Source organism: Psammomys obesus, unplaced genomic scaffold (assembly GCF_907164565.1).
Source record: "Psammomys obesus unplaced genomic scaffold, mPsaObe1.curated_primary_1811, whole genome shotgun sequence".
In the NCBI taxonomy this organism is placed as follows: Eukaryota; Metazoa; Chordata; class Mammalia; order Rodentia; family Muridae; genus Psammomys; species Psammomys obesus.
Genome location: NW_026587216.1, coordinates 21265384 through 21337472, shown reverse-complemented (window position 1 = coordinate 21337472; position 72089 = coordinate 21265384). Strand labels below are relative to the sequence as shown.

The following is a 72089-nucleotide window of genomic DNA, read 5'->3' as shown; positions in this document are numbered from 1 at the left end:
AAATGTAAAAAAAAAAAAAAGAAAGAAAAAAAAAAGAAAAGAAAAGAAAAGATATGGAGAGAGTGGGCAGCCTTGCTTTGTCCCTGATTTCAGTGGGATTGCTTTAAATTTTTCTCCATTTAATTTGATGTTGGCTGTTGGCTCGATGTATATTGCTTTTACTGTGTTTAGGTTTGTGCCTTGTATCTCTGATTTCTTCAAGACTTAAAACCTGAAGAGATGTTGGATTTTGTCAAAAGCCTTTTCAACATCTAATAAGATGATTATGTGGTGTTTGTCTTTCAGTTTGTTTATGTGGTGGATTACACTGCTGGATTTTTGTATGTTGAACCATCCCTGCATCTATGTAATGAAGCTTACTTGATCATGGTGGATGATATATATTTTTATATCTTTAACTTTATTTATTTAGTTGTTTATTTTAGATTCCAACCATAATCCCCATCTTCCTTTCCTCCTGGTCCTATTCTCCCTCCCTCTTCCTCCCTCCTCCCTCTTTTAGCCTTCAGGAAAGTCTCCCCCCCCCCATAAATTCCTCCCCCATGTCAGCACTTTAAGTTGCATCAGGACAGAGCACATCCTCTTCCACAGTAGCCTGTAAAGGCAGCCCCACCTGGGAGAGGTGATCGAAAAGCATGCAACAGAAACATGTCAGAAACAGCCCCTGCTCTTCTTACTAGGGTACCCATAAGAAGACCAAGTTGCTCATCAGGTATATATGTGTAGGGGCCCTAGATCCAATGATTTATAGTTCCTGGTTGATGCTTCAGTTTCTTCCAGACCCCTTGGGCCCAGGTTAGTTGTCTCTTTTTGTCTTCTTGTGAAGCTTCTGTCTTCTGTTCTTCTGTTCTTCCCCCAATGCTTCCACATGGCTCCTGCACTGCACCCAATCTTTGGCTGTGGGTCTTCCCATCTGTTTCTATCCTTTGCTGGGAGTAGACTCTCAGAAAATAGCTATGCTAGGCACCCATCTGCAAACATAGCAGAATGTCATTGTTAGTGTCAGGAGTTGGGTCTCTCCCACGGTTGGGTCTCAGGTTGAGACAGGGTTTTCCTTGGACATTCCCTCGATCTGTGCTTTATGTTTATCTCTGGACAACTGTAGTCAGAGTAAATTTTGGATCAAAGATTTTGTAGGTGGGTTGATGTTTCACCTCTCTCATCTAGGAGCCCTGTCTAGTTAGAGTGTGGCCTCTTCAGTCTCCATGACCCTCCCCACCTGGTACTAATGGTCTCAACTTGAGTCACTCCCATATCTTCCCTGAAACTTATTGTAGGTCTCAGGCATATCTCAGAAATGCCCTCTCCTATGGATTCTCTTCTCTCTGCAAGCCCTCTGTCTTCTGTCCCTGGTCCTCCCATATCTGTTACCCACCACTGTTTCCCCACCCTTGTTTTCCTCTGTAATCTTTCTTCCTATTATATCTGTCTCTTCAGCTACTTCTGCTGCCTTTTCTATTGCCCCTTAAAGTAAAATTTAAGCATCATCCCTTGGACCCTCCTTATTACTTAGTTTCTTTTGGTCTGTGAACTCTAGTATGATTATCCTGTACTATACGACTAATAGGTGGATAATATTTTTGATGTGCTACTGGATTAGGTATGTGAGTATTTTATTATTTTTGTTTCAATTTTCATAAAGAAAATTGATCTGAAGTTCACTTTTTTTTTTTTTTTTTGGTCTTTGTGTGGTTTATGTATCAGGTAACTGTGGTCTCATAGAATGAGTTTGACAATGTTTCTTCTGCTTCTATTTTGTGAAATAGTTTGAGGAGTATTGGTCTTAGCTCTTCTTTGAAAGTCTGGTAGAATTGTGCACTAAAACAATCTGGTCCTGGGCTTTTTTGGTGGGGAGACTTTTAATGACCACTTCTATATCCTTAGGGGTTTTAGGTCTATTTAAATTGTTTATCTGATATTAACTTAATGTTGTAAAGTGGTATCTATCAAGAAAATCATCCATTTCATTTAAATTTCCAGATTTTTTACCATACACAATTTTGAAGTACAACTCAATGATTCTTTAGATTTCCTCAGTGTCTGTTGCTATGTCCCCATTTTCATTTCTAGTTTAGTTAATTTGATACACTCCCTCTGCCTTTTAGTTAATTGGGCTAAGGGTTTGTCTATCATGTTGATTTCCTCAAAGAACCAACTTTTGGTTTTATTTATATTTTTCTCTTTGTTTCTAAGTTATTGATTTCAGCCCAAAGTTTGATTATTTACTGCCATCTACTTTTCTTGGTTGTGTCTTCTTCTTTTTCTTCTAGAGCTTTCAGATGAGCTGTTCAGTTGCTTATATGTGATCTCTCCAATTTCTTTATAAAGGCACTTAATGCTATGAATGTTCATCTTAGTACTGTTTTCATTGTGTCCCATAAGTTTGGGTATGTTTTCCTTTATTGTCATTGAATTCTAGAAAGTCTTTAATTTCTTTCCATATTTCATCTCATTCCCAGTGGTCATTGAGTAAAGAATTGTTCCGTTTCCATGAGTTTGTTGGCTTTCTATTGGTTCTGTTGTTGTTGAGTTCCAGCTGTAATCCAGGGTGGTCTGATAAGTTACAAGGTGTTATTTCAATTTTTTTTTTATTTGCTGAAGCTTGCTTTGTGACCTCTGTATGGTCAATTTTGGAGAATGATCCATGTGCCTGTCCACATCTCTTTTGATTACCTTTGCTTGAAAGTCTATTTTATGAAATATTAGAATAGCTACTCCTGCTTATTTCTTGGGTCCATTTGCTCGGAATACCTTTACCTTTGTTTCTGAGATGTGTTTCTTGTATGCAGCAGAATGATGGATCCTGTTTTTGTATCCACTCTGTGTCTTTTTATTGGGAAATTGAGCCCATTAATGTTGAGAGATATCAACGACTAATGATTATTGGTTCTTGTAATTTTGATATCGGTTATGGTGTATGAGTGTGTATGCTTCTCTTCTTTTGTCTTTCTTGGGGTGACATTATTTATTTCCTATGTTCTCTTGGATATAGTTACTCTTGCTGTGTTGGAATTTTTCTTCCAGGACCCTCCGTAAGCCTGGGTTAGTGGAAAGATATTGTTTAAATTTGTTTTTTTTTTTCATGAATATCTTCTTTTCTCTATCTCTAGTATGTAAAGTTTTACTGGGTGTAGTATTCTGTGGTCTCTTAGGATCTGCAGGATGTCTGTCCAGGACCTTCTGGCTTTTAAAGTCTCTGTTGAGAATTCTGGTATAGTTCTAACTGGTCTTCCTTTATATGTTGCTTGGTCCTTACACTTGTCGTTTTTTATACTTTTTCTTTGCTATGTACATTTAATGTTTTTATGTTTATGTGGCAGGAGGATTTTTTTTTCTTTTTTGGTCCAATCTATTTGGTGGTCTGTAGGTTTCTGGCAAATTTATAGGCATATCTTTTTTTTTAAGTTAGGGTAGTTTTCTTCTATGATTTTGTTAAAGATATTTTCTGGGCCTTGAAGCTGGTAATCTTCTTCTATTCCTATTATGCTTAGGTTTGGTCTTTTTCTGATGTCCCAAATTTCTTGAAGGTTTTGTATTAAAACCATTTTAGATTTTAGCATTTTCTTTGACCAATACATCATTTTCTTCTATTGTATCTTCTATGCCTGAGATTCTCACTTCTACCTCTTATAGTCTGTTGGTGATGCTTGAGTCTATAGTTCCTGTTCTCTTTCCTAGGTTTTCCATTTCCAGGATTGCCTCAGACTGTGTTTACTTTATTGCTCTTATTTTCCTTTTCAGGTCTTGAACAATTTTGTTCATTTCCTTCTCATGTTTGTTTGTATTCCTGTATTTCTTTAACCTGTTTGTATTTTTTTTTATTTCTTTGAGCTATTTTCCTGTATTTCTTTAACCTGTTTGTATTTTCTTGTATTTCTTTGAAGTATTTTTTTTCATTTCTTGTTTAAAGACCTTTATTATCTTCATGAGATTAGATTTAATTTTGTTTTCCTGAGCTTCAGGGTTTGTTGTAGCAGAACAGGTGGATTCTGGTGGTGCTGTACTGCTCTAGGTTTTGTTGAGCGTGTTCATACTCTGTCCTCTATCCATCTGGTTGTCCCTGGTATTGGCAGGCTTGGAGGTCTCTGATAGTCACTGATAGCTGTCACCTTTGGTAGTTGCTGATACGTCCCTCCTCTCTGCTGTTAGTCTCTATTGGTCACTGTTCTAGGGACCACAGGCACAGCTGGCTGCCTAGAAGCTGATGTGTGGAGATCTTAGAATAGACATCACCTCTGCTGGTGCTCTCCAATGGTCACTGTTTCTGAGACCACAGGCTGATCTGGTGTCCAGGATTTGCTGCATGGAGGTCACAGAACAAATCTCTGATGACCACCATCCCTGAGACCACAGCTGTTTTTATTTTAAGGAATTATTTATTTATTCACTTTACATCCCAATTGTAGCCCCCTCCCTCATCTTCACCAGGTTCTACCCTCCCTCTCTCTTGCACCATTCCTCCTCCCATATCTCTAAGAAAAGGAGATGCTCCACTTGCCCCAACAAACCAAGTCTCATCAGAACTGAGTGCATTCTCTTCCTTGGTGGCTTGGCAAGGCAGCTCTGTTAGGAGGAAGTCATTTAAAAGCATGTCACAGAGTCCTTGTTAGATACAACCCCTGTTCTCCTTACTAGGAAATCTACATGAAGACCAAGCTGCCCACTGGGTACATGTGTATAGGGGCTTAGGTCCAGTCCATGCATGGTTTATGGTTGGTGAGTCAGTTTCGGCATGTCTTCCTGGGCCCAGGTTAGTCGGCCCTGTTGGTCTTCTTGTGGAGTTCCTGCCCCCCTCCAGGTCCTTCTATTCTTCCCCCAACTCTTCTACAAGATTCCCTGTGCTTCACCCAATATTTGGCTGTGAGTCTCAGCATCTATTTCAGTCTGCTGCTGGGGTGAGGCTCTCAAAGGACAGCTATACTGGGCTCCCATTTGCAAGCACAGCAGAATGTTGTTAATAGTGTCAGGGGTTGACTCTTTCTCTTGGTGTGAGTCTCAGATTGGACCAGGCATTCGTTAGATAGATTTTTTGTTGTTGTTTGATCATTTGTTTGTTCTATTGTCTACCAACCCTGTGAAAAAAGATGCCTTTTACTCTTTGCAATATACCACTTTATTTCATTTTGAAAAATATTATGTTTTTATGTAAGCAATATGTTTATTATGAAAAAGAAAGAAATTAGAAATGTAAAGAAGAAAACATAATTCTATATTCAGAGGGTTGTTATATTTAGCCATATAATTCAGTTCGATAAATAAACATATGTCCATATTTAAAATTATTGTGGTAAAAGTTAGAAAATTAATTTGGAAATCTTAGCTCCATTTGTCTTTAGTTTTGCGACATGTTCTTTTTGGTGGTGTGTCTTCTTATTTTATTTTTATTATTATTACATATTTTATGTCTTATTTGTTTATGTGTGTGAACATATATATGCTACAGAGCAGTGCAGAGGTCAGAAGACAGTCTACAGGAAATGGTCCATTCCTTACACCACATGGGTCCCAGGGATGGAACTCAGGTTCTCAGGCTTAATGGTAAACATCTTTACCCACCAACTTACCCATCTTTCTGTGGCATTATCTTCTTGAATCCGACTTAGCTTTTACAGGTATACCGTGTTTACTGTTGATTCCTCCCTATAGCATTCTAAGAAGTTCTGTAGTGGCAAGAATGATATTGCTTTGTTGACTGTGCCCCTACGTGCTTCCAGAGCTTGGAAGGGTAACTAAATTATACCTCGGTCCATAGGAGGTGCCTAACAACTTTTACTGCCTACACGAAGGAATACTTAATTTACATGTACTTTAACCCTCAAGATTGTATAATTTTAATTGCTACTTTCCTACGTAGAACTTTGTTATAGGATTGTGGGTATTACTTTTAATATTAAGTCAGCTATTCCAAGGCCATTAGTTGCAGTTGTGATAAACCTCTTGAATTGGCATCTTTACCATAACCTGTAGTGGTATATGCTTTTGGTTCTATTTCCAGTGTGTTTTCATTTTAGAAAGGGCACCTTGCTTTCCTCATTGCTCTTCTTCAGAACCTAACTACCAATGTTTGGCTATTTCATGTTATAGATGACATTCAAAATAATTTAATTTATTATTAGGAAAATTTATTTTAAGATGTATAAAACATATGAGCAACCAATAAAAAAATGTACACCGATAACCAGTCAACATATGAAAAGATGCTCAACAATTTTAACTTAGTGAAATAAAATTCAATGTAAAATGAAATAATACAAAATATCTACAAGAGAGGTTAAAATATAAAAGTGTCTTGGTATGGATAGGGTCTCACTATATGGTCAGACAGGCCTTGAATTGAGGACCCTTCTGCCTCAGTTTCCAAAGTGCTAAGATCAGAGATGTGCCCTATCATACTTGATTTATATGAAAATTTAGAAAAGCCCACTGATAGCAAAAGAAAGCTGTAGAGTTTAGGGAGAAGTTGACTAAGAGGGGGAGTCTTTTGAAGAGTCTTTTGAAAAGGATGGAATTGATCCCAATTTTAATTATGGGGATGACAGTGTAATTCTGTGTGCTTTGCCAAAGTCAAAATAATGACAGAAACTGTAACTTTGTATTAAGAATGCAAAATATGTCTTAGTTGTAGTTCAATAGCCTGTGAAAAATTTATGGAATTTTGATATAAACTGTAACCATTGATATATTGAAATCTAGGTTTACATTAGATGGAATATATGGTATATTTATGAAGTCCACAGAAATAATAAATGAATAGGTAGATAGATGATAGAACATTTTATTTTTCTCTCCATTGAGGAAAATTTTTTCCTAGATATTCCATATTTGCTTATTATTTGGCATGGGTTTTATGTTGCAATGTAGCTATACTGGCCAGCAATTGAATTACAGCAGAGAAGAATATGTCTTTCTTCTCCTCAAAGAATTAAGATAATTTATTATTGATTGTTTATATAAGAAACCTAGTGTGCACATCTGCGTGAACAATTACTAAAATATCTTACTATAATAGCAATTCAGGTGCTTTTCCAGGTGATTTTCTTGTTATTTTTTCATTAAATAAATCATATCATTTGAAGATTATTAAAAATTGCACATCTCCTCTTGAAAGAAGAACGTATTTGTGGAACTGGAGATATGGCCTAATTGATTAAAGCGCAAAATATTTTTGCAGAGGGCCCATGTTTGAGTCTCTGAGCGCACACTGGATAGCTCACAATGGCCTGTAACTCCAGCTCTTGGAATATCTGACACTTTTGGCCCCCAACAGGCATTGCTACTCATGTGCATGTACCCACACATAGACCCACACATACAACATAAATAAAATAAATCTTAAAAACATAAAACAAAGAATACACTTCATTTTACTATAATTACATTGTTTAGCACTCCCCAAAATAAGTTAAATAAGTAACAATGAATTTCATACTCGTATTATTTATAAATCTAAAAGGAATTGTACTACAGTTTTACACTAAATATGATGACAGCTATTCAATGGAATATTTATACTAAAAAATTATTCATCTTTGTTTGAATTTTACTTCTCATAGGAATGAATATTAATGTTACCAATTACCTTTCAATTGTGTACTAAAATTGTCTATGATTTTTTTTCCTACGGCCTCCAAGGAGAATTAATTCATCTCAAACACTATCATATTTAAGTCCTTCTTTGCAGAGAATGCTCGGATTGTTTGCTATTACTGTGTTTGGGGATTTGCATCTATCATCTGAAGACTAATGCTTATTCTTTTTGTCATTATGGTTCTGGTCAGGTCTATTTAGTAGAATAATTTTAATGTTTTATTATTATTTTATTAACTGGAAATTACAATTTTCTCTTTCTATGGGATAATTTTTAAAGAATGAAATTTATGTTTTCTTGAGTTTTGATTAATTTAACTGTAAAGTAGTAGATCATGTGCATTTGGAGAAAAAATATTTCATGGTATTTTAAGCTTAATGATTATTTATTAATTTTTCTCTCCTCTTAATTAAATTTCAGTTTTTTTGAATTGTCCATGAAAACTATTTTTCTAAATTACTAGTATGTAATTTTATATTTTGCATTCTCCTATAGTAAAAAAAAAACCTCTGATAATAGTTTAAGACTGGTCTCTCTCACATGTGTCTACATGAGTATATGTGCACACGTGTGTGCATGAATATAAGCACATGTATGTGCATGTGAATCATGACGTACATGAATGTATATGTGCATTTCTATAAATTTGTGTGTATGCACATTTTCATAAATTTGTGTGTGTGGGGGGGTGCTTAACTGATGGACCCTGTAAGATGCTTTTTGTTTTTGCTTTAAAATATGTTTTGTATTCATTTCTTAACCATTCTCTCTATAGTTTCCTTTACTGATTGTACACTTTTATTCTACTTCTTGTATTTGTACAACAATGCTCCCTACAAATATGCTTCTTTGCAGACCAAGATTTGCAGTAGAAACTGATGGTTGCTTACCCGATAATTAGGCTCAGTGTTGTGTCTATAATGAATCTGATATTCAGTTGGACAGCAGCATACTGTGTTTGGACACTACATTTTTCTGTTGTCTTTACAAATGCCAACATTGTGTATGTGGAACTTTTAAGTAGATTTTACATGTATTTACTTTCCCTGCTTCCTTCTGCTGGAATATTGATGTGATGGCCAGAAATACAGTAACCAACTGGTGACTTTGAAAATGGAATTGATGGTAAAAGAATAGTGTAGCACAAAGACCTTGTGCTTCTAATGTCTTATGAGACCTGCACCACAGCCCTAAGCTAATTACATTTGGCTTCTTTTCATGTGAGAGAAACAAAACAAAATTTAAAAACTTGCTATCATCTCTATTTTCACCTATTCCAATACAGGCTATTCTAATAGCTACAATTACTCTTTCAAAAGGAAAATTAGACTAGGAACACCCTTTGTCTCAGTAATTATTTCTCATGAATCCATGTTATAATCATTGATAATAACTTTCTTTGGCCTGTTTGATTCCATTCTAAGAATATCTTACTGTTAGCTCATGTTAGCTCCATTGGTCATTTTGTTTTAAGTATGGATAATATACAAGCTCCTTAATATGAAATAAAGCTTTCCAGATACTGTCTAACAACGGCCACTTTTATTTCCTGCTTATGTTGTACACTGTGTTAATCATTGACTTTGATTAAGTAGCCAGTTTTTGTGAGCACCATGTGTCATCTCATCCTTATTTTACAGGTAGCAGAACTGAGGATAGAAGAGGCAAAGTGGCTTGGTCAACAGGAAACTTCTGGTACACAGAAGAGAGGAGAACTATTTGATTCTAACTGTCTCCACGCTCCACAATTTGCTCCGTCACCCGAGAGCCACTGGAGGAGGTGTGGTCGCGTTGTAGAGGTGAAGATCCACTAGCATTTGGGGTTCTCTTATAGCAGACGATAGTGGTGTTTAATCTTTGTTTTGTTTCTACTTGTCCCTTTATTTCTATAAATCATCCATTGGATGAGAAGGGCTTTTGCATTCTAGAACAGAGAATCTAGTATGGTCACATCATTGCTTACATTTTTCCAACTTCATTCAAACAAACAAACAAACAAACAAAAAGTCTTAAGCAAATATTTGCAAAATCTGAGTGGCATTTCTAATTGTCATCTTCTTTGTGAACTAGTAAGGTAAAATCAATATTCACAGGCCATTTTATCCAAGTCTCTCACTTTTCAGTCCGTGTGTCATAGACAATAGTAAAAACACAACTTCTCTAATTTAGAACTTTTGGAAATGAATGGACTATGAGTCCTTAACCCAAACACTGAAATGTATGTTCCAGACACTAGTCACTGCCATCTAACATCATGAAAATATTGAAAGAACACAAAAAGGATAAAGAACAGAACAGTCTCTTGAGCATGGGATCTTCTCAAGTCATAGATTTCACAAACAGCTTACTCACTAGACAGAGCCACTTTTGAATTTCTGCAATGGTTGTTATAAAAAAAGGCTGGGTACTTCACTTCTCTTGTTTGTTATATGCTTTAGAGACATGTTCACAGGAATCAAATAAACACATTCTATCTCTGCATGAATCTAGTTACTGATTAACCAAGGGAAGAAAGCTTTCAGCACACCTCAAATACAAACTTGATGCTTCTCAAAATCTTTGATATATAACCATATAATTTGCGAAGTATTATTCACAATTCTGTTTTAAGATGTCAAACAGGCCTTTCTTCCTGCAGACAATTTTGTTACCAATGAGGAACTCCTGGTAGTAAGGGTAAGAAATAAGGAGGATAGCATTTGCAAAGCACTCTGTTTTGGAAACTGTGGATGGAGAAGACGAGCCAGCAGAACATTTTTTTTTTCTGAAGAGAGAGTTTATTTATATTTAATTAAAACAACACATTTCAGCTAGGGATGGTAGCATATGCTTGTAATCCCTGCACTGGGGAGCTAACAGAGAACACCAAATTTAAGTCCGGCCTGTGTACATGGGGAGACCATACTGCTAAATAATAAATAAACCTATGCATGTTACTTATTTTTCAACATAATATTTTATTAATTATTTGGTGATTTTCATCATGCAACCCATCACACTCCCTTCCCACTTCTCAAATGTTTACCCCCACCATTGTGACCTCTTCTTGGGTCAGTAGTATATTTTAAGAAGGCTTTACCTACCTCCTTCACTTCAGCTGATTATGGGTGCAGCATTTCAGAGATATGTAAGTCACCTGCAAACACAACTGGCTGGTCCTTGTACAAGCCAATCAAGGTGAGCTCAAAACCAATCTGCTATGAAAAAGCATGGCTTTCTCAATGGTCTGAAGTCTTTCAGAACTGACATGAACTAAAATGGGGGGGGGGAGGCTTTATAGATTTTCTTTATGCTATCAGTTTAAGATTGTTTCAAATTTTAGCAACAGACACACTAACAAGTAATACAAAAATAGAAGCGAGCCATGTGCTTGTGGACAGTGAGAAAACGATATGATGAACTGACCTAACTGTATCTTCATTCGCTTATGAATAGGAAGTAAACCAAAACCTTTCTTTTGGAAACAGTTATCTACGACCCTACCCTAATAAGTTTTGGATCGAGTTTAATATTAAACAAATACAAAAATTCTAGATTCTACAGGTAATTTCTTTTAGGCAGGAAGAAAATATTGACAGCTAACATTGAAGTTAAACATCCATACAGAAGTACATTATCCTGGCACTTGGAGCCCATGAATGTACATAAGACATCTTCTTGGTGAACTAGTGTTCAAATATATGAGTCTGTGGGGGGCATTCTCAGTCAACCATGACCTTCCACTTTTTGGTCCCCCATAAGCTTGTTGCTATATCATAATGTAAAATGCATAAAGTTCAGCTCCAGAAGTACCCATGGTCTTCCAGTCTCGACACTGTTCAAAAGTCCAAAGTCTCTTCTGAGAGTTAAGCAATCTCTTAACCATAGCCCCAGTCGTATCAAAATGCAAATTATTACTTCAAACATACAGTGGCACATAATACATAATACTATTCTAAAAGAAAGGAATTGAGGCATATTGAGGAAATGTTGGACCAAACAAACAGCAGGGCAAACTCCCAATGTTGTACCTTGTGTCTTTTATCAGTGAGCTTAGATAGCTCTTCCCTTTCAGCTTTGTTATCTGCAACACACTTCTCTCTCATGGGCTGATTACATTTTCTGTGTGCAACTTTCTTGGTAAACGTCCTAAGGCTCCGACACCTTTAATATCTTGGGGTCTTCTGTAAAATTCAGGCTTCACTTTCATAGCTTCATTCAATGGCTTCTCGGGGCATGCACAAAGGGCCTGCCCTGGCACACGTTGCCTGCTCTCAGGGGGCATTCCTAACTGCAGAGGAATATTCCATTACCCTTCATTCATGTAGTTATTCTTCAGAACTCTAAAACCAGAACCACACGGACAACATTGCCAAGTTTTGTTGCCCACTTGAGATGAAGATTGGCTCCCTAGAATCCCATTTGCAGTGGCTTTGTGTGTGTGTGTGTGTGTGTGTGTGTGTGTGTGTGTGTGTGTGTTTACCTATTAGAAGTAGAAAGTTCCTTAGGCATTTTACTTTCATAACTTGGAATCTTAGTTTGCTGGGGACAGCCCTGAGGACATCCCTCTCTTTACTACATTGCAGATAAGGCCCTTACTTAGCCTCCTTATCTCTTTCAACACATGCCTTGGTGCACACTTTAAATTTCCTGATGCTCCTTTTCTCTTCAAAGTGTAAATTTTGTATTTTTTTCTTTTATTTTTATTTATTTATTTATTTATTTATTTATTTATTTATTTATTTATGCCCCACTTGGTGTTTTCCAATGTGGAGTTGTGTAAGAGTGATGACAACTAGTTAGAATGCCACAGAATCCTTCCCAAAGAGTTCCAAGTATTCAAACATATAAACCTATGGGGCCCATTATCCTTCAGATCACCACAACAATTAAAGGGGAAAAGATTAGACCATGATTTTAGGAATTTCAGTCAATGGTAAACTAGCTCCATTACCGTGGCCTGAAACGAGGCTCAGCATCACAGCTGGGATGATGCAAAGCAACTCTCCTGACAACAGGCAAGCAGAGCATACGAGAAGTAAGAAGCATACATCCTATAGAAGCACTGCTTTCCCGGGACTGATGACCCCCTTCTTACAAGTAGAACCACCAGCTCAGGCCTTGAACTGATCCTTCCACAAAGGAGGATTTGAGGAACACAATGACATCCACCTTCTAGATTGTTATGCAGGCAGAGCTTTCAGAATAGCACTGGTGAATGTATTTTATTTGACACTTTGTTGTCTTCCTTTATACTTTTAAAGTCTTTGGAAAGATGGCCTGCTGACATCTCTTTGTGCACTTGAAACAAGCTCTCAAAAGCAGAGAGAGGCCTATTTACATAGGAGCAACTTGAGAGGCTGTAACTAGAGACATAGCCCCAAAGCAGGGTATTTGCCTAGCATATACAAGGCTCTAGGTTCCATCCCCAGTCAAGATTGTACATGGAGCCCGAGATGAGTCAGTGTGGAAGTGATTTCTTCTCTGGTGCCATGACAGTTATACAGATTGTCTATTGTGTCCAGGCCTATAAAAATGGTTTAGGCTTGGAGTGGACAAATGATACTTCCATGGAGCAGTCTGCTGCTTATGTGAGCAGTCGGAACAGTAGAACATTGGGAAGTCAGAGGAGAAAGTTTCAAATGTAGAAGGGATAGCAAGATAATTAATAGCAACTCTTTATGAAGAGGTTACGATGCCTAGGATTGATAAGTGACCAAAACAGTGTATAAATGATCCTTTAAATGACCTTTGCAGTGATATTTTATGGGGAGTGATAAGATGTTAAGGTGACCTTTTAAGGAAATGAGATATAAGAAGGTATAGTTTGCAAGTAACAAACAAGTAAAATAAATGGAAGGGAACATTTTTATTATCATGGGAGACAAACAGATTTATAGTAGATGCTGTCAAAGTTATAAAAGATTCAAGAAAAGGTGTATAACTGACAATAACTGATTAGACTATATGGGAAGCAATATAATCCATACATCAGTTAAAAATGGTGTAGAGTCACCCTAGAAAAAAAGGAGCTGATATCATGAGCATGTTTGAAAGAGAAGTATAAATAAAGTCTAAGCTTGGTTGATTTTCATGTGTTTTATGGCATCCCTGATAGAATAAATTTTTAGAAAGGTATGGATAGAATATGGAAAGAATGAAAGTATCTGGAAAAAGATGATTTAGCAGCTAAGTGTGCATATATCTCTTCCAAAGGACCCATATTCAGATGTCAGCATCCATATCCTATAGATTACAATTGCTTATAACTCCAGCTACAGAAGATCTGACACCCTCCTCTGCCCCTGCAGACACTGCACAATGTATTCCCTCTCTCTTTCTCTCTCTCTAAAACAAATCCTAAAAAAATAAAAACATAAAATTTTTGAAAAAAAATGCTGTAGAAAAAAATAAGTGACCCAATGAACTAGTCATAAAAATATATATGTTATATATGTTATACCAGTCATCAAGTGAACTAAGTTAGAACATATCATTTTTTCCAGATTGCCTCATTCAGAAAGACAAGGGGATTCTAAGGTTTTCCTAAATTTAATTTGTTTACTTGGCCTCATTAGACAAACTTAGACTCTATATTTGGGGAAAATCTGAAAAGAGTCAGACACTTTGTGCACAAAAGTTAAAACTTTTCCATTGTTGGGCTTTGGACTACATATAATAAGAAATTAAACCATCAGGAGTAACTGGAATGTTACTCTACAAACCCTACAATCTTTAACAGCAATATCTAGCTCAAGGCAGACTTTCTTTTTTCTTTCTTTCTATTATTATTATTATTTTAATGTATTTGCTTTATATCCCAGTTGTAGCCCCCTCCCTCATCTCCTCCTGGATCTACTGTTCCTCCCTTTGCCTCTCCTATCCCTCTTCCTTTCTCCACTGTTAGGAGAAGTCCTCCTCCCCTACTGTCTGACCCTAGCCTAACAGATTCCATCAGCACTGCCTGGATCCTCTTCCTCTGTGGGCTGGCTAGATTGTTCCACCAGGGAAAAGTGATCAAGGAGCAGGCAACCAAGTCCATGTCAGAGACTGTCTCTTCTACCCTTACTAAGGTACCTACCTGGAGACTAGGCTATTTATGGGCTACATCTGATCTGAGCAGGGGGTCTAGATGTACTAGATGTATGTATGATCTTTCATTGATGCATCAATCTCTGCTGTCCCCCCCCCCCGCCTGCCTGAGCCCAGCTTTTTGGCTTTGTTGGTCTCTTTATAGGACTCCTGTCTCTTCTGGGTTCTTCCATGTCCCCCTTTTTTCATAAGACTCCCTGTGCTCTGAGTAAAGTTTAGCTGTGAGCCTCTTCATGGGCTTTGATATCTGCTGGGTAGAGTCTTTTAGAAGACATCTGTGGTAGGCTCGCATCCTGTTTCTAGGGAGACTTTATTAATTTTTAGTTTTTTATATGCCTTTACTCTTACTCTAGTCTATTACTTTTTTTTCAAATCTTATTTATTTCAATTTATTCACTTTGTATTCTGGCTGTGGTCCCCTCCCTCCTCTCCTACCCATCCTCTCTCTTCTTCCCCTGTGCCTGTTCCCTAGTCCACTGATAGGGGAGGACCTCCTCCCCTTCTATCTGACCCTACCCTATCAGGTCTCTTCAGGGCTGGCTGCATCATCTTCCTCTGTGGCCTGGCAAGGCTGCACCCCACCCAGGAGAAGGAGAACAAAGAACTGGCCACTGAGTTCATGTCAGAGACTGCCCATGTTCCCCTTACCAGGGAACCCACTTGAAACTGAGCAGTCTAAGTGCTTCCTATGAGCAGGGGGTCTAGGTCATCTCCATGCATGGTCCTTGGGTGGAGTGTTGGTCTCTGCAGGCCACCCTTGGCCCAGGTTGTTTTGGATCTGTTGGTCTCCTTGTGGAGTTTCTGTCCCCTCCAGGTCTTTCTATCTTCAGAAGAGACTTTAAATGGGGACGGTAAAGCAGAAATTTCTGGTTTCTTTGAAGACTTAGTTTTGTCATATGATGTTTGCTACGAGCTGGGCATGTGATGTTTTGCTGGAGGCTAACTTGAGAGAGAGGACATGTGATGTTTTACTTGAGCTCTCTCCTGCTAGGGGTGTGACTTTGGCCAGCTGAGAACATTCATTGGTGGACTCTGAGGAGAGAAGACATATAGAGGCCCACACATAGTGAGGCACTGCTTTTTGGATCAACATTGTTATACTGATCTTTGTGCTTCAACACTTGACTTCACAGAGAGAAACCTTCCAAAGAACTTCTTGGGGCAATCCAACTGAGTCTTATGGCGTTTGCTGACTTCATGCTGTTGCTTGATCTCGGCCTTTGGACAGGACTGCTGGTGTACTGACAACTGGAGTTTGGTAATCCCCTAAAGACCCATCGACTCTAATTAGCAGGAAGTAGATAGAAAGAGGTCTGCAGCCCTTTCCCCTACTAATCTCCTACCTATGGTGGTGTGGGGAGGGATTAGAAGGAAGGTAAAGGTGTTTATGAACCCTACATAAAGTTTGTTTGGTGAAAATCAAAGCCTACAGCATGGTCAGCAAATTAATGACATATATAAAATGTTCTGATAGACAATGAGTCTTTTGAGAAGTTTGAAATGAAGGGGATATTACGACAGTGTAGGAGTGACGCAGAAAAGCTCACCAGCCACCGTAAGGAAGTAAGTGTTAAGACTTAGGAATAAAAAGGGAATAATGCCGAATATTGTAACTGCCAAAGCATTTCTCCATTAAAGGGAGATGAGGGTAAGTCTTTGGTTCTAACACAGGAAATGTGATAAGGGAGCCTTGGGTGTAGACTCAGCAATGCTAGATGTAATCCGATGCACTTTCAACACTATAACTATGAAGAGAATTTAAAATCCCAAATTAAAGAAGATGCAAGTAACAATAGGTCCATGTAAACAAAGGGGTAAGAAGAAAAACAGAGCAAGCTGGGGAATGCAAGAATAGCAAGCAGCAGTGGCAGTGATGCCCTAACCTCTGCTTCTTAAGCAATGTAAATCTGGGAAGCTGGCTGAATTCTCAGGGGGCTGGATCTTCTGCAGGGAAGCCCATTTTCAATGTGGAAAAGGAACACATACAGTAAGCAAAATAATGCCCTTTCTCCTAATATGTTCATGTTTAAAAACCCAGAGCTTGTGAAAATATTACCTTACAAGGCTAAAGAAACATTGGGGATGGGATGAAGTTTAAAGGGTTTTAAGTTGTGAAACTATCCCGGATTATCTCCGTAGGCCCAGTCTAATTCCACAAACTGAGACCCTTTTCCAGCTGTGATCAAGAGACAGGGCAGTGTGAGAAGGAGCTGATACCCTCAAGCTAGGCTTTTAGGATGTAGCCAGCAGGTGCAAAGATCAGAGAGAAGCTTCTAGAAGTTAAGGGCACCAACTGACAATCAACAAGGAAACAAAGATGTCAGCTCTGTTACTGCGTGGCACTGGATCTGGTTAGAGCCGGTGTTGCACTCGATCTGGTTAGAGCTGATGATGTGGACACGCAGTCTCCTCACAGTTGATAGGCGTCCAAGCTGGCAGTACTTCAAAACCTGTACTGAACTTCTGACCCACAAAACTATGAGAAAGATTTATGCGGCATTAGACCACAGTGTTTACAGTGATTTGTTGCAGCAGCAAGAAAACTCTACTACAGGGGCCCTGGAGAGATAATTCGAGACATTCATGCAATGTGTTAAAAGGAATTTTAGAAAAAAATATTGAAAAATGTAGGGATCTGGGAGTATTGAAAAAAGGAGCTTTTTTTATTCTTTCTAAAAATGCAGTGATTATTTTTTAAAAAGTATTTTTTAAATAAAATTACATGGAAGTGCAAGGTATTAAATTATGTGTATTAATAGAGTAGCTGTGTGGTATGTGAAATTGACAACTAATGCTAACTATCTTTCCATAAACTAAAAGCCACTTTAAAAAGCAATAATACCACATAAAAGCAATAATTTATAAAAACAAATAAACAGGTTTAGATATAACAAAAGTGTGGTCAATTGCTGTTGCACAGTAATTCACAAAATAAAATTTGGTTAACTTCTCAAATTCCAGTCTGCTATTAAAATTTAGAAATCTTCCCAGATCACAAAATCTTACTCCCAGGTTACAGCCTTGAAAATTGTTCAAGGAAATAGAGCTGGAGACAATTAAAATTAGAATTAAAAATTTAAAAAAGAGAGAAAACAAAACAACTAATCCAACAACAGAGAAGAAAGCGACACAAGCCATCAGCCACCATCCCTCTGTGATTTCACAGCAAAGATGAATTCAATCCCATTCTTGTCCTACATGCCCACTGGTCTGGGAAAATTGTTCCTGACAGACAGATGAAAGCAGAGGGAAGCTTGCCTGCACTTGGCTGATGTTCAGGAGAGATCTTTCCCAGAATTTCCTTTTGGCAAAAGCAAATATTTCAATTTACATAAAAGTGACTGTGTTTTTCCTTTTACAAGCACCCTTTTGATTTACATTCTTCTTTGTTGACTCACTTATTCCTGGAGTGTTAAGAAAGCCACTATTCCAATTTGAGGATAACTGACTTCTTCTTGGCCCTTCTTAAGGCTGGCTTCTTCATGACAGACTCACCACACTCCTTAAGGAAGCCTGGCCGAAAGGTGCTCATGACAGATAGTCTCTGGATATGCAGAAACTCAAAGTTTATTTCTAATATGAGCTCTTGCATGCTATCTTAGTATCTAAAATATTTGAAGACAGTATTTTCCTACGGAAATAAAGTATGCTTTAAATGGACAATTCTAGATAAGAAAATGTTGACATTAATTTTAATAAAGATTTCAAAACTTTGTGACATAATCTGTATATACCAGGCTGTCCTCAAATGTACAAACCTCATGCCCTAATCTTCAGACTGAGCATCAAAACACCTGGTTTTAGAATACAATGAGAGAAAAAATAAGTTTAGTAAGCTTTCAGATAGTTAAATGACTAGGAAGCACAGAAGAAACTAATAAGTCTATATATTTTTGGAATTAGATAGAACTACATTTTATATAAATGGAACATCTGAAATATCTCAGCACTTAAACTTCAAACTTCAAACCCTATGGACCCTGGGTTTATTACTGTGATTATTCCCATATATAAAAAGAGAATTGGTGACGTTCTCATTATCCAATAGTTTTTATAAGGATTAAAATTCATAATCTTGATGTGCTAATATATGTATATACTGTTTGCCATCCCTTGTCGTTATTGATGGTGCAAATGACGTCTTTTCACTCTGCTTTTTTTTCTAACCATCTGAAAGACATACAAAAACATATATTTTAAATGCATAAGAGCAACAGTGCAAATAATGTAGAATAGCTGATAATTGGGATGACTGGATTTCCAGTGAGTTTACATGTGGCTTTGCACGGAATGGAGTTAACATGATTCATGGTTAGCCAATATATGCAGTTAGGTTGCTTTTCCATTAGAGCACACAGGCTGAGCTGAAAGCTACCCAAGACCTTGTTGAACAATTAAGAGCCAATTGGCTGTGGACTAACAACCCTTATAAAACTTAAATAAAAGTCAATAATAATGTCAGTACTTTTATATTCATTCTTGAAACAAAAACAAAAACAAAACAAAAAACTAAAAACAATGGAACCAGGCTAATATCCAGGTCCCACTACAATCCTTTGTGCTTTCCTCTCTATTCAGAACAGTTCCTCAGAAAGTGTCTACCAGAGTGGTTTGTCGTGGTCCAATAATTCAACAACAGGGCATTAACTTAAAGACTCTATAATGGGAGTATCTTTTGGCAAACATTTATTAAATAAAAGTGACACAGAGTAAGAAGCAACATTGCTTTTCATCATGAAAAGACTTGATATGAAACAGGCAGTGGTGGTTCTTAGCAATATTATTTTTAGTATGCTTTCAAAAACCAATCTGGCTTTGCTGAAGCCAATAGACTGCATTCAACTAAACACGACTTGTAGATATCTTAAGGACAAATACATTGAGACAGCCAATACTTTAAAATGGCACAAGTCTTATTTTACAGGAAATCTACAAACTTGATGCTACAGGGATTTCTTTTGCCTTAGCATGGCATTGTGCACTAGCAAGTCAGTTGCAGTACAGAATGAATATGGATCTTTCTTGATGTTCTTAATCTATTTATACTGCTACACATTATCTAAGTCATCAAAACATTCAGTTTTCAAGAAACATGCTACTTTATCATTCTTTTTGGCAATGATTTTAGAAATTTAGATCACATGTAACTTATGAGTGCCTTTTTTCATATAAATATAAAGCTTGTTTAGCACAGTGTTTAGAAAAGTAAGTTCACATCACTTCAGAAAACAAATAAAACACTGCTCCCTGTTACAGTGCAACATGCACACTTTGGATCTCTTTGGTTGTTAGTTAAGCACAGAAATGTTTTGGGGGTGAGGATGAAATTTAAAATCATGGTGGTGAACATTTGCTCCTCAAAGCAAAGAGTCAGTGGATTTAAGCATGTTAACAAATGATTTAGCTTTTTTTTTTTTTTGCAACAGTAAGTATGGTAAAAAAAAATAGGTTTACATTTTTAATAGAAAACAGAACAAAAATGGTTTAATTAAAGAAATTAAGTAGTTGAGTTGTAACAAGCAGCTACTAATGAAAGTAGATTAAGCATCTCTATCCCCAGTATTATACTACTGCATGGCTTTAATCAGAATATGAGCCCCAATACTGCATATCACAGTATGTTCAAGATCAGGGGTAAAGGAAGCCAAAGGAAGCCAGGAAAGTGTGGAAGCAGATAAGGCTTAAAGGAGGCTTAGAGCTCAGGTCCACCAACCAACTCCAGAAGCTTGATAAAACAGGGGAAGAGGGAAGTGACAAAAGATTAATGATGTAATACTGAAAAAAAAAACCCACAAACCTTTGTAGTTCAACATACATTGGTTCAAAAGTTAGTTCCTCTGCTTCCCTGAGTAATATTATTGAGCTGTTTGAGCTTATTTTCCTACTTGAAAACTGGTGATAATAAAGTCTGTCTCTTATGGTTGGTGGAACTATTAATTTAGGTAACATGTATAAATCACTTAATATAGTATTAAATAAATTAATATTTCAGATAGATTGATGTAATATTCCACTTGCTTTTTACTCATATGGGATTAGGTATTTTCCATTTTCTCTAGGAACCTCCATACTGAGTATATGACTTGCTACGTTTACTATTATTGACAACTGAGTGTGTGATATACGCAGGTAAAGTGAGAGATGAACCCAGCTGTGACAGGTAAGAAGAAACTTCACAGGGAAGGAGATAATAAATATGTCATAATATTACATGTAAGGGTCTGTCTTAGGCCGTCGGGGTGCTGTAACAAAACTCTTAGACTGTGACATAAATAACAGTGCAAGTGGCTGAAAGTCCAAGAAATATCAGGGCACTTGCCACATGTGACTTGTAAAAAGAAGGACCACTTCTTATAAAACCACCAATGCTACAAAATTAAGATTACACCCTTAAAAAAATCAGTTATTTTTAATATAGCTTTCCCTAAATGAAGTCAAGCTAGGGGTATGGGTTTTACCTTATGAGATAAGAAGGACTGACCCAGTTCGGTTCATACAGCAGAATATGGACCACTGCTTCTCAGCCCACTTAATGCTGCCATCCTTTAACATAGTTTTTCATGTTGTGGTGACCCCGACCATAAAATTAGTTTTGTGGCTACTTTATAACTGTAATTTTGCCACTGTTAAGAATTGTAATGTCAATACTTTTGGAGATGGAGGTTTCCCATTGGTTGGGAACTACTCATCTAGAGACCAGAAGTACAAGGCTTTGCATACACACACACATATGATGGATTGAGAAGGCTGTGTTAGGTGTTAGGTTCTGTTTTGGTTGCTGTTGAGTATCTCCTCAGGGGATGTATATTGGCTCACTGTTTAGCAAGTTTTGGGTCCGAGGCATACGGTACCACTGTGCTGGGTGTGTTTTGATGTGAGGTAGGGCATCAGGGCATTAGAAGTATGTGCTCTTTTAGTTGGGGAACTGAGAGAGGCATACATAAAGGGGACACACAGAAGATAAACTTTTCAAAACTTTGTCCCCAGTGACCTAGTTTCTCTACCTGGAACCTATCTTTTAGCTTCTGTCACCTCCAAATACTATCAGTGGATTGTTCCATTGATCAGGTCAGTACCCTCATAACCCAATCACCTCTTAACAACTGGATTCATCAGCTGGGAATTGATTTTCAACTTTTTGTTGATTCTTTGTGAGTTTCACATCATGAACCCCAGTTCCACTCATCTCTCTTCTCTCAATCCACTCTCTGCCTTTGCAACCTCCCAAAGAAAACAAACAAACATAAACAAAGCATAGAAAACACCTTGTTGTGGAAACTAGTGTTTCACAGAGTGTCCCACAATACACTCCTCTGTCATTGGTCTGGTTAGAGGCCTCTGGCTTCTTCAACAACATCATCATTGTATCCTCACCTGGACTCCTTCCGGTTATCCTTTTGTGCCGTGTGTCATGGAGCTTCTGCAGCTTTGGAATAGCAGAACTCGCCCTTTAATGTGCTCCAATAGTTCCACGTAGAATTTTAGGTCTGCCAACTCAAAGCCCTGGATCTTGGCCTGGGTGGTAGCTGAGCTTGGTCATCTCCACCCCCCCCCCCAAACATTCTGCTTCTGCCCTGCAGGCAGTGGGCAGGGTCAGTTCTCCTGCTCTCAGGCCCTCTGGCCTGTTAATCCACACCACAGCTGCACCTTGCTTCCCAGAAGAGGTGCGAAGCCCATTTTCCCAAATGCTGCAACTCATGAGGGGCTGGACCAGCTTTTCCATTCTCACACCGATGGAGGCTGGCTTACCCGTGCCTTTACCATCAGGGCCAGCTCCACTGTGATGCCTGAGCAAGGTGCAGTACCCTGTCTCCCGAGTGCTGCAGCCTGTGAGATGTGGGGCCAGTTCTGCACAGCACTTGGGCATCAATGTGGCCTCAGGTGGCTTCCCAGACCAGGGACACCCTATGGTCTCTAAGGGTAATATGAGCAACAGGCTTCGACACTGACCCATGCCACTCCATGCCCATGGACCCAGACATGGCCCTCAGCAGCAGGTCTGGGTGGGACTTCCCAAGGCCTCAGGTGCTTCGGATGGCTACTCAGGACAGGCTATTCCTCTCCAACCTCCCAACTCCAGTTCCATCTCTTTTCACAGTGCTCAGACTGTTCTGCTCCTCTTTCGCTCCCATCCATCTACCACACACTTGCACATTGTGCGGGCTCCGACTGCTGCTGGGGCACGAGGCTGGCAGGCCTTTGGCTGACCTCCTCTGCCTCCACTGGGTGGCATTGTGGTGGGCAGGCCTCTGGATGTCTTCCTCCTCTGCACTGCATTGCATGGTGACAAGTAAGCCTCTGTGTGAAAAGATTTCTGAATAGCACTCACAGAGAACAATCGCTTAAGAATATCCCCCAAACTGGCCCTTGCCGGGCACTGCTGAAGCAATGCAAACATTACCAGGCATTACATTTCAGAGGTTTAGTCCATTGTCACCATGTCAGGAAGTATAGTAGCATGCAGGCAGACATACTGCTGGAGACGTTGCTGGCAGTCCCACAACTAGATCATTACAGAGCAAACACACACACACACACACACACACAGAAAGAGAGAGAGTGAGAGACAGAGACAGAGGGAGACATACAAGAGAGAGCACCACTGGGCCTTCCTTGGGCTTCTGAAACCATAAAGCCTACACCCAGTCCACAAATTATTTTCATGGAACACCTAATATTCAATTCCTACTGAACAAAACAAAATTCTGACTCATAATATAGGTCACCAGAAATTATAAACCAAGATTAAAATTCTTCAAAGAAAATCTTTTTTTTTTTTTTTCCCAAGAAGGAAATGATTTCTAAATTTCTGTGACTCTGGTCACTTGCGCACTTCGGGAATGTATGGCTTGAAAGATTCTGTTGAGTCAGAAAGGTATGAAACAACAACAACAGAAAAATGACCATTCTTGCATCTTTGATCATGTAAAATGGCCTTACTTGCTATACATGTTCAAAGCACATCAATTTAACTCATTTTTTTACAAAGAAAATCCAAATATATATCTTTATTGAATGGTGGGGCATCTTTTTGGTATATGCCTAGGAGTGGTATAGCTGGATCTTGAGGTAGCACTATTCTAACTTTCTGAGAAAGTGCCAGATTGATTTCCAAAGTGATTGTACTAGGTTATATTCCTATAAGCAATGGAGGAGGGTTCCCCTTTCTCCACAACCTCTTCAGCATGCATCATCCCTTGAATTTTTGATATTAGCCATTCTGATGTGTGTGAGGTGGAATCTCAGGGTCATTTTGATTTGCATTTCCTGGATGACTAAAGACATTTGCTCAACTATGTTCATAGAAGGTTTTTTTTGTTATATCAGAATCTAGAAACAACCTGGATGTCCCTCAACTGAGAAATTGATACAGAAAGTGTTGTACAGTTACACAATGGAATATTACTCATCAATCAAAAACAAAGAATTCATGAAATTTTCAGGCAAATGGTGGGAACTAGAAAAGATAACCCAGAAGCAGAAAGACACATATGGTATACACTCATTTATAAGTGGATATTAGTCATATAATATAGGATAAACATACTAAAATCTATAGTCCTAAAGAAGCCAAACAACAAGGAGGACCGTAGGGAAGAGGCTGAAACCTCATTCAGAAGGGCAAACAGGATAGACATTGGAAGTAGAAGACAAGGATCAGGACAGGAGCCTTCCACAAGGGGAAGTCTGAAAGACTCTACCCACCAGGGTATGGAAGGAGATACTGGGGATTCGCAGCCAAACTTTGGGCAGAGTGCGGAAAACCTTATGGAAGAAGAGAAAGGTAGGAAGACCTGGAGGGGCCAGGAACTCCACAAGGAAAACAACAGATTCAAAACAACCTGGGCCTATGGGATCTTGCAGCAACTGATACTCCAACCAAGGACCATGCACGGAGAGGACCTAGACCCCCTGCTCAGAGGAAGCCCATAAGCTGCTCAATTTCCAAGTGGATTCCCTAGTAAGGGGACCAGGAGCTGTCTCTGACATAAACTCAGTGGCTGGCTCTTTGTTCTCCTCCCCCTGGGGGCTGCAGCCTTGCCAGGCCACAGAGGAAGATGATGCAGCCAGCCCTGATGAGACCTGATAGGCTAGGGTCAGATAGAAGGGAAGGAGGACCTCTTCTATCAGGGAACTAGGTAAAGGGCATAGGGGGAGAAGGAGGGTGGTTGGGATTAGGAGGAGATGGGGGAGGTGGTTACAGAGGGGATACAAAGTGAATAAATTATAATACATACATAAGTTAATTAATTAAAAATAAAATATACCAAGAAGTCCAAATATAGAAAAATAAACTTCAGTAATTGCATCTACAAGAAAAGAACATATGTTGTTTTCATAAAAATAAAATAGTTCCATTTACTAGTACAAGAAATGTGAGGTATTTGAGAGATGGTTTAAATGACCTGTCCAACAGAATCACATAAACACTTAATACAGGTGAAGGATGAGGTAAGTATTAAGAAACAGAACACATTTTATTTCCATTTTCTACTTTATATAGGCAAGAAGATAACCTTCCACCCAGTTAGGTTGGGTCCATACAACCACATGCTGACTCATAATATAGGCAGATGTGATTCAAACTGCTTCTGGGCCTGGATTTCACACAGGTCTTGTACTACATTCATTCTCTCTTTTCTGCTTGGTTGGCTCCTGACATGAATACTGCTATTCCAGACGGCAAGTGAATAAGGGAAAGGCTCATCTAACCTACATCATCCTCTGACAAGTACAAAGGGCACTTTTATTACATTGATACTGTTTAAAGATCAAGTGCATATTTGGTTATCTCTACAACCCACCTTCCTTCATCTCTTGCCTCACCATACCTTTATTTCATCTTTCAAAACCAGTGGTCCAACCAACTTAAGTGAATTAATTAACCCTAGTGGACCCTGATGGATAGTTTGAAAAACATCCTTAGAGAGCATACCAGAGTTCAGATAAGGTAATGTGAAGCTTGCCATTCAAACAGATGGATTGAATTAGGGTTGTTAGGATCTTGGCTCTACGGTTCAGAATAACCAGAGTTAGACTATTCTGCTGTTTTCTTAGGTAGCTAAAATCTGACCCATTCTCCTCTTTGATTGGCACTAATAAGAACAAATACCAGAGACTTATCTCTTTTAGGAAAGATAAATACTAATAATTAAGTGTCTTTCTACACAAAAGATAAAGAAAGGAAAGAACAACTTTACAATAACTGTGTTTCTTTTCTTCTTGGTCGGTGATGTCACCAAGTGAATTCTTGATTCCCCTTTAATTTCACACAGAGTCCTCTCCGGTCTAGCTCCAACCTTTTCCTTTACATCACAACTTTCTACAGTTTCTGCCCCATCTACCTACCCAGCTGCCATTCCTGCCTCCTAAGAATGAGCCAGAAAATAAATGACCTGTCAACCATCTCAATTACTTAAACTCCTTCTAGAAGGCTTTATTTAGTTACTTATTTTTAAGTAATACATTGCTCAAGCAAGAGGGTATTAAGACTTGGTGGAACCACTGATCTCCATTACTTATAGAAAATGTAGAAAATCTGGGTACAGTATATCTTAGTTTTAGATCTATCTCAGCACAGCCTTCCATCTGTGAGTTTCAAATTATTTTAAACCCTTAGGAGACTTTTAGTCTCCCAAGTCTCTACTTGAACTGTCAGGAAGGCTTGATGACAAGAAGCCATGCAAGTTTCCTGCTGATAAGAACTTTTATTTATTTATTTTTTCATGAAAACAGCGTGATGCTTCAACACAGCAGTAGCAAATTAATAATAGATTCCGGCCTGGCTTCTTCACATCCTATGATGTTACTTTTATAGCGGAGAAATGACCAGTAATTGTTTCAGTCAACATAGCTTAAAGTGTGTGACCATGTTCTAATATGAAGATTCCCTATTGTGTGCACTTGCAGAGCAGGAATAGAAGGGTTAAGCAAGAAAGAAGGTATATAAAGTTTACAAGGTGCTAGATAACAGGAAAGGATACAGAGCATTCCTATGCTATTACCATTTATAGTGTGGCGTCTACCGGGAATGGGATTGAATATTTCTGTCACACAGATAAAGACAGGAAAACAGGCAAGCGCTATTACAAAATTTCAAGTGCAAGGCTTGGCATGGTAGGTAATGCCAGAAATCTCTGTACTTGATGGGATAGGATAGGGAAATCATGAGTTCAAGAGTTGCCTAGGCTAAAAGCAATACCTTGTATAAAATATCTAGAATAGAATGTTATATTAATTATATATACACATACATGCAATAGTTAGAGGATGTAGTTCATCCACTCTAAATTAACCTAGTCTATTAGTTTCTGTCTACAGTATGAAGAATAATTAAATACACTGACAATTGACATGAGCTAAACAAAGATGATTAGTTTCCATAACCATAATCCCTCACACTTAGGAAAAGTATCAGAGATATGAGGAAGTGAGAATCATCTGAGGAACAAAGCCCTGAAAATCTATGATGCTCCATTTTGGAACACAGTAAAGAAAGAATCAAAAGGGCTCTTGAATGCCATGCCAAGCTCGTTGGGTGTTTTTCTGTGAACTGTTTTTCTGGAAACTCTCAAAGACAGTTCAAAGCAGTGTAGATTCAAGGTGAGTCTAGATAGAAATGCAAGAAAGAGTCTCATATTCTAAATTAGGCCAGATAAGTAGAAATGGAAAGTATTGGTAGAAAACACGGCAAATGGAGAATTAACAGGGACAAGAGGGCAACTGGGATGAATGACAGAATAAGAGGGAAAGAGAATCAGAAGTGATTACAAATTTATGTTCATAGAGACTAAATATATGATGATACAACTAAAAGAATGTAGCAAAAACATGGATCTGAGGATAGTAAGCATCAGTTAAGTTTTAATATGTTGGTTACAGTTTCAAGTAAGAACAGGTTAAGAGTTCATCAGTAAATGCTAAAGTAAATGAGCAAAAGTTTTGAAGCATAAAATCACAGAATGATAAAAATGGTGATAAAATATAATCTATTGCTTATCAGTATATCAGTTTTATGAAAATCATTTTTCCAGAGCAATGATTCCTCATTCACCTACTGATGAATGGTGATAACAGTACAAAACGTTACAAGTCTCCTAACCTACATGATGACATAAGAGCCTTTTGAAGCAAAGTAAATGTCAAAATGTGTTACTTAAAAACATAGCAGATGGGACTAATAGGGGAAATACAAGAACCACAGCCTAACAGAGAAGACAGACTCCCATTTTGGGGATCAACATTTAGCACATAGAATGTGTCCCATTCAACCTCATGACTCAGTATCTTTTTGCAGCATGAGGTTGTGGACACTGGTATTAGGAGCATGGAAGACTTAAAAATACTTAGAATGAAGTAGGAGTTTCATGAAGCTCATGACTTCTCTTATTTGTGCATCTGACTAATATTTGCTAAGTTGGTTATTTTTATTATAGGCAAAAAATAGTTTCAGCCTAAAAATCTTACTTGAATATGAAACATCACAGATGAAATCTGATAAGGATTTAGCAAGATAATATGCATGCATTTCTCAGATTTTCCAATGCAGGTGACTTGATAGGTAGCATTGCTTTTTTTGTTGGCAAATTTAATTGCCATGATTTCACAGCTTTTACATTTTTTAATTTTATTTTTTTCTTCATTATTTATTCATTATATAGCCCAAATGAAGCCTCTTCCCTTAACTCACCCAGTCCCCTCTCCCCCTCTTTTCCCCTCATCCTCTTCCCCTAGTTCACTGAAGGGGGGATAGTTCTCCACTATTGCCATGTGCCCATAGCTTGTTAAGTCTCATCAGAACTACTTGGATCCTCTTCCTCTGTGGCCTGGCAAGGCTGAATCATCAGGGGAAAGTGATCAAAGAATAGACAACTGAGTTCATTGAGAGGACCTAGACCCCCCTGCTTAGATGTGGCCCATGGGCAGCTAAGTCTCCTTGTGGATCTCTGAATGAGGGGATCAGGGGCTGTCTCTATCATGAATTCAACCTTTCCATTTAAGACATCATTTACACTTCAGAGCATAGATCTTGAACATGATCTGACTTTTTAAAAATTTTATTTTATTTTATTAGACTTTATTCACTTTGTATCCCTCCATAAGCCCCTCCCTCCTCCCCTCCCAGTCCCACCCTCCCACCCCCTTTTTCATACATGCCCCTCCCCAAGTCCACTGATAGGGGAGGTCCTCCTCTCCTTCCTTCTGATAATATTCTATCAGATCACATCAGGAGTGGCTGCATTGTCATCTTCTGAGGCCTGGTAAGGCTGCTCCCCCCTCAGGGGAGCAGGCCAATCAGATTATGTCAGAGGCAGCCCTCTTCCAATTACTGTGTAACCCACTTGGACACTAAACTGCCATGGGCTACATCTGTGCATGGGTTCTAGGTTATCTCCATGCCTGGTACTTGGTTGGAGTCTGAGTCTCTGGGAAGACCCCTGTATTCAAATTTTCTTGTTCTCTTGCTGTCCTTGTGGGGTTCTTGTCCTCTCCAGATCTTACTATTTCCCACTTCTTATATAAGATTCCATGCACTCTGCCCAACAGTTGGCCATAAGTCTCAGCATCTGCTTTGATAGTCTGCAAGGCAGAGCCTTTCAGAGGCCCTCTGTAGCAGGTTTCTAGGTTGTTTCCTGTTTTCTTCGTCTTCTGATGTCCATCCTCTTTGCCTTTCGGGATGGGGATTGAGAATTTTAGTCAGGGTCCTCTCTCTTAATTAGTTTCTTTAGATGTACAGATTTTAGTAGGTTTTTCCTATGCTATATGTCTATATAAGTGAAATATACCGTGTGTGTCTTTCTGATTCTGGGACAGCTCACTCAGGATGATCCTTTCCAGGTCCCACCATTTACCTGCAAATTTCATGATTTCCTTATTTTTCATTGCAGAATAACACACCATTGTGTAGATGTACCACAATTTCTGCATCCATTCTTCAGTTGAGGGGCATCTGGACTGTTTCCAGCTTCTGGCTATTACAAATAAAGCTGCTACAAACATGGTTGAGCAAATGTCCTTATTGTGTACTTGAGCCTTTTTTGGATATATGCCTAGGAGTGGTATGGCTGGATCTTGGGGAAGCGCTATTCCTAGTTGTCTGAGAAAGCACCAGATTGATTTCTAGAGTGGTTGTACAAGTTTACATTCCCACCAGCAGTGGGGGAGGGGTCCCCTTTCTCCACAACCTCCCCAGCATGTTTTGTCACTTGAGTTTTTCATTTTGGCCATTCTGATGGGTGTCAGGTGAAATCTCAGGGTTGTTTTGATTTGCATTTCCCTAATGGCTAATGAGGTTGAACATTTCTTTAAGTGTTTCTCTGCCATTTGATATTCCTCTACAGAGAGTTCTCTCTTTAGCTCTGTTCCCCAGTTTTTAATTGGATTACTTGGTTTGTTGCTTTTCAGCTTCTTTAATTCTTTATATATACTTGATATTAGCCCTCTGTCAGAAAAAGTGTTGGTGAAGATTCTTTCCCAATCTGTAGGCAGTCATTTTGTTTTGATGACCGTGTCCTTTGTTTTACAGAAGCTTTTCAGTTGCATGAGGTCCCATTTATTGCTTGTTGCTCCTAGAGCCTGTGCTGTTGGTGTTCTGTTCAAGAAGTTGTCTCCTGTACCAATGAGTTCTCAGGTATTCCCCACTTTTTCTTCTAACCGATTTAATGTGTCTTGTTTTATGTTGAGGTCTTTGATCCACTTGGACTTTAGTTTTGTGCAGAGTGATAAGTATGGATCTATTTGCATTTTTCTACATGCAGGTATCCAGTTAGACCAGCACCATTTGTTGAAGATGCTGTCTTTTTTCCATTGTATGTTTTTGGCATCTTTGTCAAAAATCAGGTGTCCATAAGTGTAAGCAAATGTACATGTATAAAATGTTTAAACTAAAGTAAAATGAGCATAATTACTATCCAATTTCTGTTTTCATTTACTCCTAAACTGGCAGCAGATTAAAAGAAAATAGACTGGTTTTGCAAACAATGTAAGTTGATAGGAACCAACAGTTGTCAAATACTTCATTCGTGGTGAACAGAAACAGGAAATGGATAAAAGCAGCAGCCAGGGAAAAGGAAGCTAGGCAGGCAGGTCAGCACACCAGTGTTGTCCGTTTTCTCAGAGGGAACTAAGTGGGAGGTAGATATAGAAGATACAGAATGTGGTTCCTGGTCACAAGGTTGCTGGGGCATTTTGGCACCTTTTTTACTTTCCAACTCAGCTCAGATAGGAGATCCTGAGCAGGAGCCAACCTACAACTGCCTAACAGTTAATGGTTTTAGTAAAATAGAACACTGGGTTGCGAAATTATGTATAAATAATATCTACATGATAGCAATTTAACCAGATCTGTGAGAAATAAAATAAACTCAACATTGGAAAGATCAATGGTGCCACAAATGCACGAGTACAGTAAAACTAAAGTATCTTATTAGTGGAGAATGACCTTCATTTAATTAATGGGACCTCTCTCCCCTCCCCTAATTCACAGGTAGGATATCTAGGTGACAGGGACCTAAGACAAAAACAAACAAACAAAAATACCATAAAAACAAAATAGAGGTAGTAGCACTAGCAGCAGCAGCCAGGGCTCTCCCTCCCATTAAGTCACTGTTGCTGGCTTCATCTAACACTCAATACTGAAACAACATTTCAAATCAGGTAGCATTTATTGAAGAGTAAAAATAACTGTGTTCATTGTAACTGAGTTCACTGGATTTAGGTATCTTTGCTAGTTGGTTGAAAGTATATCAACATATAGCATAAAAAAGTTAAAGTATAACTGAAGGAGGAAAACCATATGATCATCTCCTTAGATCCCAAAAAAGCATTTGACAAAGTCCAACATCCATTCATGTTTAAAGTCTTGGAGAGATCAGGAATACAAGGCACATACCTAAACATAGTAAATATATACAGCAATATATAGCAAGTGTATATCCAACAACAAACTCAATGGAGAAAAACTTAAATCAATCCCACTGAAATCAGGGGCCAGGCAAGGCTGCCCACTCTTTCCATATCTCTTCAACATAGTACTGGAAGTCTTAGCTAGAGCAATAAGACAAGTAAAGGAGATCAAGGGGATACAAACAGGAAAGGAAGAGGTCAAAGTTTCACTATTCACAGACGATATGATAGTATACATTAGTGACCCCAAAAATTCAACCAGACAACTCCTTCAGCTGACAAACACCTTCAGCAAAGAGGCTGAATACAAAATCAACTCAAAAAAATCAGAAGCCCTTCTGTATACCAAAGACAAAAGGGCCTAGAGAGAAATTAGGGAAACAATAGCCTTCACAATAGCCAACAATAACATAAAGTACCTTGGTATGACTTTAACCAAGTAGGTGAAAGGCCTGTTTGAAACAAAATACCAACACAATTCTTTACAGACCTTGAAAGAAAAATTCTCAACTTCATATGGAGAAACAAAAAATCCAGAATTTCTAAAATGATCCTGTACAACAACAGATCATCTGGAGGTATCTCCATCCCTGATCTCAAACTGTACTACAGAGCAATAGTAATAAAAAAAGTCATGGTACTGGCATAGAAGCAGAAAAGTGAATCAATGGAACCGAATAGAATACCCAGAAATAAACCCAAACACCGATGAATACTTCATTTTTTAGAAAGAAGCCAAAACCATTCAATGGAAAAAAGACAGCATCTTCAACAAATAGTGCTGGTCCAACTGGATGTCTACATGGAGAAAAATGAAAATAAATCCATATTTATCACCCTGCACAAACTAAAATCCAAGTGGATCAAAGACCTCAACATAAAACCAGATACACTAAATCGGTTAGAAGAAAAAGTAGGGAAAACCTTGGAAGTCATTGGCACAGGAGACAACTTCCTGAACAGAACAACAACAGTATGGGCTCTTAGAGCAACAATTGATAAATGGGACCTCATGAAACTGAAAAGATTCTGTAACGCAAAAGACATTGTCATCAGAACAAAACCACATCCTACAGACTGGGAAAGGATCTTCACCAACCCTATATCTGACGGAGGGCTAATATCCAGAATATATAAAGAACTAAAGAAATCAAAAAGCAACAAATCAAGCAATCCGATTAAAAATTGAGGTACAGAGCTAAACAGGGAATTCTCTATAGAGGAATACAGAATGGCAGAGAAACAACTAAAGAGATGCTCAATGTCCTTAGCCATCAGAGAGATGCAAATCAAAACGACTCTGAGATTTCACTTTACACCTAGCAGAATGGCAAAGGTTAAAACCTGAAGTGACAACACATGCTGGAGAGGTTGTGGAGAAAGGGGAACCCTCCTCCACTGCTGGTGGTAATGTAAACTTGTACAACCACTTTGGAAATCAATCTGGCGTTTTCTCAGACAATTAGGAATAGTGTTCCCTCAAAATCCAGCTATACCACTCATAGGCATATATCCAAAAGAAACTCAAGTATACAACAAGAACATTTGCTCAATCATGTTTGTAGGACCTTTATTTCTAATAGCCAGAACCTGGAAACAACCTAGATGTCCATCAATGGAGAAACGGATACAGAAATTGTGGTACATTTACACAATGGAATACTACACAGCAAATAAAAACAAGGAAATCATGAATGCAGGCAAATGGTGGGATCTAGGAAAGATCATCCTGAATAAGCTATACCAGGAGCAGAAAGACACACATAGTATATACTCACTTATATCGTCCTATAAAATAGGATAACATACTAAAATATGTACACCAAAAGAAGATATATAAGAAAGAGGACCCGGGGTAAGATGATTAATCCTCACTTAGAAAGACAAATGAGATGGATATGGGAAGTAGGAGAAAACAAGAACAGGACAGGAGCCTACCACAGAGGGCCTTTGAAAGACTACCCAGCAGTATATCAATGCAGATGCTGAGACTCATAACCAAACTTTCGGTAGAGTGCAGGGAATCATATGATAAAAAGGGGAGTTAATATGACCTGGAGAGGACACGAGCTCCACAAGGACAAAATATACCAATGCACAGGGGTCCTCTATAAGACTGTTTCTCCAACCAAAGACCATGTATATATGTAACCTAGAACCTCTGCTCAGATATAGCCCATGTTAGCTCAGTATCTAAGTGGTTACCCTAGTAAGGGGAAGAGGAACTATTTCTGACATGAACTCAGTGACTGGCTCCTTTACCTCCCCTTGCACCCCAAGGGAGGAACAGCCTTGCTTGGCCACAGAGGAGGACATTGCAGCCAGTCCTGAAGATATCAGATAAGCTAGGGTCAGGTGGAAGGGGAGGAGGTCCTCCCCTAGCAGTGGACTTGGAAAAGGACAGGGAGGAGATGAAGTAGTCAGGGTGAGATTGGGAGGGAATGAGGAAGGGGGATACAGCTGGGATAAAAAGTAAATAACCTGTGATTAATATTTAAAAAATAAAAATTAATTTAAAAAAGTAAAAGTATACTTACATTTAGGTGCCAATTTTTCATAGTTTATTGTCTTTTGACATGAGTGCAGTCAATAATCAGGTGTAACAAGTGAAGGGGTTATTATAACATTCCTTATCTATTTCTGTGTATAATAAATTGAAGCTTTAGGATGATTCTTGCTTGGCAGGTCTGAGGGCTGCAGATGTTTAGGCATGAAGGAAGTGTTCAGTTTGTCAGGCATTTGTTTTGTCTGCTGAGAAGCATGGAAGAAATCCTCTTCCTCCCCTCTGACAGATTTTGCTCCTCAGGTCACTTCACGTCCTCAAGGCAGTACCCAGCAGAAACTGCTCAGAAGCTCTCCATGTGCTGATGTTTGTCTCTCTCTCACACACTGCAGCATGGCTGGACTACTAATGACCACATCTTAGCCCCAATGTTGCCCAAGGCATTTCCGTTTGGGTGTTTGGTGTGATACTAAAATTTGAAGGTATGGGCTTTAAATCATTCAGATTGCTTTTCAAAAATAGGTAGCCTAATTGTTCTGCTCAGTTGAAGGCCTGAATAAAACAAAAGAGTGGTCTTCCCCCCAAAAAAGAAATATTTCCTATCTTTGTCTGTCTGTCTGTTTGTCTCTGTGTATATGTGTGTTCATGTGTGTGTGCATGTGTGTGTATTCATACACATATAGATCAACAACTATGAGCTTTTCCATACTTTTAATTCAGAATGTTACATTGCTTTTCTCAACTGAATCATAATTGGATTTCATAAAAATGAATATTCATGTATTACATTAGTATTCTAATTCACATTTTTATGATCCCTATCCAAATGAAACATATTTGTATAATAAACATATAATATTCATGTCTATTTCCCCTGCCTAAGTTCTCTGTCTCCATTTTTATGTGAACAAAAACAATCATGATGGAAACATTTCCTCTCAAGTCTTCAAGTATCTCGAAGCACATTGTTTCTTTTCTTTTCTCTTTTTTATTGTTTCTTTTCTAAATTGTCAATCATAAAGTAGTTTCGTAGCATATATACTAGAGATATAATGTACAATAGTCCATTGATTCTTTTTCTGGAGAAGTATATTGATACAAGGCATTCAACACCACATCATTGCTAGGTGCGGTCCTCTGTATCATCTTTGTCTCAGTCCCAAAGTGTAAATTCTTTTTCTTCACCTTTGGCCTCAGCCAAAACACCTCAAGGGCTCACTACATTCATTCCTTAAGATTTATGAATTCAATTGCCCTGGCACATACCTATATGAATCTTAGAGTAAAAATCCTTATTTTACATAAATCATTCTCCTGATGTTTGATAGCTTTTCTATGACACATTTTGAGAAGTGACATATTGGTCCAATATGCTTAGTATTCTGAGTGCCATTAGTATTCAGAGTGTTGTTATCCTAATTCACATTTTTTAAATCGCTAACCATGGAGAACATAGTGCGTATGCTTACCAACAATCTACATTTTCTTTACCAGCAAGTGCCTTTTTATGTATTTTTCTTACTTTCTTCTGGGAAAAAGATGGAGATCATCATCTCTTTATCTTTCATGTAATTAGAAACATTTTTCTCATATACCTTGAAAAAATATTCATTCATTCATTCACTCATTCACTTCCTTGTATCCTTGGCTCTTATCTAATGTAGTACATAGCCAAGGCTGGTCTTACCCAACTGATCCTTCTGTCCCTATCTCCAGAGATCTGTGATTATAGTTTTGTATGAGCACACTACGTTTTATGTCTTGCTGATGATGTAGAGTAAGGTTCTCTGAGATCACCTTACCAACTGAGTTCTAGCCACAGCCTTTCATTTCCATTCTTTTTTTTTTCTAATAAAATAATTTGGTTTTATTGATGTATTTTTATCAGAATTTTAAATAAAATTTATTTTTAAGTGTAATATCCGTAAAATTAATTAATAATGAAAAATAATAATTAAATGCAACAAAATAAGTAACTAAAATTTCTTTTTTTAAACTTTTTATTAATTACACTTTATTCATTTTGTATCCCCCCATAAGCTCCTCGCTCCTCCCCTCCCGATCCCACCCTCCCTCCCCTTTCTGCATGCATGCCACTCCCCAAGTCCACTGATAGGGGAGGTTCTCCTCTCCTTTCTGATCTTAGTCTATCAGTTCTCATCAAAAGTGGCTGCATTGTCCTCTACTGTGGCCTGGTAAGGCTGCTCCCCCCTCAGGGGGAGGTGATCAACGAGCAGGCCAATCAGATTATGTCAGAGGCAGTCCCTCTTCCCATTACTATGTAACCCACTTGGACACTGAACTGCCATGGGCTACATCTGTGCAGGAGTTCTAGGTTATCTCCACGAATAGTCGAATAGTCCTTGGTTGGAGTATGAGTCTCTGGGAAGTTCCCTGTGTTCAAATTATCTTGTTCTGTTGCTCTCCTTGTGGAGTTCCCGTCCCCTCCAGCTCTTACTATTTCCCACTTCTTACATAAAATTCCATTCACTCTGCCCATCAGTTGGCCATCAGGCTCAGCATCTGCTTTGACAGTCTATACTGCAGAAGCTTTCAGAGGCCCTCTGTGGCAGGTTTCAAGGTTGTTTCCTGTTTTCTTCTGGCTTTCAGAGGCCCTCTGTAGCAGGTTCCGAGGTTGTTTCCTATTTTCTTTTTCTTCTGATGTCCATCCTCTTTGCCTTTCAGGATGGGGATTGAACATTTTAGTTAAGGTCCTCTCTTTTGCTTAGTTTGTTTAGATGTACAGATTTTAGTGGGTTTATTCTATGTTGTATGTTTATATGAGTGAGTATAATTTCCATTCTTATGGGGTGTGTATTTTCTGAAAAAATTGGAAAATATGATCACATGGAAAATGTCCAAGACAGCTATTGCCAATATTTTACAATAAATTACTCTATTCTCTTGTTACTGATAGATATACACAATGATACACACAGGCACACACGTATAATGTTATTCTTTTCTATCATGATTCTTTTAACATATTCCTTGTTAGAGATTTCTTTATTAACAACTTTTAATATAGCATATAGATAATATCTGTTAAATAAATCTATCCATAAATTAGCAGTATTGAACTATAGAATAATAATTTCTTATGAACAGAAACATTTTAAAATTCCTAATGTACAAAAAGCAATGGTTTTTTTTAAGTTGATTTATACTCCTATGATAGTATAGAAAGGCTCTATCTAATTTCTCTGTAAATTAATATCTGGTATTATTAGTAAAAAGAGGAATACAAAAAATAATCTAAATGGCAAATTTAGATCGATAATTTTTCTTTTTCATTCATTTTCTGTTTATTCATAAAATGATGTTTGAATACTGCTATGGAACAGGTGACATGCTAAGTTCCAAGAAAAACAGTAGTAATTTCCATGAAATAAGTCATCATCTCCATCCTCACATTAAAACAAAAAAACCAAACAAACAACTCTCAATAGAAATTCTTCCTCCCAAATCTCAATAGTCTTTTACAATGTTCAGTCATTTCATGTATACAGCATGCCTCTCCTATTTGCCAAGTCACAGTTGACTTACCTAGGATACACTAGCCCCTTTCTGTTCTAACGCGGCCCTATTCCCAATGGTAGTTTTTTTTGCCTGAGGATTTTTCCTTCCTTCGTCCCTTCCTTCCTTCATCACTCCTTCCTTCTTTCCTTTTGATAGATTTCTTATTTTTGTTAACATCAGTAAATGCAGAGCAAATTATGGGCAAGCCACTTCAACCTTATGGAACGAAATTGCACTGTGGTCTGGAATTATAAAACACAAGTGAGAAATCCCTTAGTTCTCACACTTGGTGTGTGTTGTTGGACAATCATTTCATGAAGTGCTTATAATTACAGAACACAAGAGTTGAAACCAAGGTGCTTTCTATGTATATTGATGGTAGCACCAGGAAGGCAGATTAGAACAAATTGGGAATATCTTTGTTGTAGGTTTTGAATGCTATCTGATGCCGTTTGCAGCTGTGGGGTTGGTAAGCAAGTGTCTATTAGTTATTAGATTAGAAAACATTTCACCTAATAATCATTGGGATTATTAGATCAGCCAGTAGGCAGTTGTTAAGGAGATTAAAGATAGTCCATGATAATTTTGTGCAGAAGCTGCAACTGTCCAAATCTCCACAATAACAAAGTACTAATTGTGAGAATTTTAACATTGTTTGTGTGTCTGTGAATGTGTGCACATGGGTGCTTGTGTATGTGTGTTTCTTGGGTATCCTTTCACATATCTAAGTTCACCATATAGTAATTGGGGAATGAGGAGTATTAGCAGAACAGGTTATAAATTTTTACCCATAGTGTTTAAATCCATGTGTAGACTGAACATATTCAAAGAAACAATGAATAAGAGATTGATTTCCAAAATTTTTTTGAAACTACAACTGAGGAGAGAGCAAATGATTTTCAGTGCTATTAAAGAGAGTGAGCACAGGCTTTCAGGAAGTCCTCACATTCCTGGTATTGGTGTTGTGTGATGTGGTTCTACAGCTCAGGGAGCCTGAAATTACAGAACATCTGCAATGAAATTGATTTTGTTTTTGTCTTTTCTTTCTTTCTTCTCTCGCTCTTTTTTTTTTTTTTGTGGAAAACAGATGAATCACTTACTGCCAATGACTAGAAGGAAAGGCACTTGTTTATGCCCTTATGTAATGAATTTTTATAAGGCTAAGTTTGCTGTTTATAAAAAAAATACACTTTAAACTGTTGTAGAAGTAAAATAATAGAATTCAGAATTTAGAGCAATGCATTACTGCAAAGACAGTCACCAGAAGAATATTATCTGCTTACAAAACACCAAAACAATGCTATTACTTTTATAATGGAATTTAAAAAACAACAAGAAACCCAAATCTCATCTACCCAGTTGTATTCTAGGAGAAAAAGTATTTAAAGAGACATAGCTGAAATTGACAGCTGCAAAATTGCATGTATTTTCAAAGAAAAGTTATTAATTCTCTTATTTTGCTCCTGCTTTCCAGCTGTATTTCTCTTCAGAGCAAGGATGCCAGAGAACATTGCAAATTACAAATGGCACTCCTAAGACACAGAGCATAGACACAGGGACTTTGGAGTCTGCATCTTTTTAGGCATGCCTATGGAGGTTTTCTTGCACCAAGACCATCAGCTCTATTGCACTGTCTTTAAGGGGCATGCTGGTTAAACCCCAACTCTCAGTTTCTTCGGACTTCTACAGAGCATATATATAGCATCTATATTATGCCAGTTGTTGTTTGTACTGTTATAAAAATGGAAGCCTTTGTCCTCCCTAACACTGCAGACTATCTTGTTATTTGAAAGACTCATCCAGTTGAAAGTGAGAATTCAATCAGATCTGAGAATGATCACTAACAGAAACACAGTGGTGGGCAGAGGCCTTTGTTCTCTAAAAACTTATCTGCCCTTCACATTTGATATGAAGGTAATTATTTTAATACAACATATTATATTTTTTCCTAGTGTAATATTTTATATTTGTACATTTTATGTTTTCCATTTTAAGTTTTTTTTTTGTTTGTTTTGTTTTTGCAGACCGGAAGGGGACTTTGACAAATGGATGCCTGTTGAGGAATGGAGGCTGGGAATAAAAGGTGGCATTTATGAGTGCCTTGGGTTCCGAGAAACCATTCTAAATCACTCCAAAGCACACAGGACATGCTGGATCCATTAGTTCAGGATTGGGATGATTGACATTAATACTCAGCTGAACTTCAAGTCTGCATCATCTCTTGCTATCAGTCTAACTACCACACTCAGAAATGTTAGTGTCAACATGTTCTCTTCTGAAAAGAGCAGAAAAATCCCAGGTCATCCTATGGATCTTGACTGTTAGTTGAGGGAAAATGGCCATTTGGAAGATTTGCACAACTGAAAACATAAAATGGTTATTTAAAGTATTCTAGTCCAGTGTATTCATTCTAGACATCTTAAAATAAACAAAAAAAAAAATAAGTGAAACAAAAAATGTGCACACTTTTTACAAATACTCGGATTTATGTGCATACTATGCAAGCACTTTAGGAAAAGGGATTGGGAACTTTTGCCTTTTTACAATTTATATGTAATTTAAGAAGCATGAAATAGTTCAGATGTTTTTAAAGTTGTGGTTACTATGAGGGCACACCTTATCTTCATGCAGAAAATTGGGATTCTAGCAATTTATAATCTTGTGTCTCCAGAACTCTTACATATATAAAAGTTGTGTTTACTAGCTGTGCAGATGTTTTCTCTTTAGATAAAACTGGACCATAAGGTGTTTTTAAAATTATTTATTCCTCTTACTAGGGTACCCACTTGGATATTGAGCTGCCATGGGCTATGGTTGAGCAGGGGTTGTAGGTTATATCCATGCATTGTCCTTGATTGGAGAATCAGTCTCAGAAAAGACCCCTGTGCCCAGATATATTTGGTTCTTGTGGAATACTAACTCCCTCTTCTTTCATATGATTCCCTGCACTCTGCCCAAGGTTTGTTTGAGTCTCAGCATCTGCTTTGGTACACTGCTAGGTAGAGTCTTTCAGAGGCCCTCTGTGGTAGGCTCTTGTCCTGTTTCTTGTTTTCTCCTATTTCCAATGTCCATCCCATTTGTCTTTATAAGGGAGGATTGATCATTTTACCCCGGGACCGCCTTCTTGTTTAGCTTAGGGACTATCTCTAACATAAACTCAGTGGCTGGCTGTTTGACCTCCCCACCTCCTTGAGGGAGGAGCAGCCTTGCTAGGTCACAGAGGAGGACAATGCAACCAGTCTTGATGAGACCTGATAAACTAGGATCAGATGGAAGGGGAGGAGGGCTTCCCCTATCAGTGGACTTAGAGAGGGGCAGGGAAGAAATGAGGGAGGAGGGTGGGATTGGGAGAGAATAAGGGAGGGGGCTACAGCTGCGATACAAAGTAAATAAACTGTAAAAGTAAATAATTTAAAAAATACATGAAAAAAACAAAATAAGAAAACCCATATATATGTATTAAAATGCAAAAAACTATTCCTTTGAAAACACACACAGGAGATAGAGAGAGGGGGGAGGGGGAGTAAAGCAGTGAGGGAGGGAGGAAAAAAGGGAGGAAGACAGTGAGAGAGAGAGAGTTGATTGTATCCCACCCTCCATTAGTCTTCTCTTATCCCAGGAACAACTCTGAATCCCCCCAAACACAAAAGAATTTCTTTTATCTCCTTCAACTGAAACCTTTCTTCTTCCCATGAAGTCTTTTCCACTTTATAGATTTTTGTCAGTTTGACAAGACTGTCATGGATGGGGGAGGGATAAATAGGCCTCACCTTCTCTGAGGAGCTACAGGCAGTTAATGTTTGTAGGGAGAGGACAGTCCTATTTCCCTGTGTTTTGTCCACTAGTAACTTGCCCTTGGTCAATTGAATAATGCCTCCTCCCTCCCTCCTCACCATACTTGTGGGAGCAAGTCTAATGAAATGGAATGCACAGTGAGATCTTTAAGAAATATTTTCTTTTGTGCTAATAAAAATATTTGCTAATTTTAGAAAATCTAGAAAATAGACAAAATGCAGAGAAAAATCAAAACCGAGTCGCATTGAAAGGCATTTACTGTTGATGTTTGTTTATATTTAATTGAGATTGTATTACACTTAATTTTTGATCTTACTTTGTCACCTTATTATTACATGGTAAACATATTAAAATGATTTATACACATTGTTGTAGAACATTCTTTCTCACAGTATTGATGTAACATTATTTTATTTAAACAGCTTTACTCTTTAATTTAGTTGAGGTTTCACATTTGTTATGAACAATGTTGTACTGAACATATTTTCAATAAATCTATACCCACAATTCATATACTTTTCTTCTGATCAATTTTGAGTTTGATGGATATAAACATGTCCACATCAGCCTGATTTGGAAAGTTAGTGTTACTTAATTCAAAAGATTTATGTTTCCTTGACTCTGGAGTTTAGAAAAGGCCTGTTACACATGTTAAGAAGAATATACTATTCTATGATTAACAAAAAAGAAAGTTAATGATGGGAAGAATAGACTCCGTTTTACATCTCCTGGCCTTACGAGTAAGTGGCTTTAACCTTGTTTGACTCATTGTAGTTGCCAAATTAATAACTCAACTTGAGAGTCAATGAGGGACACCATGCAAAATGGTGCTTGCATTTTTATTTTTTTTTTAATGTTTAAAACTGTAAAACTTTCTCTTGAAATAGTAAGATCTGGAGCAGAGAGGAACTGCATAAGAAGAGCAACAGAACCAGAAATCTGAACACAGGGGTCTTCCCAGAGACTCATACTCCAACCAAGTACCATGCATGGAGATTACCTAGCACCCCTGCACAGATGTAGCCCATGACAATTCAGTGTTCATGTGGGTTACATAGTAATGGGAAGAGGGACTGCCTCTGATATAATCTGATTGGCCTTCTCTTTGATCACCTCCCCCTGAGGGGGGAGCAGCCTTACCAGGCCACAGAAGATGACAATGCAGCCACTCCTGATGAGATCTGATAGACTAAGATCAGAAGGAAGGAGAGGAGGACCTCCCCTATCAGTGGACTTGGGGAGGGGCATGCGTGAAAAAGGGGGTGGGAGGGTGGGATCTGGAGGGGATGAGGGAGGGGCTTATGGGGGGATACAAAGTGAATAAAATGTAATTAATAAAAAATAAATAAAGGAAGGAAGAAAAAAAAGTAAACAGAGGAAACAAGAAGTTATCTGGAAACAAGAAGAAAAAAATGGTTATTTCTTGTTTATACACTCTTTGAAGGGCACACACACAGAGTTGTGCAAAAGAGTGCCTTACTTATTTGTACTCGTGAAGGTGAATGTATATTCCATACTAGTTTATATAAACATACACACTAAATATTAGGCCTAGCCTCAGAGAATCAAACTCTGTCAGTCCATAGAGAATTTGGCTAACTTGTTTGGCTCAACAGAACATTTAGAAATTGTTCTGTTGCTGAAAATATCCTTTAAAAACAGCAACATTTCTCTTATTGAATACCATCAGTAAAAGCATCTTTTGTTTAAAAAGAGAATGTTTCAAATAAATCAAGTTTTGCCTCTCAGTGCCAAGTTTGAAGGCTTTGTCAAATATAGCAATACTAATTTCCCTGTCTTAATCAAATTATATAGCACATAAGGTAGCTGTTATTGATGAACCAAGGCCATTTTTTAAGCCGCAATTACTATTCACTGTTCATCCTTAGAGACTGCTTCTTCCTACGCTGCTGCTAGATTATAGGCTTTTTTTTTTTTTTAAAGAAATTTTTCTTTTGATATAAGGCTGCCCATTATTACATGTTTCTGTAAGACCAGTTTCCTTCTCCCTTTTTCTGGTATTTTTAGTCTGCTGGTGAAAGTTCATTAGAACTCTGTTCAAATTATAGTAGACTTTGAATGGGCTCCTGAGGAATTGTTCCAGGAGGCCTCTATGAAGGGGCTCAGAAAAACTACCTAGATTTCCCAAGGCTGTGTGATATGGCTGATGCTTTTCTCGAGCTCAACCAGAACAACATATGTGATTCACAAAGACTGCTGTTTGGAATTTCTTCCTATTACTCTTACTTCCCCACATATTATCCAGAGTAATCCTTTAAAATGTAGACTTGGATTTTGTTAAATGCTTTATTGGCATCTTAGGAGATGATCATGTTGTTGTTGTTGTTTCCTTTCAGTTTATTTATACGATGGATTACATTTCCATCATACATTTCCATCAAGTATGTTGAAATACCCCTGCATGCCTGGGATGAAGCCTACTTGGTTGTGGTGGGTAATATCTTTAATGTGTTCTTGGATTTATGAACACATTTATCAGTGTTTCATGGAGAATTTTTATGTCAATGTTCATAAGCGAGATTGGTCTGAACTTCTCTTTCTTTGTTGGGCCTTTGTGCAGTTTAGGTATCAAGGTGACTATGGACTCACAGAATAAGGTTGGTAATGTTCTGATCACCCTGAGTGAGGTAACCCAGAAGCAGAAAGACTAGTATATACTCACTTATAAGTGGATTGTTAGTCATATAATACAGGATAAACACACAAATATCTACAGTCCTAAAGAAGCTAAACAATAAGGAGAACCCTAGGCAAGAGGCTTAATCCTCATTCAGAAGGGCAAACAGGATAGAGATAGAAAGTAGGACAACACAAGGAACAGGACAGGAGCCTTCCACAGGGGCCCTCTGAAATACTTTATCCATCAGGGTATTGAAGCAGATGCTGAGACTCATAGCCAAACTTTGGGCAGAGCGCATGGAACTTTATGGAAGAAGGGGGAGACAGAAAGACCTGAAGGGGACTCCTTGAGAACAAGGAGACCAACAAAGCTAAAAAATCTGGGCCCAGGAACCCCTGCAGGGACCTATACTCCAACCAAGGACCATGCTTTAAGAGGACCTAGACCCCATGCTCAGAGGAAGCCCATAGGCTGCTTAGTTTCCAAGTGGATACCCTAGTAAGGGGACCAGGGGCTGTCTCTGACATGAACCCAGTGGCTGGCTCTTTGATTACCTCTCCCTGGGAAGTACAGCCTTGTCAGCCCATAGAGGTAGATGATGCAGCCAGCTCTGATGAGAACTGATAGGCTAGGGTCAGATAGAAGGGGAGGAGGTTCTCTCCTATCAGTGGACTAGGGAAGGGTTATGGGGGGGGGACTAAAGTGGGTGGGTGGGACTGGGAGGAGATGGGGCTGGGCTACAGCCGGGATAAAAACTGAATAACATAATAAATAAATAAATAGATAGATAAATAAATAAATAAATAGATAAATTAATAAATACTTTGTCATCACATTCTTTGTTTCAAAAATTCCTGTGACTTTCTATTTTTCTTTTTTTAAATCCATTCAGGGTTTCTCTGTGTAGCCTTGGCTGTCCTGGACTTGATTTGTAGACCAGGCTGGCCCCATACTCACAGAGATCCACCTGCTTGACTCCCTGTGTGCCGGGAGTACAGGTGCACCACTACACTTGGCTCTCCTGTGACTTTCTTGTGCTTCAAATACATCTAGATTTTCACAAATAACTTACAGATATACCCATAGCAACTCACCCACCTCATTTTCTACATCTTTTGCTCCTTCTTACAGTGATCTCTCCTGACCCTGCAACAGATAACAGCCTCTCTTGTCAATTTAAGCATATCCTACTTCTCCTCGATTGTCCTGTGCTAGGCTGTCTTCCATACCCTTTGGGTGTTTCTCAAACTTCAGTTCTTCAGACATATGTACATATTCCCAATGTAGTATCCTTGCTGCATACTTTAGCAGATTGTATTTTCTGCAGAGAACTTCTTAAACCTGGTTTCTCTTACTCATGTTCTCCACCAATCATACCTCCAAGAATATTGACCCCATGAGAGCAGGGTTTTGTTGTATTCACAATATATTCTGAGTACTGAAGAATGAATGCAGGGACTCATAGTTTTTGAGAAAATGATTTATTCCCCATCACGAATCCAAGAGTTAGATATGAAATGTCTATTTTTTAGGGGAACACATGAAATGTCCAAAAAGGTTAAATGAAATTTGTTCAAACAGAGTCACTCATTTAATTCACAGGTGTTTGGCAAAGTGCAGAACATACACAGCTCTGATATGTTAGTGACTAAGACATATCACTGAAACCACACAGGTAATAAACAGGACAGACACTGAATATGAGAACAAGTTGCATGGGAGAGAAAAGAAAATCTTTGTGTAAAATTTCTTTAACAAAGGGAAATCATTCGTAAGTGGCTGAGTTCTTGAGGCTAAAATAAAGGTGTATCATTCACATAACAAAATATGATACTTCTTTCCTGAACACTGAGCTCTGAGGCCACTCAGGAGTATAACCAGTTGCCTCATATTAAAACAAATCTGGCAATGCCCAGGGAGACAGGGCCTAATAGAAGCCTCTGAGACTGTCATAGAACTTGGCCAGGAGGCCTAGCCATCTACAGCAAGGCAGAGCTCCTGCAGCAAGCACTTGAGTGTGTCAGTCACTCATAAATCCATTGATTACCTGCCATGCCATTAGCTTGTTTTAGGTCAAGAATCCCGTTAGCAAGGAAAAAAAAAAAAAAAAAAAAAAAACCAAACAAACAAAAAACCAAACACTCTATTTAAAGTGGAAAGCCCAACACTCTATGTTACATACATTAAGACATGGTACCCAGCTACTCTATCAAGGGCGGTCTTGCAGTGGTAGCCAACTGCCTCAAGCATCAGTTTCAGCTAGAGGAAACAACTGTGTGTACTGTGTCTTCCTTCTCAGAGTGGCTGATGTCTAGGGACTGATAGATGCTAGCACTGCCCTGAGAGTTGGTGAATCTAAAATCTACCATTTTTTTCTGTCTGTTCCTGCACATTAATATCTTTCAAAAAGTGGATCTCTGATATATACAGCAGCCTTTAGTGTCCGTGTGCTCTGAATCTGTGAACTCAACCGGACTTCTTAAAAGTCACGTCTTTTAAGATCATGTACAGCCTTGTCCTTGCCACTATTAATAAAGCTGCATGTTACAGCAATTATTTACACAGTACTTCCATTGTTCTCAATATTCTAAAGAATCTATGTCAATTTAATATACACAGCAGGATGTACATGGTTACATGTGAACACTACCCTATCTTCTTTAAGGGGTAAATAAGGACAGCAGCAGATTTTGGAATATCCACAGGAAGGCTGGAACCAGTCTCTCAAGGACGACTGCACATATTTCTTCCATATCATACCTCTTTAACTGCTGCTAAACAATGAAATTTATGATAATGTGTTCATCTAACTTTTTCTGAAGATATATTAGAAAAGGCTTTTTTTACCTGGTGAAGAACAAAGATCAGATTTGAAATCTAAGAGAGGACAGATGTTAAAAACAAATAAAACCTGAAACACACACACACACACGAAACAAAAACAGCTAGAGCTACTGGATTGGTTGAGGCAGGTAGGAGGATTACTTGAGTCCAGGAGTCACAGACTAGCCTGGGCATAAGCAGCATTACCAGGCCACAGAAGAAGACAATACAGCCACTCCTGATGAGACCTAATTGACTAGGATCAGAAGGAAGGAAAAGAAGACCTCCCCTATCAGTGGACTTGGGGAGGCGCATGCATGCAGAAGGTGGAGGAAGGGAGGGATTGGGACAGGAGGAGGGAGGGAACCACAGGGGGGATACAAAGTGAATAAAGTGTAATTAATAAAGAATTAAAAAAATAAAATAAAATCCCTTCAGGCAGCCTGAAAAAAAACAATTATGTATTTTATAAAGTGCTATTAGGGTCTACAGAAAAATTACCATGTCCACAATATTTGTATTGCAGTTGCACTTGTTAGCATATCTATAAAGTACTGTTTTCATGATGACAACAGAGTTGCTGAAGTTTATACTTCAGTATATAAAAAAATATCTGACAAGATATTTGGTGTATGGCTCATACTGAGTTCAAGCTTTTCATATTTGTATTCTAAGACATCCAGTTCCTTTTAATGATGTCAAACGTTCAATCTTGTCAAACCAGGTAGATGATAAAATGGTGGCCCATCCTCTTTAATAAGAGCATTTCAATTTCTTAGCGTGGTCAGGCTGCCCACAACACTTCATTATGTTCATGTGGTGTACACTAGAGAGTGTCACCCACAGTAACTGGGAGCCCGGGACCCCTATCAGGACTGGTTTAAGAATGTGCATATAATCCAAGGCAGAGCAGCAACAGTGAGCTACTGTTTCTGCTGTACTGATCTGTAAGAGGTGTCAATCCAGTGGGATAAGAAAGCTGGCAGAATGAAAACCTCTTAACTTCTAAAGTGGTCAATATTCTCCCTGAGAATGAAGCCAATGCTGAACACTAATGACAGCAGTAATAGAAAGAATTATTACTACCATGTCTGCTGTGGTTTGAATCTGAACTGTCTTCTGAAGGCTCCAGTGTTAAAAGTTTGGCTGCCAGCTAACTTAAAGTAGCTGAATGAGAGCTCTGATCTCATCAGTGGATAGATAATTTGGTATTATTATGGGGAGGAGGAAGAAACTAGCTTTGGCTTAGTTATAGGAATCTGGTCCTTGGAATTGTGCCCTAGACCAGTGTACCTTACCTGCCTGTCTGCCATGAGGGGGGACATCTTTGTTCCACCATGGGCTTTCACCGGGGTGCTCTGCCTTCCCACATATCTAGAGACATTGGATACAACTTACTAAGGGACTGAAAATGCCAAAATCATGGCATCCAAATAACTCCTTTCTCCTTTGCTTTCTAGAACATTTTTCCCCCACAATAACAAAAAGCTATCTAAGAAGTGTCCTAAACATGTATGTGCGATGTACCAATGCAAAGAAGTTTCATATATATTGCCTGGATATACACACAGAATTGGCAGGGATTCAAACCAAGTTCATGTCATTTATGCCTCAGGATAAGAAAAGGAGAACTCTTGGAGTGAGCCTGTTAGAAAGAGATGATTTTTTTTTACATTTATATTCCCATATGTGTACGTATGTACTGTGGCATGGGTGGAGGTGATAAGACAACTTGTGAGAGTGACAGTCAATTTTCTCCTTCAATCATGTAATCATGAAGGTTTCAATGATGGAATTCAGGTATTCAGGCTTTGTAGAGAGCAAAGCAAGCAACCTTACCCTACTGAGCCATCTCACCAGTCTTATTTAAAGGTGACTGGATCATCCAGAAGGGATCAGCCGTATTGACATGAATTCTTCACTTTCGCTAATTTCACTGATTTCGCTGATTTCACATCACTAAAATGTTTTCTTAATTATCAAAATCAATCTGAGTTGTATATACACATGGGTATGCACGCACATGTGAGCGCACGCACACACAAGCTCCATAGTGCATATGCAATGGTCAGAGGACATGGTTCTTTCCTTCCACCATCCAGATTCTGGGGATCAAATTCAAGTTGTCAGAATTGGCAGCAGATCCTTTTACTCACTGGGTCATCTCGGCCAGCTCTGTGGCTTTATCTAGTGAGAACTCAAAAGTCCTAAACACACTCCAGAAAATTTATTAGCATGAGAAAGAAGACAGAATCTGTGTTACAATGGTGAAGAATGCTGAAATAAGAAATGCACATACTCCAACCAAGGACTATCCATGGAGATAACCTAGAACCCTGACAATGCAGCCACTTCTGATGAGAACTGATAGACTAAGATCAGAAAGAAGGAGAGGAGAACCTCCCCTATCAGTGGACTTGGGCAGGGGCATGCATGCAGAAAGGGGGGAAGGGAAGGAGGGAGGGGCTTATGGGGGGATACAAAATGAATAAAGTGTAATTAATAAAAGTTAAAAAAAAAAGAAATGCACATACAATGCAATGAATGAAATATATGTGCATCCTGTCATCATATTTTTAAATTGTGTATTTTCTTGAATTTTCGGTTTTTCACAGTAAAATTTTAAAATGAGAGAAAAAGTTAACTTTAGACACATTCTCCTCAAGCTGTGGGCCACTTTGCCTGTCTTACACTAAACTGAAGCTGCTCTGGCCCAGCATTAGGTGAATGGACGCTGGAGGATATTACTCTCTTGTATTCATTACTGTATCTTCAGCTGCATCAATACCTCCGAATTGAATGAAATGTGAGCAGAGATGGACAACAGTCTACCATTCATATACTCACGCTTCTACATTTGCTGCGTAAAACCCACCTTTCCATATACTCTAATCGACTAGAGACTGATCAACACAAGTTGTTACATCACTAGAGTATAAAAAAAAAAAGATAGATATTATTTAACATGTGAACCAATTAGATTTTTAGCATATTGTGAAGGCACAAAAACTGAGACTGTTTAAAAGTGCTATTGTTTTGGATGAAGTGATTAAAAACAGTCCCATTATTTTCATATTATTACTCCACAAAGGGTTCATTTAGTGAAAACTGTAGAGAAAAGAAGAGACTTGCTATGATTTGCTGTATAATTAGTGTACAGAAGACCGCCAGTATTTCATAAAATTACCAATATGCTTGGAGAGAACATGAGCTCTGATCCCAGACAGATGCTCAGGAAACAGTGTTCTTCATACCAGCTGTCCCTCAGTCCTGATACCTTACTTTTAAGTTGCCTTCAACACACTTTACATTTTCAATGTAAGAATTCACTTCTGCAGGGTCTGACAGCTCTGGACTGAACTTTTGAAAACTGGCTTCAGGGTAAAGCTTAGTTACATGTGAGACATTAGAACTTGAGGTTCAGTGCAATAGGGCCTTATGATGTCAGCTTGTGATGTTCTGTTATCTCTGAAAATGAATGCACACTCATCTCAGAGTCTCAAAAGTCTTTTATTTTTAGAGTCTGACCTTTTTCTATGAAAGAACATTCTTAGTCATTCTTAGTATTCATCTGACAAAAATTTTCCATTATTCTTGACATTAAGACATGTAATAGGTGATCTAAAAAGTAACACGAACATTTACAAGATTCTCTAGTATCATTTAGTTTCCAATGATTAGAATTCAGTTGTGCTTGGAAAGGAAGAAGACGGGAATGAGCAGCACATGCCTTTTAAAAGACACCTATATACAATACTGAGGATGACTAATGCCAAGGACTTGGACATAATGCATTTTTCTCAGAGGAAACAATTTGGTTTCTAAAGAGCATTCACTTCTGACATTTCAATTCCTGATTTCAGAGGCTGCACACTGTGCACTTCTGTGCCACACTTAGGGCAGGTAAAGTACATGTCAAACAGGAAGCTGCTTTTAACACAGTAGTAGCAGAACACGTGCTCACATCCAATGGTGTGTGGCATTGTGGGCCACTCTCCACACAGAGCACACTCTTTGCCACTGCTGGATAGCGTACTGTCACTAGCAGCAGCTCCTGTGAGGGGGATGCACCAAGAAGACAATTTGGCTTTCAACTTCTGGATGTTGATGAGTGGTAAAAGAAAAATCAGAAATTCGGCAAAGCCATGCCAGAGAAGTTCCCTATTCATGTACTCAAAGCCAACTTCACGCATGTTCTGGGGCTTGCAAAATACAGAATGAATGCCAAGGAGGCGTTCTGTCAAAGTTGCAAACTTTCCTTTCTGCAAGAAAATCAAGAAGTTCAACAACTCACCCAGTTTTAAAAGTCCAACCACAAAATTCATGCACTGTTTGACTTTCCCGAAAGACGCTAAATGACGGTTTCGAAACAAATCATAACTTCGTTCTTCTAACCACCTACCCCCAATGGTGCACACAGCATACCCCAGTTTCTGATTTTTACTTGGTGTTTGGTATCTTGGGTTGGAAAGAGAATCATTTTTGTACCGAATATTTAATACTGACTGCCCCACAGTCGCATTTTTGGAGTAGATGGTGAACCTCCATAGGAAAAGCCACAGAAGTGCTTTCACTTCTGGTTCAAAGCGAGCTAACAGCCCTGGCTTGAATCCATGAAAGCACTGAGTAAACTGGGACCACACGAGCTGCTCCAGTGCCTTGTTCAGTTCAAGTGCATCCAGCTGACTTATCCTCAGCACTCTGTCTGCACTCTTCATATTCTCTTCTCTGCCAGACATGTCTTCTCTGAAGCTGCCTAGGAAACATACAATTAGGGAACAGCAAGCAGTGGCAATCTTCTATTACCGTCTCAGCTGCTTGGAAACACAGAAGACGAGCCTATTAGTGGTATAAAAACGGCAACAATTTCTTCTTAATTGGAACCTCTCTTTCTTTTCTTCTTCCCTTCTTTATATCTTGCTCCTTCCCCACTAATCCCATCCTATGGCCCTTATGAGTTATGGAGAGAGAGGATGATAGAGAGGGATGGATATAGAGAGGAAGAGAGAGAGTTAGAGAAAAAAGAAAGGGATGGAGAGAGGGATATACATAGAGAGAGAGAGTGTGTGTGTGTGTGTGTGAGGAAGGCAGGGAAGGAGGGGGAGAAAGGGAGGGAGGGAAGGAAGGAGGGAGGGGGAAGGAGAGAGGGAGACACACACACACACACACACACAGAGAGAGAGAGAGAGAGAGAGAGAGAGAGAGAGAGAGAACAGCTTTTTACTGACTCCACAAACATACCTCTACACAATTAATTGTTTGGCTGGATATTCTGGCAGACAGATTAAAATCCTAAAACTACAATGGGGCCAAATAACACACACACACACACAAAATGGAGAAAGATGAACTACATAGAATATGGCAACAGATGATTAAATCAAGACCTCATTGTGATTTTCAGTACTTCTTTGGGACTCAAGGGTGTGTTTTTAAAATAGTCACAAACTTTCTCAAATATATTTTACTTATATTTCATTACTAAAATACTAATGTATACTTTGGATACACATGCTCAAGGGAAAACACTGGTAAAAATACATACTATAATAATTTCATAATACACAAGGAAAGAAATATATGCTAAAAGAGAAAAAAACAGAAAAATCTACAAAGTTAATTAATGTTAGCTAGGTAGGTGTGCTTCAGAGGTCATTTATAATTACTAATTAGAGCAGCAAAACATCTCACTGCAGCAGTTGATATACAGAACAGATGAAATCTGTTACAACTTTTAAATGAACCAGAAACCTCAAACTATGACCCAAATTATCTTTAGTTTCTAAGTGCATCTTTGCTTGATCTACATTCATGCAGAATCTAAGTATGTGGAACTCAGGGAAGCTGAGGCAAAGTTGTGATTTCAAAAGAAGAGTAAAATTGGGGAGACTTTGTTCAAAAATTCCAATTCTAAGTTAGAAGTTGAGTAAATTATGGACACTTTTGTATAGCATGGCTACTATAGTTAATATGTCAGCATGTCTGTTTGAAGCTGGCCAAGACTGTGTCTCAAATGCACATGCAGGCACCTTGTGATGGATATGTTTGTTTAATTGCAGTATTTATGTCACAATGTATACATATATGAGGTCATCATGTGTTTTATTTCACATTTCTAGCCTTTGTCAATTACTAACCAATAGGCTAGAAAACAGACACACACAGAAAAAGGATTTTCATCACACTAAGCTTAACCACGTTCTCAAGCCTTTGAAAGGCCTATGACAGTAACATATAGAGGCCAGGCTTACATTAGAGGTGTAGATCCTGTGGATATCAACTCTGCTAGTGGGCCATGTGGTCTGAAACCAAGATTTTCACCTGATCTTCCCCACCCTGCATTTCTCGTATACAAAACAAAAGGCTAGAAACAAAAATGACTTTCCAATCATTTAAAATTTCATTATTTTATGAAATTTATTTAACGGTAGATCTGAAATGTTAGATAGTAAAACAGCTGAAAACATCCTAATACTTCTTGAAATTAGAATTATCTCTGACAACATGAGACATTTTCAAGAAGTGAATTTTAATTCTGCTCATATGTCCTAGATTAAGTTAGTGGCAGAGACCTTATGTTTAACAAGCTCAACCACAGAAAACAAAATGACCCTTGAATAATATAGGGTCATTTCCTGCTCACATCTTCCACAAAACCAGACATGAGTAAAAATGATGATACCATACAAATCCCAGTTCCTTCTAAGGGAGCACTCACCTTTCCCCATTCCTATGGCCCCTTCAGCACTCACCAGCTTACCCACGACGTGGTGAAGAGATGTGCTGCAAGTCTGCTTCAAAAGACCCTTGCCTCATACTTGCCAGGAGCTGCAGGAAAGCAAAGGGTTCAAAAGAGAAAGAGTCCACTTTCCTCACTTTTCACATCCAATCCATGCCAATGATGGTCAGTTCTTAGAACAAAATAGTTTTGTTTTGTTTTGTTTTTTCCTCATGCATTCATTACCTTCTAACTGCTAAAACCTTTTTTCTAAAACAGTCTGGCTGTTCTCCCCTCCACCAGAACTCATTCTATTGTTTTATCTACCTGTTAGCCCATCAGACACATCCATCGTGGACGCATTCTCGAATACATGCATCTCCAAACCCAAGCAAGACCACTTTACAAAGTGTATTTTTTTCTTCTTTTGCAAGGAACATGTGTCCTCCTTCCTCAGCTAAGTACCAGGTCAAGTACTACTTTCTTTTGACTCTACAAGGTAGTTTGGCCGCCCTGCTTCGTGTTCTCTCAGCATTCTATCTTCCTGCCTTGGCATCTATACTTTGGACAGAATGTACTTTTCAATCATTTATTTCCTCTACTACATGATAAGCACTGATGCTATGACTACTTGGGTACTATCAGAGTTGAATCAGGGCAGCTATCATAATTCCTGGTACACAGAAGCATTTTATATTAGTTGATAAATGAACAGGATGAAAGTTTAGGGTAAAAAAAAAAAAGGACAAATTACCTTTAAAATTATTTACAATTGCCATAAAATACAGGCTCTTATTTACTTCTCCAAGTTTGTGGTCCATCTGCTCTTTACCCGCTATGCTGCAGAGAGTGATATGATAGAATGAAAGGCAGCTGTGAGCACGCTGGAGCCTACAATTTGCCTAGGTTAAATGAGGGGGACTGAAAGGGTACGTCATATAAAACAGGCGAGTACTGTGCCTCCACCTGCATTTCTGAAGACCAGTTCCTAGAGAAGAGCTATCTATCACCAGGAGGGTAAACAGATTCAGTCAACACTCCCAAGAAAAAAAATCTAATCAGATCTGCTCAGTAGATGTTTGTTCTGGCTACTCTTCAGAATGGATTTCTGCCAGCTGTGAGAAGGGCTGGAAGCACACTGACCATTCAACAGGCCGTTAGATTGACCTACTGAGAACCTAATGGTGGTGTAAATTACAAACCTATCAGTGGGGACAAAAAAAAAAAAAAAAAAAAGAATGTTGAAATCTAAAATGAGATGGGAGAGCTGACACTATTTGACAAAAATTACCTAAAGAAAAATAACTGAGTAGTAAGTAACTGGATGGGGACCCAGTGCTCTAACATGGGAAGTACACGAGGGGAAGACCAAGCATACAACGCTGAAGTTGGGGTTTCTATAAGATGCCTTCAGAGCTATCATGGAAACATGGGACAGAGACTTTGGGTGCAGACTTTTATAAGTCCGGGCATTTCTGATCAAATTTACTTTTTGTAATTAAACAGTAAATGTGGAAGGCAGTGATACATGCTTCTGGTAGTTCGTATCTCCTCACAATGAATTCAACTTTGTTTATAGCAAGTCTTAGGTAGGAACATAGTTGTATCTTTGCTATTTAACATACTTTATACTTTCACTCCTCTATGTAGTAGATTTCAAATCTGAGAGCTAACCAGTGTCACTCACAGGATCTGTTGGATTGCTGGGCTTCACTCTTCAGATTTTTGATTTATTACATATGTAATGGGACCTCCTGATTTCACCTTTCTCATAACTGCTCTAGTGATTTTTGAGAACTTCTGTCTCAAATTCTCAAAACAAAACAAAAACACAAAAACTTGAGAATGATGTCAGTGTCAAAGCAAAATTCAACTTTTTTTGCTTCCTATCACTTGTCTTCTTCAATGCTGCATGTTCTTCCTGTCATTCATTTCTAGCTGGTTTCTATCACTGCATCTACAAAAGCTGATATAAACCTTTCACTGACTCAGCATATCTCTTTTTCTATTAAGCAGTCCTTGTGAAATCAGGTCATTGTTGATTCCACAAAAATCCCAATCATAAATGGATCTTGGAATATAGACAAAAACATGCATTGGTATTAAGTAAGGCTGTCATCGAAGGTCTGAAAAGGGAAGCAAGTGCGTGCACAGAGCTAAGGTGATATTTCTCCTAATGTAATCACATTATGTATATAGCAGAAGGAAAACAAAAACAAAACCACTATTTGGTTAGCTAACACAAACCTATACGGGTACTTGCCCAATTCAAGTCATCATGTAAATCCTGCATACGTGGTCCCCAGCACTGAGTTTGACAGATGGCTTTTCTTAGCCACATAGCGGATGAGATGTTAGGCTTGCTTTATAAGGCTAGTGGTGCGAATCTAAGTATCTCTAACTACTAGAATTGTTAAAGAGCCAGATTGGAGTACATAAATATCTTAATCTTAAAGCTCTAGAATTCAGCAAAGACTGGCTGCTTATAGGAGTTGCTCAGGAATGAGCAATTGTGAAGTCCTATGAGATAGGGAGGGTTGGTAGCCAGTCAATAGGCCATACACTAGGTGAACAGCATTGGAACACACTTAGCTAACGTGATAATTAGGCAAGACACCTCTGCCTCAATTTTTAACTGATATTTAGTACAGTCAGTGAAAAGTTTGCCTGACACAAACCTTTTTCAAAATCCTTCTTTCTAGCGAAATCATACTTGAGATCATGTAGCAAGGAGTTTTTAATGACTACCAGAAAAGGAGAATTAAGACTTAAGACAGCCTAGCAGATCCAATATTTAACAATACTATAAAAAATTCTTTCTTATTTCTTCTGTTACAGTTTAACATTTTTTTTTTTCTTTGCTTTTTTTACTCCCTAAGCCTGGCCCCAGTGTAGATTAGGAACAGCTGGGCCCATTCTCCTCCCTCGGTAAGGTTTTTTAGTAGACCAAATGACTTATTATTAAACTGCTCTTCAGCCTTTCCTTCCCAGATGAATAATTTGTTTCTCTGGGTTTTGTTTTAGGATTTATTTCCAAGATTTTAATAGTTTTCGTGACTTGTTTTAGTCATAAACTTAGAACAAACACTGTCCATTACAGAACACAGTTTGTCAGTATGGAATACCTCACCTTTATTCTACATACATTTTTAGACAACTGTGACAGACTGAGAAAAGGTAAAATCAAACGTTCCTGCACTCAAGTTCTAGCTCTGTACTTGCTATATGATCAAAAAATTCATTTGCCTCAGATACTTCTTCTAAAAGCTGGAAATAACAGCTTCTTCAATGGGTTGTTGAGATTAAACTCAATAATGCTACAAAGTGGCTTGGAAACTATAAAGAAGTCTTATTACCACATTGTTATTACCATGGGTAAGGATGGGCATAAAAGAAAAAGACTACAAGTTGATCTTGGCAAATCTCATTTGAAAGGACTGTAATCTTCATTATTACTCACAATAATGCCTAAACCTGTGTCAAAAGAATTTGTTTCCAGGAAATATTGACTATGTCATTAAAATGTAATTGTGGCAGATAAACTGTAAACATGGTATCACTATTTTATGTACTTATGTGAGCCAGGCAGGAGGATATGACATGAGGATTATCTCACATATAGTTTGTATCTTGTCTGAACAAGATCATAAAATGGGATTTCCAGAGAATGGGGTTGGGTTCCATCGCTACCAATACACTCGGCAACTTAACCCATCAACATGGTTGAACCTGACTAGGAAATGAAGAAGCCTCAAGAGCACAAAGATATTATCTCTTTCTGGGGTACTTTGTCTCATCAGGGAGGGCACAGGCAGTCAAAGCATTCAACCTGGGTTTATCAACAAAATACTCTATCCAGTTCTTCTCCTCCAACTCCACTCCACTCCCCACTCCCTTTTTCTGGCAGGCACATATCTTTTAGAATGCTAGCTTTAGAGAAGGGCAGTGCCCAGGAGAGGAAACTGATGAAATAAATATAATTGGAAGTTCAATTAATCTGATTATAGAATCCTCTTCCTTCCACTGCAGCATAATAAGATTTGTCCCGTAATAGGCGTGAAGTACAGAAAAAAAAAAATGCCATAAATGCCTTTAAATCACATAAAATCATTTTCAACATAATGGAAGTAGTCTGTGTTCTAGTGACTTCTAATTCTCTGACAAATACTTATTCAATTTATCTAATATTCATTGGGCATATAAATGCCAGGCAATCTCCGAGGTAGCAGATTTGATCTAAATATTTATTATCAGTGAACTTCCTTTTCTCATGTACTTTAACTTAACAGAGCTTTAGTAAAATCAGAACTGGCCATGGATCTCAGAATCAAAGAATGGACTTCAAAACCTGAAAATACTACACAGGGCCACAAAACCTCTGTGACAAGAAGATAAATTCTTTCTCAACTTAGGACAAAGGAATAGGCTGTGCAAAAGGCCTGAGATGTGCACTCTTGGTTGTGGGCTCGCTGAGGCTCTTGGAGTTCAATTTCAGCAGGAGCTGCTGGAAAGTATCCTTGGTTAGTTAATCACTGTGTTTTCATGTCACCTGGCTGCAAAGGAGGACGCCATCTGCTATGAAGAAAGCAGGGAGGCTTTGCAAGAGAGATGGGATGCTGGGCCATGGCACCTAGGCTGTTAGGGATGTTGCAGTGATGAGCATCACTGAGAAGAGACATAGCACAGTCTACATTTCAGAAGGTTGACCTGACAGCACAGGCCACTGAGTGAGAGGACAACTGCTGTTCACCCCTATCAGTCGACTTGGAGAAAGGAATGGGAGGAGACGAGAGAGGGAGGGTAGGATGGGTAGGGAATGAGGGAGGAGGCTACAGCTGGGATGCAAAATGAATAAACTGTAATCAATATATAAAAAATAAAAAATTTAATAAAAAAAAAAAAGAGAAAGCACTTGCAGGACTTCTACAGCCCAAAAGTTGTCCACAATGGCAGCAAATTTTCAGAGAAGGTAATTTATTTTCAATAGAAAAGAGGTTTTACCTTCGGCAGAGTGCAAGAAATCATATGAAAGAAGGGGGACTTAGTAAGACCTGGAAAGGACAGGAGCTCCACAAGGACCAAATATATCAGGGCACAGGAGTCTTTCATGAGACTGTTTCTCCAACCAAGGACCATGTATGGATATAACCTAGAACCCCTGCTCGGATATAGCCCATGGTAGCTCAGTATCCAAGTGGGTTCTTTAGTAAGGGGAACAGGGACTATTTCTGACATGATCTCAATGGTGAGCTCTTCAACCTCCCTCTCCCTGCAAGGGAGGAGCAGCCTTGCTAGGCTACAGAAGAGGACATTGTAGCCAGTCCTGAAGATACCAGATAAACTAGGGTCAGATGGAAGGGGAGGAGGTCCTCCCCTATCAGTTGACTTGGAAAGGGGCAGGGAGGGAGGGTGGGATTGGGAGGGAATGAGGGAGGGGGCTATGGCTGGGATACAAAGTAAATAACCTGTAAGAAAAAAAAAAAAAAAAAAGAAAAAAGAAAAAGAAAGAAAAAAAAAAGATTTTTAGATAATTTTTTTTCTACTACTTTTGGTAAGCCAGTACTTTCCTGGCCCCTATTGCTAATTGCTCCTGTAACTGGCTGTTACAGTGATTGCCAATAGCAATGCTCAACCATCAGCCAGGCCATATAGAGTTTACTTTCAAGACTTTCTGTCAACATTTTTCTTTTCTTAGTTGAAATTATTCCGAATTAAAACAATAAGATTGATATTTTTTTCAAAATGCCCAGACAAGTTTCATTCTATTCCACCTTTTAATGGCCTATCCTAACACATTTTTCCCCTCATTTGCTGCACCATGCTAATCTTAAGAAATATTTACTATTCAGGCAAAGAGTGAATAATTTTAATTATTTAACAACATAAAAGTGATAAAACTATAATTTGTGATATACACATTAGCATTAGAGACACTTCCAATTCTTTAAGGATACATGGGAGAGATGCTGAAGACAAGTTAAAGATAGGTTAAAAAGTATAATACTTCCTATGGTTAAGATAATTAAACTAACTTGTCACATAAGTATGTTTAAGACCAAATGACCCAGCACTAAGAACCATTAAAAAGGTTCCCTGTTGACATTTTATCAGGGGATATGCCACACTGCTTTTCTTTCAGATTAAAAAACAAACAAACAAACAAAACAAAAAACAAAAACACCTCTTGAAAAACAGGTTTTTGAAGAACAGCAACATATAACCTTATGCCTTAAATAACTGTTTAATTTTTTATTTTCTTTTCGAAATAAAACCTTTATCATCTACATACATTGAAAAAAACAGTAAATCATTTTATCTCATTGAGGAAGAAGGAAGTTCTCAGTATGCACTTTAGAGCTTTTATTGAGTGTGGTGCAAATTGTAAATGAATATATTTTATTTAAAAACATGTTATTGACAGAAATCTATCAATAGTAACGTGGATATTGTCAAGGCCCTATCAATATTAATGTAATTATGATTAAGAGGATAACATGGATTTTTAGCCATAATACCAAGTAACATCTCCTACATTGCTGCTATCAATACACACATTATTATTGACCTGTTCTGGGACTCTCAGTACTCGATGTATTACCATTAAACATATTTGTCAATGCATACTGTCTACAGAAATTCTACATTTAAATTTACAGTCCTGTAAACACTGTCAGCAGAAACCTTGGAATTCCTATTAATCTCTAAGTTATCATCTGTGTCTCTCCCCTTGCCATGTTCTTTTGCAGTTTTATCACAGGAAACTCATCCTTAGTAGGACAAAAATCACTGCTATACTGTCTTTGAAATTCCACCAATCAAAGTGGATGGAACTATAACGTCATTTTATTTCCTCTAGGTTTTTATAAGTTTTAAGCTAAAACTTCATACTTTGAGGCTACGTGAATAATCTTTAAGTGCAGATCTTAAGTTTTGAATCTGTTCTACTACTTTATCTTCTTTGTATAGTCTGATAGATTTACTGTCCATTGTACTGAAATCAATACTAGCAAATGGGACTTGCATCAGAGAGGGACTTAACTGGATTCCCAGAGCACATTTCAAACATAGGTAAGGAGAAAAGCCACAGCAGAGACCCACAGAATACCATGACCTCTGGCACTCTGAACAGGGCTAAAACCCAACAATTCGTAAGTTCAAATCCCACTCTGCCAGACTTGTTAAATGAATTGCCACTATTCCGTTGTTCTTCCTTCCATCACAAATAAATTTAGTTTCAATACTTCATACAGAGTCAGTGTGATAAATCACAATAATGCTCCTTTGGACATATCCAAGACATATAAAGTTTTCAAACTGTGGCCATTTAGGTCTCCACATGTCTTTAACTTGAACAGGGTTCTTAATCAAAATTCTAGTATTTTCTTAACTATTCTAAAATATGTAAGAAAGATAAAAGGAATGCAGTTTTCTCAAAAGAAAAATTCCTCTGTATTTCCAGAGAGGAAATACATTTTCCCCCATTTTTGAAGACAGAAGAAACCAAGAGCAAATGGTATAATTTTCAAGACTGTAATTCATCTAATTCATCTTATACATACACACACAGAGAGCTTACTTGTTTTAGCTATTGTGTATTTGTTTCGGTATCTAAAGTTAACCAAAACACTATTTTAAAAACTTAAAACAAAATTTCTAATACCTTGACATAGCATCATACATTTTTTTAAAGAAAGCAGCAAGGTTTGCATATTATTATTTTTCAGAAAGCTGCTATTTCTCCATCATTCAGAAGATATGCCACAACATTAAAGACATATCTAAGTGCACATAGGAAAAGGCATGTCAAATTGACTCTGGACAAGTCATTTTACCACAATACAGTCTTCATCAATTGGAGAAAAAAAACAATTGTAAATAAAAAATGGTAATTTACAAGAAGTGTTTTTGCAAAGCTTGGAAGGACAAAATTAGAAAACAAGCCAAACAACCCTTTGTAATTGGTATAGCAAACACTGACTTTGTAAATGTACTATATATATTAGTATATATATATATATATATATATATATATATATATATATATATATATTAGTAACTACTATAAAGTCACAGAGCTAGAAGTGGCAGAGCCATGCTCTGTACCTGTGCCTTATACCAACAAGGTGATGATGGCCCAGAAGTATAAGTACTGTAAGGTGGCACCAGAGGACACCCTGAAGGAATTATTTTCAAAGGCTAAACATTAAGTGCATAGATACCACATATAGCAACCTTCTAATCCAAGCATGCACAGACAGACAGATGAAATACTCAAAGAAGCTACATCTTCAAATTAGTCCATTAATCAACTTTTAGAATCAAATTGCTTATGAATTCCAAATGACTTAAAAATTATTAGAACATAATTTTAGCTGCAATTTTTATGGCAAAAGAGAATGGGAAAATACCCCCAAACAAAGATGTATCAATTGCAGAACAGGAGAAATTACCATGTGATACATAATTGCACCAGAATGCATATTTCCTTTATATTGTATCATGGAATCTTTCTAAAACAGTAGCTGTTATCATCTCTACTTTAAGACAAAAAAAAAATTATGGAAATTTAACAATTAGTAAATTTCTGGTAATCACTACAAAAACTGAAGTACATACAAACTTAGAATGGATTGGGTGGTTGCTGAGCTTGCATCAAATGTAATTCCATAAAATGAAAAGCAAAGTTTTTTCTTTTCAGGATCATTCAAAAGACCAAATTCATAACCAAGCTCTCTGAACTACAGATGAAGAAAGAAATTAGAGGAATGTGGTAAATCACCCATGCTCTCATCTACATGCCCTCCCCCCATACATGTGGTCAGAGAATTAGTCAAAGGGATTGAATGTCAAACCTAAACAAAGAGACTTATATGGGTGAAAAATGTGGCATGATCATTTATTATGAATACAGATTTTCATGTAAGGTAGATGTTAGGCCAACTCATCCACTGAACACAGGGGCAAGACAAGAGATACAGAATTACTTTCAAGCTCCTTGACCCACTCAGGAAAGAAACCTGAGCTCTGATTTAAAAAAAAAAAAAAAAGGAATGCATATTAAAAGAGCAAAAAACAATATAGGAAGAGACTTTTGACTGTACAGAAGGAAAATGGCTGGAAAGACACACAGCTCACATCGGGGTTAGCAAAGCATGCATGATCCTCTTCCCTTCCCTATCTCCAAGTATTAAAACCATGGTACTGGGCTGAAAGCCATAGCACCAGGCCCATGGTAACAGGAAAATGGAACAGCTGAGGATGTTCTCTCAAGGTTTCTCTCACATTTTGAAGGAAAGAAAGAGGGACATACTTAGAGGCTAATTTTATGTCATAGAAAAAGGGAATATGTAGCCTACCTTCTGGTTATCCAACTCAGATCAACAAGAAAAGTGCATTCGGTGGTGGTGGTAATGGGAGGCATATATGGATCTCTAGTGAATATTGCTTCAGACATAAAAACTGACAAAGCTCACACTTTCTTTGTACTATAGAAACCTGAAAATTACTTAATGCCCTGAGAAACATATGGTACTAGATCCTGAATTTTACTAGAGAAGTCAGCAAGTCAGCTCCTATCTTCAAGGCTCAGCAATTGACTTGGTCAAACAGAAAATTACTGCAAGGATTTTAATTACAGTTAAAAAAGAATAATATTGGGGAGGAATGGAAATTAGGAATTATGACCAAAAAGACAGAACTAAACTTGAAACATTATTTCATAAAATGAAACAGCATTATCATTTTTGTAGCTTTTAGAAATTATGAATACATAATTTCAGGAAGCCAGAAAAACCAAATGAATGCACACTGAAAACAAATGAACAATTGTACTAAGAAAGAGAATTTTCATGCTAAAAGGAAAGACTGATCATCTGGTCCGAGATATGAATTAAGTCTTAACAGGAACACTGTTATAAAAGAACACATAAATAGCTGTGCTTGTTAAACTACAGCTGACAGTCGGCTTGCTTTGTCTCTCCTCTGCATGGCTCCAGGAAATTTCTACAAAAGTTCTTTTATGGAACAATTTTAAAACCACAGATTGAGTGCTACCTCTAATTACTAAAACAGAGAATTAGGCCAAAAGGTAAAGTTGGGCAGAGGCAAACTATAATCAAGACTAGAACCTAATTCTTTTCATTTCAGTGGCCTATTGTGTTGTTACTTTACTTTTTAAGGGGAAAAAAAGGGGGGGGGTGTCTTTTTTTCTAAGTAATTCTACTGACTCCTTTTTCAAATCTCCTGGCTCTTGGTCTTTCAACTGTAATCGTTCTGGATACAAGTAATTGGTAATGCAAAAGAGATCCAGTCAGTAAAAAGAAAGAAAAGTCAGCCACTCGAAATTCATTCTGTTCAGGTTTAACTAAAGGCCACACATTCCTGGAAGGTGTTTTGACTACAAACTGGTAAAGGAGTGGGGGTGGGGACTCTTAAGTCATCCTGTAATTACCTAAAATTGTCAACACAAAAATTCGGCAAAGGGTGCCCTAGAACATTTGAAGCTGTCAAGACTGAAAAACTTTCAGTCCGTGAAAAGTCCTTTTGCTAAGTATCTGGTGTGTGGAAAACGGAACACAAATAAATTAGCGAACCAACAACCACTTTTAAGGACCCCAAAAGAAAAACAGAAATGATTATCACATTCCTTGTAACAGACCAATGGATTTCAACGAACTTCACAAGGTATTTCATTAAGAAAAACCTTCAACACCTTCAAAAACCTTCCGCCCACGGGAGAGCAAAACTGAGTTTAAGCGAATGGGCTCTCGGGAAGGTTGTTAACTCCATCGTACTCAAACGCAAAATCTTTTCCAGGAGCCCCAGATGATGGACCCCGAGGGGTTCTCGAATCCGAGTTTAAGAAGTCCATCTACTACGCTTAATGGCGAGGAGGCCACTTCGGGCTGTGTGAAAGTCTCCTCGGGCAAGGCGCTGGCTCCTTCCTAGCGGCGTCGCTCTGGGTGTGTGACAGCGCTATCCTAGGGGAAACTAGGAGTTTGGTTTGTTTTATTGCCTTTGCGGAAACCCAGCGGCTCCATCCAGCAATGCGGGAAGCCAGCGCGGCCCGCAGCCGAGGCGAGCGTGGCCAGGCCGTCCTCCGGGGCCGCGGGGCCCGCACGCCGCACCGCGGAGGCTGCGCTCCGGGCGGACACTGACCTGCGGGCTCTGCGGGACGCCCGGGCGCCGCGGAACCTTTTCTCAAGCGTCCTCCGCCAAGCTGGGCTTTTCCTAGCCCAGGCAGGGTTACCCACGCTTCCGGAACTCGCCGGCTTCCGGAACGGCGCAGGACCCGGAAGTGGCTGAAGAGAAACTCGGGAAATTACGGCCAAGACAGGGACAGGGTCTGGGGGAAAGCCGGAGAAGGCCCAGCCACGGAAAATGCCGAGGAGCCGAGGAGCCGAAGGGCCGAGCTGCCGAAGAGGACACTCCACGGCCTGGGATTGGTTGGCAAAGCGGCCTCTGATTGGCAGGAGAGTCACGAACCGGTCAGCGCCGGGTCGGGGCCCGGCGTGAAGAGGCTTCCGTGTCAGGCCCCGGCGGGACGGCCGGTCTCGGAGGCCACGGACGCCGCTACGGACCGCCGGACAAGCGCCGCCGGGTGGTGGCGGGGCGCCTGCGCACCTGAGGCCAGAGGGCTGACCTTGCCCGGAGGGCCCCTCTCGCCCTAGCGGGTGTCGGCCCGACCGTGTCCCCATATATAGGGCAGAACCCTGGGTCCGCTTAGCTCCTGGGAACGGAGGCTGCAAGCCTCTGGGTGGAAGGCAACCCAGGTGACAGCGAGCAGGACTGAGGTGTTAGAGGTAGTGACCCTAGAATAGGAGTCTTAACCCCACCCCAAACCCTCTCCTTGTATTCTGTTTCAAGAATTAGCCCGTGCACCGCAGAGTTCTTACTCAAAGCATGGTACGTGGACTAGGTAAAGGAGAACCTAATAAAGAATCCAGCATAATGGGCTGGAAGAGGAAGAAGGCAAAATTGAAACAAATTGTTCCCTAGCAAGTGACCCTAAGATGACCTAGTAGGAGGAACTACAGGTTGCTGGGGTATAGAGTTCAGATAGGGACAGGAGGGAGGAGTCTAGACCATTCTGTATACCCACCCCGTGGTGGCCACTATCTTTTTGTGGATGGTTTGAAATATAGTCTCCTCTTGACTGTAAGGTACGGACATGATTCTAAGACAGCGTAAATGGACACAAAACGCTCATCATTTTATGTGTTGGTTACATTGAAAGTGTCCCCAAAATTTTAAATCAGTGTGGTTCTCCTATTTATGTTGAGCCCTGTTCAAAAGAGTAAATACTCTTTGGAGAAGAGCAAGCCTTGGACTTGGTAGAAAGGTGTCCATGTTGTTTCTGTTAGGCCAGGCTGTGATTCACTTAATTTTTTTTATTATTTTATTTTATTTTGCTTTTGAGACAAGCTTTTGTTGTAGAGCCATGGTTGTCCTCAACAGCAGTTCTGTCTCAGCTAAGTGCTGGGGAAACAGCTGTATATTATCTTGCCTGGTTTCTCTTGATTTTTATGAGGACAAAGGTGAAATAAAAAAAAAAAAGAAAAAAGAAAAAGAAAGGAAAGAAAAGAAAAGAAAATGGGACCAGCGAGAGGACTCAGCATTTAAAGGTGCTTTCTGCCATGCAAGTGGGTAGTACTGGATCCCAGATACATGAGGGACAACGCCTCTTCTTGAATCCTTCATTTATATGACTGCCCCATATAAACACATGCACACACAGTAAACAATGACATATCAACACATGCACACACAATAATGGATAGAGAAGACATTTGCAGAACACGTCTCCAGTTCAAGTAATTTTAATAGGTCTCATGAACATCACAGTATCTTGATAATAAGATCCCACAGGAAAATTCAATTATGTTAGATGTCTCAAGAATGACAGGAAGCATAACATTTAAAATTTTGGCTAAAAATATTTAAGACAATTTCTGGATTTAGTCTTTTGTTGTTATTGTTTCTTTCTTTTCTGAGACAGGATTTCTCTGGACTTCCTTTGTAGACCAGGCTGGCCTTGAACTCACAGAAATTCTACTGCCTCTACCTCCCAAGTGCTGGGATTAAAGGTGTACATCACCATGCCCAGTTTGGATTTAGTCTTAATATCATGTACTTCTTTATTTTTGTAATGAACTAGTAGTTTCAGAAAGTTTGTTTTAATTCTTTTAAAACTTGCCTTAGAAATGTATTTACTCATTTATTGGACAAAAGCCTGGGCCAGGTTTTATTCCCTGGCCAGGAATATTGCTAGACAATGTTAGTGAGAATACAAGCTAAAGAGAGTCAGATGTGGCCTTTACTTATAGGGGCTAATAAGGATCAAGTTGGTGACTATGTAGATAATAAGCAGGCATAGTAGATTTTGCTTTTGTAAATTCAACACATTAATATTTTAAACCTGGAATTATTCATAAAGATGTGCTAAGAAAGAGCTTTGTGAAGACTTGACTGTGGTCTTTTTAAAAGTACTGAAAAAAAATAATATACTTCATTTACTATGAGAGTTTAAGGAAGAAAAATTGATTATTATTTTACCTTTAAGTACAAAGAAAACATTAAATTATAATGGCATCTTATATCCTCCTTTTGCCTTTTAGTGACTTTTAGGCTTTAAAGAATAACAATAAAAATGTTAAGAACACATTGATTTATGCCTCTAACATATTTTAAAATTGCTGACTTTAAGAAGTTAAATTTATATTAGCATATTGCATTATTCTTAAATCAATATAAAATTGGGTTTTAAAAGAAAAAAGTTGATCATTCAATTGTGTTATTTTACTGTTGCTGCTGTAAAGAATTACCACAAAGTTACCACCTCAAAACAACCCTTATTTTTTTTATTTTATGCCTCAAGGTGGGCCTCGATGCACTAAAATCACTGCATCTGAAGGCCCTGCTTTTCCTCTGGAAGCTCAGTGGAGGAATCTGGTGCATATGATCTTTGGTTGTTTGGTTATTTGCCAAATTAGCTACTTGCAGATGTCAGATTGAGGTTTCTATCTTTTTTCCCCCTTTCTCTCTCTCTTTCTGCCTGCCTGCCTGCCTGTCTTTCTTTCTTAGTTCCTTCCTTCCTTTCTACCTTCCTCCGTTTTTTCTTACTGTTGGTAGGAGAGGACTGTATACATTGCTTGGACACAGTCTATTTTGTGGCTGTCTTCTTCCATCTTCTGTTTAGCAACAAGGATGAGACCCTCAACTCTTCCTTTCTTTTTCCTTTCCATCCTTACATCTGTCTAATCACTGTTTTTAGAAAAATCCAATTTGATTATTTTGAGTCTCCTATGTCAAGTTCATAACTTTACTTATATTTTCAAAGTCCCTTTTATCACCCTAAGGTAACACATCCCCAGGTTGTAGGGATTGAAACACACTCTTTAGACTGTAGTTGCCCTTAAGCTAATGTCTCAACTGCTTAGAACACCAGATGCTGTTCTGACAGTCCCTTGCCTGGTAGTTAAAGTAATATCCAGTTTAACTCTTCTCATTTCTGATGAGTTGTCAACATGCCTTGAGGGAGGCTTGTTTTTCAAGCAGTGGTGAAGGTATAATGATGCCTTGGGTCCCTGGCCATAATTCCTTCCAATACCACTTTTAAAATGTTAACTTTCTCATTGACAGTTTGTTGCCATTGCCTTTATTCTTGTCCATGTGCTTTCAGATACGTTCTAAGGAGTTGATGGCCTCTAGCTTCACCACCCTACAGGTATACTCATACTTGTTTGCTAAGAATGGTCTTTCTTAATACTAAACTCTATAAATCCTTTTTTCAAACCCCATAGTGCCCTCTTTGTCAATCCATATATTAAACTTTTCTCTGCCTCTTGGTACCAGTTACATGCTAGTAGTATCGTTATAAAATGTCGAGCAATTGTTTGTTTAAACATGTTATTTCCTTATATAAATAATGAACTCATTTGAGAATAGGACCATAGAATGTTTTTTCTTGAGTCCAGTTTATTTGTAATATATTAATATTTGTCATTTACTTATACTGTTTTGTCATACTGTAATTATTTACTTTGTCTTATCACTTGTTGGGAAACCCTGCTGCCAAGGACCCAGTCTGCCATAACCAGAAAGCCCTGAGCTTGGTACAAAATGGAGGACACCCTTTGCTGGCAAGGCTTCTTCTGTGACTGGGAATCCTGAACCCACATACCCTCCACCTGAAGAATGTCACATAGTCCTTAGGGGAATTACAAGTTCACCTCTCTTATTACTGATAAGAACATCTTCAGCAAACTTCTGGAATTCCTAGAATGCTTCCCCATGTAAATGACACATCTCAATACCTTAGCCTGTCAGTCAATGACCTTTGCTTACCCTGGATATCCCTCTCCCTCCCCAATGTTTTGTATAACCCTGGCTCTTCCTGAATAAAATTGCTCCTCTTCCCTGAAGCTGGTCCTGACCTGAAACACCATTTCTGTTTGGGCTCATGGGCCAGGGAGTCCTCAGTTTATCGTTTCTGCTCTCTTGTTCCTGAGAAGCAGTGGCCAATGACCCCAGGAATGAGGGAGAGCCATAGTCACTAATCAGCCAACTTTATTTTTCTTTCCTTCTATGCCTATTGGCACAAGAGATAGTAAGTAATTGGTGAATAAATAAATTGGGAAGAATAATACAGAATTCTTAGTACTATTCAGTTGCTTAACTCTAAAACATTTATGAAGTGAAGTATTTATACATATATATATTCTTATCATAATTTGCTTTAGATTTTTTTGAGGAAATATAACTAGTGATTTGAAGTATGAATTGTAGAACTAGAACAGTTGGATTCTTCCCCTGTCCCTTACAAAGCTGTGTGATTTTAGGCAAGTTCCTTGTCCTTGGCACCTTAAAACAGAATGATAATAACTACTTTTTATGGTTAAATAAGTAAATGAGTGATGTAACAAAATGTTTGTAACTGTTTCTACATTGAATATTCTATAAGTATTTGTTAAATAAAATAGTATTTTCTGTTCTTACTGCTTTTGATGATATGTTATGATTTTAAATTGCAATCTGTTTTTTAAATAGCTCTGTGATTGGATTGCTGAAGTAGAATTTGTTTACCTTAATCGTGTTTAATACATTATACATCCTATAATGACCCTGTATACACTTTAAGTACTTCTGTATAGTCTTTTTCATTAGGAGTTGACATACTTTCCCTTTGTACCATTTTTATATTATTATTGTTATAAATTGACACTAACTTAGTGGCTTAAAACAATATCAACTTAATACCATGTTCTGTAGGTCAGGAGTCCAACACTGATCTCAGCAGCATAATAGAGCTCTCATCAAGTTGTCAGCAATCTGTATTAGGTTTTGGAGCCTCTAGGCTAGAATCTGGTTTCTTGGCTTTCTACCTTCTAGAAGATCCCTAAAAGTTATTGGACCCTTTCTTCCTTCTTCGATGCTTGAAATGTTGAATCTCTTTAACAACTCTCCTGTCTTTACATTTCTTTCTCTGACTACAGGTAGGAAATATTTTCTGCTTTTAAAGATTCTCGTGATGACATTGAAATCTCTTGGGTATTCCTCTCCAAGTCTTTCTATCTCATGACCTTTATATCTTCTGTGCCTCTTAAACTAAGCAACATTTTGTAGTAGTTGTTATTATCATTTTTTGCAAGTTCTAAGGTTGAGAATATGGACATCTTTGGAGACTATTATTTTGCCTACCACATTTACACTGATGGAATTTGAGCTTTTGGAAAGTGAGTATAATATATAATTGTGAAGTAATAGGGTATTATTTGAACCTCCAGTGTTTGGTGAGATCCAAATCTGTTTATTAGAGGACCAACCTTCTTAAGGGACCATTTGTCAGTATATTAATCTTAAAGAACTTTTATTTTAGTAAAGTAGAATATGAACTTATTCCTGATTATGTCCTGCTAGGTAAGATACTTTTTTCCAAGACAGGGTTTTTCAAGAGAGGGTTTTTATGTGTATCCTTGGCTGTCCTGGAACTTGATCAGTAGACCAGGCTGGGCTCAAACTGACAGAGATCCACCTACCTGTGCCGTCTGAGTGCTGGGATTAAAGGCATATACAGCCACTGCCTGGCTAAATTTATCTTAAATAAACGTTTGATACATGAATCCCATTTAATTTCTGGAGTAAGGTTGTGAGATTTTGTAGGCAATCAAAGATGATTCTTGATGACCACTCCACACAGCAGTCACACTCTTGTACAATCTCCTTTCTTTGAATGTGAGTTCGATTTTTGACTTTTCCAGTGAATGGAAGAAAAGTGATAGGAGATCATCGTTGATTAGGTACCAAACAGCTGTGATTTCCATTTTTCTTTCACAAAGGAAGCTGAAATGTGATATATTGTCCTAAAAAGAGATCAGCATATTGAGAAATGGAAGATGACCAATGGCAAACAGCCAGACAAAACCAAAGCCCCCAGATGAACAAACTGTAAGGGATAGAAGCCAGCAAAACATGAGTTTGGGAGCTAATCCTTCTCTATCTGAGACTTGTCTGGCCCTTAACCTTGGGCACATCAAATGCAGCCTCCTAAGAGATGAGGTGCTTTATGCTGTGTCTATATTGATGAATAGTAGGAGTTATGAAATAAGTTTGTCAAAACCATTAAGTTTGGAGTTTGTATTCTATACAACAATAAATAACACCAAGGAAAATACTATTTAATTGGGATAAGAAGACAATAACTTGAAAGATTAATCAACATCCTGGGTCACTTTGCTGACAGATAATAATGATCTATAAGATAAGATATTGGCATTAACTTACATTCTTTGAGGACTTGCTGGGTATCTTAGGATTTCTATTGCTGTGGTGGAATACCATGACCAGAAATAGAAGAAAGGGTTTATTTGTCTTATACTTGCATATTGTATTACAACACTGAAGGGTCACAAACAGGTCAGAATCCTAGAGGCAGAGGCTAATCCAGGGGACAAGGAGGGGTGCTTTACCTGGCTTGTCAAGCCTGCTTTCTTATAGAACCCAGGACACCAGCCTGGAGATGGCACCACTCACCATGGGCTGGGCTCTCCCCCCAGTGTCTACTAATTGAGAAAATACCTTATAGCTGGATCTTGTAGAGGCATTTTTCTCAACTGAGGCTCTTTCCTCTTTGATGACTCTAGTTTATGTCAAGCTGACACACAAAACAAGGTTTTCAAGGAAATATACAAATGCATACACATGTGTAATACACATATTATATAATGTATACCTTCTAGTTACATTTGGATAATTTAATATAAGCCAGGGTCATCTGGGAAGTGGAAACTTCATTTGAGAAAATGATTGCATAAAATTATCTATATGCAAGTATCTGGGGGTGTTTTCTTTATTAATGAATGCCCTAGACCACTAGAGGCTGTGTAGCCCCTGGGTTGCATAAAAAAAGCAAGTAAAGCAAGCCATGGAGAGCAATCCATAATGGGAATTTCTGTGTTATCTCAGCCTCAGTTCCTGCCTCCAGGTTCCTCCCTTGAATTCTTAGCCTGATTCCCCTATATCATGGACT

The 72089-nt window shown here is 38.4% G+C and overlaps 1 protein-coding gene across 4 annotated transcripts; it reads right to left on the bottom strand.

The window, feature by feature from the left end:
* Positions 1–50336: 50336 nt before the first annotated feature.
* Positions 50337–64913, bottom strand: Pex2 (peroxisomal biogenesis factor 2). 4 transcript variants are annotated; one of them, XM_055603512.1, is made up of 3 exons: positions 64721–64913; positions 53598–53673; positions 50337–51601 (listed from the first exon to the last, which is right to left on the bottom strand). In XM_055603512.1, the coding sequence occupies exon 3, from the start codon at positions 51582–51584 to the stop codon at positions 50667–50669; it is 918 nt and encodes a 305-aa protein (XP_055459487.1). In that variant the 5' UTR covers positions 51585–51601; positions 53598–53673; positions 64721–64913; the 3' UTR covers positions 50337–50666. The 4 variants fall into 4 exon arrangements, with proteins under 4 accessions (XP_055459487.1, XP_055459486.1, XP_055459483.1 ...); XM_055603511.1 differs by having other exon boundaries at positions 50337–51597; XM_055603508.1 differs by having other exon boundaries at positions 53564–53673; positions 64721–64912.
* Positions 64914–72089: the final 7176 nt, after the last annotated feature.